Source organism: Ammospiza nelsoni, chromosome 3 (genome assembly GCF_027579445.1).
Source record: "Ammospiza nelsoni isolate bAmmNel1 chromosome 3, bAmmNel1.pri, whole genome shotgun sequence".
Taxonomy (NCBI): Eukaryota; Metazoa; Chordata; class Aves; order Passeriformes; family Passerellidae; genus Ammospiza; species Ammospiza nelsoni.
The window spans coordinates 50743084-50814955 of record NC_080635.1 but is presented as its reverse complement, the minus strand read 5'-3'; the positions used below and the strand labels follow the sequence as shown (position 1 = coordinate 50814955).

Below are 71872 nucleotides of genomic sequence, written 5' to 3'. Positions count from 1 at the left end.
TCCCATAAGGGAAAAATCTGGCAGTTTACTTTTGTACGTTTACCTAAGAGAATGTTTCTATGAAACCCACTGATTTTTTTTTCCAGCAGAGTTTCATTCTTTCCACTGTGCATCTAACTGAGAATGCTTTGAAAAGTGTACTTGGATGCCGGGAATGCACCAGGCTGAAGGATCACTGCATTGCTGTGACACCCGACAGATTTTGCAGAGCAGACACAGACCTCACATCATCACCACTCTCAGTTTACTCTCACATTCACATCTTTAGGCTGGGGTCATCTTTAGTAACAGAAATAGAGTAGATTTCCCCTCATTTGCAAACCCCATTCCCAAGCACTGAGTAGTCAGATTGTGGACACATAGCAAATGCTGACTTTGCCCTTCTCCTCCTTTTTCTCCCTAAGACTCTTTCCTCTTCAGCAGCAATTTGAAGTCTTACTGCAGCCTTCTGGCTACAGTAAAAATCACAGGAATGAAAGCATTCTGGACATTTGTCTAGGTTTAACCCAGGTCTTCACAACCTTTTCTCCCTGTTTAAAGCTGAAACTTAAGGCGGTGGTAAATGCCATACTTTTCAGCCAGACCCACATCAAATGATAGAAAGAAGCAAAAATCTTCATTCCATCGTGCACTGCATTCAGAAAAATAAATACTAGGGGAGAAATCCCACAAGGCTGAATATGCACACACACATGCGAATGCAACAAATACGCAAACCCAGATTTTTATGGGCTGTGCTGTCAGCAGGGAGATTGTTTATAGTTGCCAGTAATTTATTGCTTTTAAATGCAATGTTGGAATGCAAATAACTTTCCCCATGCCCTTCTCTCAGTTATCTGCTCATGAATAGGGCTGAAAGGAACCCAAATCAGAGACACCACTAGGGAGGGTAAGGAGACAGGGATTGACTCAGCCTGCCCTCACTTTCTCCCAGCCCCTGGAGATGTCATCCCCTCACCATGGGATCTGCTCCCAGCTCAGTGTGAAGACTTGCTGCATAACTGTGTGGGTCATGATACTTAAAAACTCGTATCCCAGGCAATGAAATGGGAAGAGTGCTCAACCTACCCTGTAGCAAAAGTATTTTAAATGGCATTAAGAAGAAAAAGCCCAAGCTTATGGAATTTTGATGGAAAGTAAAGGTTTTTCCTTTTCCTGCAGGATAATCATCCATCCTGGTGCTCATCTCTTCTCTTTCTGCTACCTTTTCAGATCACTAGGATGGAGGAGGTATTGAAAAATGCCTTTCCATGCCTTTGGTGCCATTCAACACCAGAGCTGCTGACATCAATTCTATCATTGTTTAGTGGTGGCACTACAGTTTGTTATCATGATCAGAACTGTGCTTTCTCTTTATGCAGTTACAGACTGATTAAAAACCTTCCCAAGGGTGCTTTCCCAGGCAGATGCCTTTGCCCAGCCTGCCCAAAAGACCAGATTGAAACCAACTGCTTTGCCAGCAGGTGTCTGCCAGGTTTGAATGCAAGGACTTACAGGAAGATATATAAAATAAGGAGGTCAGCGAGTTACTGTAGTACTGTACTCATGTAGTACTGTAGTCATGCTCACAGTGCTAACAAAAAAAGTTGTCTGCAGAGCTTTTAATCTCCATTCTCTGGTGATTTCACTGTTGGGTTTTTTTCCTCCTCCCTCCTCCCACAACATGAGATTTCTATTCATTTATATCTATGACAAGTTAGAGTTTAGATTCCATAAAACATTTTTGAGACTTACAGGTAAAAAGGCAGGAGCTAGCCCATCAGATACCTATGAATAAACACAGAACTAAAAAGATCTGCCTCATCTCTCAAACTGGTGAAAAGCACTGAAAGCAATGAAAGAGTTAATGGGATCAGGCAGATGTGAACAAAACTGTGGGACTGATCTCAAGCAAAAATAGCAATAGCTCATTAGCAAACATTTGAGTTGTCAGTTTCTTAGAGAAATAATGACGAAGAACCCTGGGCCACTAACTGTTCAAAAACAAAACCCCAGACCACAAAATAAACCAAAACAAATCATAATAAGTGTTTTTAAATGCCTAAAAAATGAACAACATTTTGAGCTTAACTTAACACCTATGAAAAATCTGAAAGTTCTTTTGGTGGGCAGAGCTTTGGAGCCAACTTTTCCACCTTCTCTGCACCACTTTGTGGATAAGAAAATCATGTCTTATTTTGAAGCTGAGGCTTTTCCGTGCTCACATGGTGGCAGAATGAGGGATGGGAAGGGAGGCAGTGACATCCCAGGGGCTGGGAAGGAAGGCTGTGGGACAAGGGAGTGGCAGCTGGCTGGGGAAGGCCAAGGGGAAAGGCTGCTGGAGACCAAAGAGGGACACAGACTTCATGGTCACCACGTCAGTTTGTGACTCTGTATGGCAGCCTGGTCTCTGCAATGCAGGTCAATATGCACATGGATAAGGTCAGAGCAACACTCTCATGCTAGAGCTAGCATGAGTGGGCCTTGGTGTGATGAGTTTTGGTTTTGTCACATGGCAAAAGAAATGACACTATCGACCCCTTAATTATTTTTATGTAAAGATAACAAGTCCAGAGTTTTAAGCACTTTAAAACAACTTGAGCTACCACAAGTAAGCTATCTATATTGTTGCTTCAATTGCTTCAGATAGATGAGTAGAACATTCATTTTGCTGGTTTTGTTTAAGTGAAAATCGCTGCAGGAGTCATCTTTTCACATAAGACTATCAAGATCATTATTATAATTTAAGAAAACCTGAAAAGCAAATAAAGAAGATGCTAAAAACTCCAACATCCAGCAAGTTAGTTTTCATCAGGAAATTGTAAATACTTTCCTACCACTTAAAAATTTCAATTTGTCTGTTATAAGTAATTTTAAATTTTTTTTCTCATTCTTCTCATTTTCCTTCTTTTTTTTTTTTTCCACAAGGGCCTCCAATCTATGAGGAAACATTTTTTAAAGTTAAGAACTTGAAAGCTAAATATATGCCTTTTGGGAGAAAGTGCAACATCAGGGAGATGGTGGGAAGTGTGACTGTTCTCACCACTTGCAGGTTATGGTGGTGACTTAGTCCCTGGAATATCAGCCTCCAAGTCTTCACTTGGTAAGCTCAGTCCAGTCTTACTGAGGTGAGTGGGATTTTTGTCCCTCGGTCCATTTAATGTAAGATCACACCCTTAAATTGAACCCTTACCTTACAGTAGTCTTGGGAAGATGTAGCTGTCTTTTTGACAGACAACCTGCTTTCTGAAGGGCTTTTGGCATAGTGCAAAACTGGACTCTTGGTCCAAAGCAAGTGATATAACATTGATGTTGAAAGCCTAAGGCACAAGGGCACATTCTCTAGCAAAATGGGGGATGCCCTGCACCTCAATGGGCTCAGGTGGCTTTCATTCCATCATCCTAAAGCCTGTTCTTTCTGAGCGGTTCAACACTGAGAAGCACCATGAGATTTCACATATAAATGAGTTTTATCCACAACATTTTACAAACTGGTTTTGAGGGCAGCCATGTGTTGTACCATGCCATATCTCCAGGAGCATCCCAGACCTGCCCTTTCCTAGGGATCCCTGAGCTGCATTTCAATCTCCTTCATTTTCATATGACCACGAGAAGCTAAAAACAGAGTCCTCAACCTTTGGGGACACTTCCTAATTCTTAATTAACTAATCCTCTTTCTGCTTCCAGGAAGGATTCACCTGAGGTAGTTTTCCCCTTGCAGAGAGGAGGGAGCAGCCCATTACTACAGAGCAGCTCAGGGATCACCCCAGAGGCGCCCCAGGGCAGTGTCCTAGGCAGGAGTTGCATATTTAGCTTTAAAAGCTCCAGAAAGTTTCTGGTCCAGACTTAAGACTGCAAATGGAAATTGGTTTCCCTTTATAAAGATTATTAACATCTCAAATGTCCCCTAAAATCCTGTGCATTTTTCAGGTCAAATTAATGTCAGCAGTTCAACCCAGAAAGTATCACAGATGCATGAGTTAAACATATTTAACTGGAATTTGAAGCAATTTCTCTGCCAATTACTAAACTCCAGGCTGTGCACTGAAAAATCCTTCATGGCTCAATAGGTATCAGCAGCATACAGTAAAATGCACCTGCCCTCCCTCTTCACCTTCCATGTCAGAAAGAATATACTATTTAATTAAGTTAAAGGGAAGTTTTTATGTACTTAATGTACCCAACAATTCATTAAGTTGTGTTTTATTGAACACTGAGTACTTTCTATCTAGCAAATAAAAAATTAGTGCAACAATTACCTTGAAAAATGCTGTGGTGCAGTTCATTTGGAAAATTTTAAGCTGTCACCACTTACTAAAAAGAGCCAAATGACCACGTTTATAGTATATACAATCCTACATTGCAGCTAATACAGTTTCTGAAACAGCACTTCTTAGAAAAGAGACTGCACATTTATGGAAGTTTTTTGAAGAGTTTATCTTCATTTTGAAAATGCTCACACTGAAAATGTCTGCATTTGCTTGGACTTGTATTTCTTGGGAATATTTCAGATTTGTCAATTCCTCTGCTTCCAGCTTCTTTATGGAAGTCTAAGTCACAGGTACTGTATAACCCCTACATATATGTAATATATAGAAAGAGGGTTTGCTGTAGAAATGGATTGCATGCAAACTGGAGCTGGATTGAGCATACAGAATGAAGATAAAGAAACCAAATTAAATATGTTATTTGCCACACTGGAAAATCTATAGTATGCATTTGTTCATTTTTAATTATACCAATAGTGGAAATTATGCCAATCAGCAGAGACAAATTAGGCTTCGGATGGAAAGCAAAATTCAGGTCAAGCACATAGTTGAAGGAAAAAAAATTATATAATTATATATTGCCATTTGCATCCTTAAGACTCAGATCTACTAGTTATATGGAAAACGAATTCAGATTCCTCCAGATACTGTGGAAGTCTCCATTTCGATGTCCTCCTGCACAACACTGCAGGCTGTTCTGTCCTTGGAACACTGCTGTTCTATTCTGTGGTAAGTAAGCAAATTTATAGAAGTATTCATGATGGAATACTCTGATTTCTTTGAGCATATTCTGCTGACAAGATCAATGTTATAACAATCATTTAAACTTTAGTGTTGAAAACTACTTCAAATAAATGAATCATTCCTAAACATTGTAATGTTCATCAAAATGAAGTAAATATATGTGAGGATATAATTATGTGATTATTATTGTTAAACAGCTTTTTGGTTTTTGGTGAGTGAAATGACTTTTTAACTACTATTATTTCATCACTCAGGCAGAAATAGAATATATTCTTTATTCAGAATAACAAGGGTTGATGTGTATTTTTTAAGTTAGATTCAAAATATGTCTTGTTTTTAATAGGCTAAAGTCAGTAGCTTCCTTCCTATTCAGCATTTTACACCACATTTACCCTTCTGAGGAATGCTGTTAAATACCAATTGCCACAGCCTCTCTGGGACTGCCCAGAGAATTGCAGCCTGTGCCCACAGTCTGCTCAGCATCAGTTCAGGATTCTGGTTGATCCTTTGCTAAACTAACTCAATATGTATTTGTCTGGTGGCTTGGGATATTTTTCAGAAGATACCTTTGAAATTATGAGGCTCGAGACAAAAACACACATAGCAGCAGAGCTACTGTAAATGTCTCATTCGATACTTTGGCATGGTCTAAATATCTGGATTGCAAATGGTCATGTGGAGAAGGGACAGAGGATAGCAGAGTATTTCATGAGAAACATGACTATGCTGCTCCTGCCCAGGGAAAATCATCCCATCTCTGAAATACACCTAGATTTCTTTATAAAACTGAAATGGATTCCTGTCCATTCAAGTAATTTTTAGTCACTGAAACAGTAATGTAATAATTTAATAGACTTTTAATACTGTTCCTTACAGCTATTATGCTTTCTTACCTCTCTGCCAACTAAACTATTGAAGATCATTTATTTTAATGTTCATTTGTTATATAGCATGTTTTCTTGTTAAAGGGAATGCTAAAAATGCAATGTATCAATTTAGAATGTTGTGCAGTGTTTTAACCTTTTCCGCATTTGTGAGATTTACTGTATAACAGTAGCAGAAAAAATGAAGGAAGGTTTAAATTAAAATTCTTAGGTAAAATACACTGCTCACTGTGTACAGCTCACAACCCGGAGACAATGCTCTTCTCAGTAGTTGTGCTCTGTCAATCTCTGTCCATTTTTGCAATCTTCATTTGAGAAGAGAGATGGGTTCTTCCCCAGTCACGTCTCCTTCTCTCCCAAAGCTTCCAGCTCCGCAGAAGCACGCGTCTGCAGAAACAGGATGGTATGATCAACCCCATCCCCTCCACGGCACTGTGCACCTCATATGAGCACATTCCTCAGTGCACAAGCAGTAATGAAATAACTGCTTTTTCTAACAAATTAATGCTTTTCTTTTACACTTCTTTGCAAAGCATAAAGATATCGCTCAATCATGCAGGAAAAGGCACTTGGCCAGTATCTGCTTCCATAACCATAAACTCAAGCACATCCCGTAAGGCTGTGTATGTGGCGGGGTGCGATGTTTGTGGGCAGCTCGGACCCGGGCGGTCGGCGCCGCTGCCCGGGGGGATGCAGGGATGGAGCCCGGCCGCTGTGTTACAGTGACTCCAAGCGGATTCGGGGAGATACTGCCGTGCCCGAGACAGGAAAGGATACTTGGGGCAGTTTGAGTCGAGCCAAACTCCACTTTGGTGCCTCCTTAAGCTCCTGCACGGCTTTATCCAGCACCGGCGTTTGGCCCCACTGATCTGAAGTTTATGTTTACGTGCAGGCCTGCCTCTGAGTCCTTACATTCAGGTTATATGTAGTCAGAGATACAGACACAAAGAGGTTCTGAAATCTAATTTTGTATACTCTTAAGCACATCTTTGTCTGTTGAGATTGTGCACCAGGACTGGCTGTGGGAGTTGGCAGGCGCAGGTATGCCCAGCTGTGGGCCGCCTGATACCCCCTAAATACTCCATGGCCTCTACAGCAACCCACTTGTCATGAATTTGCCCCTGTAACCTTCATTCATTACTTCTTGAAATTTTCTGAAAGGAATGGCCCACTCACCATCCTCATAGATGTCAAGGTGCTGTCCAGGCCACTTTTTCTTTCATATTTTTCACTCCAAGATCTTACAGGAATGATATCTTTATAGAAAATGCCCACATTTTAGAGCAGAAAGGAATACCTTTCACAGCCACCTCTGGAGGTAAACTCAGGCACTTCTCCATATAATTTATGAATAAGTCTGTTATGATAAACAAGCAGTGAGAAAACTACAGAACTTCTCAAGATTCACTGTGCTTTAAAAGGCTTCTTTGGGCACTGCCAACCAAGTAGAGAGAATGAATTTTTGGAAGCATTCATTAGCGTCCAGGTAGCGTGCTGGGATTTGCGTGTCCTCCTAGCCCCAGGTGAAAGGTAATACTCACCTAGCAAGCACTGCCCCATCAACATTTGTAATTGAAGCTGCAGGTGTTTGTGCTAGGCAGCTGTCTGCTACCCTACCCCAATCCAGATCTGCAGACCAGAGTCTTCCAAGGGGAACATACATCTGGTAGCAGGACATCACAGCCAGCTGTGAGCTACCCCTGCCCAGCTGGGAAACCTCTGGAGGCAGAGGCAATATGCCCCTGGGGGTCCTTACCCATCCACCACTGCCATCAGGATGGCAGTGCTGGCCACCAAAAGTCTCACTGAGGGGTGCTCAGGTCATGGATTACAAAAAAACACAAAAAAGTGGTGCATCTGTATTCTGTCTCTTACCCTTGTGTGAAATAGGTATGAATAATTTCAAAGGTCTGGAAAAATCTGATTTGGGAGAGCTTTAAGTGCCCTCTGCTCAGATCTAAAATACACTCCATAGAACTGCTCTGTCAGCTGCACTATGCAGTCCAAGTTTCTTCAGGTTTTTCTTATAAACAAGTTTCATGAAGAATTTTAGGAACAGTCAATATCCATCTCCCGATCTTCATAGGTAAGAGCAAGAGTGTGCCTCCAGTAAATTGCTGGCACCTAATGAAAAGGCTCAATCATTCCATGGAGCCCAGCTTGGCTCATTTAAAACAGAAAACAACTCACAGAGCTGCCACTGCTCCATAGTGAGCAGTCATTATTAAATGAATTCTCAGGGGCAAACTTGGTTGCGGTTGGTCAGTCATTTAAATATTCCTGTTCGGCTGCCTTCATGCTGTCCAGGACATGAAGCAAATGAAGCCTGGCTGTTACCCAGATGATCCACGATGTTGTGACCAGATGGAACTTCACTTACAACATGTGTAGGTGCCTGCTGGACAATAAACAGGCTTTCGCTGTCTTTTGCTCTGATGAACTCAAGGGGGTTACTGGCAGGTTGAAACAATCACAGCCCCCAAAAGATTTATTACTATTTTTCAAATTTATGCCAGATAAGCAGAACAGCAACAACAAAAACAAAAGGTTAAATGGATGTTTATTTTTTGTATTAGTGCTGATTTCTAGTTTTCCCACTTAACCTGGAATCAGCAAAAAAACCAAACTGGTGTATCTCTGCCCATATGTTTGTGTTTGGTTGGTTGTTGGTTTTTGAGTCTTAAAAATATTGCAATAGCTGCAAACACAGTTTATAGATAAAGCAAAAAATGTTTATAGCCTCATTTCCATGAGGAGGAGTGCTTGTGTATGTGCACACAGGAGGGACAGTCCCCCCGCCCCTGCCATGTGTACTTCTGCACAAGTGGTCATCCTCTCTTCCAAAAGCTTGCAAGTTAACTGGACAACTTTCGTTAAATACCATGTGAATTCTTATAAATATAATGAAATTAAAAAAAAACCAAAACAACACAGAGATAGAAGGAAGAAAGAGATTCTAGCTTGCGCTGGAAGGAAAGAAGCAATGCAAGCTCTCCCCTTGCTATGCAGCAGGAATTTGATAAAAGGGAGAGATGTGCACATATACACATATACACATTGGGACTCTTCCAGTTGCAGGAAAGACCTTATTAGACACCAGAGGAGATGCAGATCCATGGCTAAACAATGGCCCTATTGTGCTGTTCCTCAGACCATGGGCATGTCAGAGAATCACAGCACCATTTATGTTGGAAAAGACCTCTAAGATTAAGTCTAACCTTTAACAGATCACCACCTTGTCAACTAGATCATGACATCCAGCCATTTCTTGAACATTGACTCTACCACTTTCCTGGCAAGTCTGTTCCAATGTTTAACAACCCTTTCCAGAGTTGTTCCATCACAAATTCTCCCTGATGTCTAACCTAAACCTCCTCTAGTGCAACTTGAGGCTGTGTTCTCTTGTCCTGTTGCTGGTTGCTTGGGAAAAGAGGTCAAACCCCACTTGGCTACAGCCTCCTTTGCAGGACTTGAAGATAATGATCAGGTCTCCCTCAGCCTCCTTTTCTCCAGGTTATACACCTCCAACTCCCTCAGCTGCTCCTCATATCACTTGTACTCCAGACCCTTCACCGGCTCTGGACTTGCTCCAGGACCTCAATGTCTTTTATGACAGTGAGGGGCACAAGAGTGGACACGGGATTCAAGGTGGGGCCTCACCAGTGGCCAGTACAGGGGGACAATCACTGCCCTGATCTTGGTGACCACAATATTCCTGCTACAAGCCAGGATGCCATTGGCCTTCTTGGCCACCTGGGCACACTCTGGCTCATGTTCAGACACTTTCAATCAGCATCCCCAGGTCCTTTTCTGCTGGGCAGCTGCTCTGCCCCCAGCCTGTAGCACTGCAAGGGTTTGTTGTGACCCAAGGGCAGGGTCTTGTTGAATCTCACATGGTTGGCTTTGGCCCATTGATCCAGCCTCTCCAGATCCGTCTGCAGAACCTTCCTGCCCTCCCGCAGATCAACACTCCTACAGAACTTAGTGTCATCTGTGAACTTACTGGGAGTACACTTGATCCCCTCACCCAGATCATCAACAAAGACATTAAAAACAGGACTGGGTGTAGAATAGAAGGACTGGGAAGAGATCAAAGCTTATGCATAAACACCAGTTGTTCTCTGCATCCTCAGGGTTTTTTTGTTGGTTAATGAAGTCTCTAGCTGTTCTCAGCCACAGAAGGGCCAGAACCAAACAGCTTTTAAATTTAATCCCCCCACTCATGACAAAGGATGCAAAAGCTACAATCCCAACACCCACACTTTAAATGAACTTTAAAGGTCAGTTGCTTTATTGCCCCCCGCTCAGCTGTAACATCCAGTTCTAGAAGCTGAGCACTGATGGTACGAGCACCCCCAGTCTGCTCCTGGAAAAATTAGTCTTACTTAGCCAAAACCACTGTTGAAACTTGCACTAATATGTCCAGTTTTTAATGTAGGGAACACCCTTCAGATCTGTTCCAGCAGCTCAGCTGTGTGGGGAGCAATATTCAGATGAAAAGTTGTAATGAACAGCTGGCAATTTTTTCAAATGCTTCTGCTGGCTCTCAAACAATTATGTAACAATGTCTCTGCAAGGACAGAAATATCTGCTTCTTTCAAGAAAGAAGGTGTAAAACAGGCACAACAGTGCCTGTTCAATATGAATCATGTTATTATCCTGTAGGTTTTCACAAAGGATATGTTGATGTCTGGAAATGCCTCATTTGTACTGCAATGATTAAAAACAAATCACAGTTGCCAGAGCAGATGAACTTGGCAGCCTATGCCTTTTAGTGATGCCATTCTGATGCTAAATGTGTTGGGAGCCTGTATCAATTTAATTTCCATATTTTCCTACTGTTGAATTTTATTCTGCTAATATTAACTCTGCTGTTCTTCCTCAAAAAAAAAAATTCTAAAGGCCTATCACATGTTTGTGAGGTTGAGAATTTTCAAAGGTGACTGGGGCATTTGTATTTTCATTTCCTTAAGCCAGAAGGAGAAGCACAAGATGATGGGAAAAGTTTAAGCAATAGCTGTATCTAAAACACCAAGGCCTATACAGGCAGACTAAGTTTCTTGTTGCCATGGATAGCTGGCACCAGAATGGAAATCATGCCATAGAAAACAAGGTGTGCTGTTGTCAAGGGCTGTGCCAGGGTTTCCTAAGGAAGGCATCTGTGATGGATGCCTGATCAGTGAGAAGGGGGAAAAGATTTGTCTTTTATACTAGTAAATGCAAACACTTTTAATAAGAAATTAAGGCGTAGAAACTAGTTTCTAAAACCAGATAAATCTTGACTTAGAAGTGTTTCCACATGGAATGTTTAATTCAGAAGGATAAACTACTTCAAACAAGTGGATATCCTGGAATAATGCTCATTTGAAATGCTCTTGCCACTTGGAAGTAGAGAAGATCTTCAAGACAACATGATCAGCCTTGGAGAGAAAAGAAGACAGAGGTTAAATATACATGGGAAAGAGGTATGCAGAGATGAAATTACCTGTCTCGTGTGTGTGAGATGCTTCTCTCTCTCTGTTGGACAGAGCACTGCAGCACCAGACCCTAGAGTCCATTAGAGATGTGCAGGCAGGGCAGTGAGCAGTGAAACCCTTGTGCATGGCTGTGGTGAGCACATTATACACAACCTGTTCCTGCCAAACCTGCTTTCTGAAGCCACTTCTGACCAGACTCCAGCGCCAGCTCATGTCTGCCTAATCCTGAGCAAGCAAAACCCCCTTTTAGTTCTGTGGGATAGAAGCCAGTGGTAAGGAAAGTGATGGAGGAGGTCAGTCAGGCTTTGAGAAGCTGAGGGCCAACACAAGATATAGAGATTTTAGTGATCTGTGGTTAAAGATATCTCCCCTGTTTCTGCAAAGCTAGCGTGAAGACTAGGTGTCCCAAGCTACATTGCCACAGTCCTGCCAATGAGGCACAGCTCCCAGCAGAAAAAAGTACAAAAGCTATATTTACACTGCATGAAAGTAAGTTGCATTAGAGCAGTAACTGAAACCCTTTGGTACTGTATAAATACCATCATCAAGCACTTTGCCATCACCATAGCACCCCTCTTGTCTCAAGAGACAACTGCAATGGTTTTAAGAATTCAGAAAAATTGCCACAAGCACACACAAGACCCCAAGAACAAACAGGAATATTTTCTCCAGCCCTTTATTTATATACAAGTCTAGGAGGACTCTTTGGCCTGGAATGTGGTCAGGGACAATTCCCTGTTTGCAAGGATTGAGAGGGGGAATCATGTGCTGCTTTTGGTGTTGGATTATGCTAAAACCAGTCTGGGTCTCCGACCCCAAATCAACATACTGATAATGAGGCAACTGGAGACCTGCGACTGGAAGTCAATCACTTTATACTATGGAAGTCCAGTCTACTCTCATATGACTCAGTTCTAAATATTCCTCCTTGGAGTGGGTGGGGATTCCTCCCTTGGGTAGGGGACATCCCCCAAGGAGACCCCTCAAGGCTGACTGAGATTAAGCCCTTGGTTGTTAGTATGGGTGAGTTACATCAACCTCTCCACAATTATTGTTTCTTTTTGCTAGCTTTAATAGAACTACTTTGATATAGTGCAATATCCTATCCACTATGAGTAACTTCAACTTTTACTAGCAAATAATTCTGACTAAGATCTTTTTGCCTAATCATTTATTATAAGAAATAATTCATTTTCATAGAAATATATCTGATTTGCCATCATTAAGATGGTGGGACAAAGCTGTACAAAGATCGCGCCTCTCTAATTCCTTAAACCATTGACAAAGTCTAAGGCTAAGACTGGATGTAGCTGCACCTAGAATTTTCTCTGAGAAGGCATTTGGAAAGCAAGGGAATTTCTGCACCTCATGACTCAACCAGAGGGCTTCTCTAATAAACTTCATCTGAGGACTACCAATCTCCCCACACCAGCAAGTGAAAATCAAACCAAACCAAACCAAAATAAAGAAGTTATGAGACATTATTGCAAATTAACATGTTTTTGTCAGAAAAATAACATGCTCTGTCATCAGTTCTCCTTCCTATAAGAAGCCTGGAAATCTCTAAGGGTTCTCGTGTTTTCTGCATGCTCTGTGGTGTGTAATCTCAGTTTATTTAGGAACTGAGGCTCTCTTCTAATTTTTTTTACAGTTCTGCAGACAACACAGAAAAAGGATTTCAAAACTTCTTAAGGGAAGTGGTAGTTGAAATGTTCCTTATCATGTAACATTCTTGCACAACTCTTTACTAACCACAGATGGTAATTTTTGCAGATTCTCATGTACTCTTGTATAATTGAATTGAAGAGACAATAAGGATCACCTAGTCCACCTTTGTACAGTGTGACCTCTTCTTAATTACTGCATTACACTTCTTAGTTTCTGGACTAATCCTAGAACTTCTGTTAGGCTATGGCATATTTTCAATTAAGAAAGATCCTTGATCTTGATTTAATATTAAGTGCATAAGATCCTGTCTGTTTTCTGCATAATTTGTTCTGACAGGATGTACTGTTAATAAAAACATAAATACCTTTTATGAATTGCATCTGTTTACAACATTTTCCCTAGACTGAAGATCTATCTTCTATCAGAAAACTTTTCATGTCTAGGGAGACCACAATTTGCCCTTGGTCAGATAAACTGTACTAACCAACTTGTTTACTTTCTTTTCACAAGGAGCAATTTCCAGATCTCAAATTACTTTTTCCTGGACGCACTTAAATTTTTAAGCCATCCAGGCAGTATAAATAGTCACGACAGTGAAGCATGAAACTGCACAAAGGCCTCATGGTCTCTCCTCAGAACTCTGGGGCATGCAGTGCATTGCTAATATACCAAGGTTCAGATTGCAGCACAAGATGTGGTGAAATATCTCAGATGTGGTCGGCTGGCATGGGAAAAAAAAAATCAAAAATGACAGAAGCACTTTTGGCTTCCACCCAGAAACCAAAAAAGTTAATCGAAAGCACAGGGACTGTTCTGCAGCCCAAAATTGCTGGCAAACTTCAGACTTAGCCCAACATCACTGACACAGACAATCCTGTGAAAAGCAGTACTTTCATGTCATGGCTTAACAGCTGAGTAGAGTTTCATTGCATATCTTAACATTTATTAAATTTTGTTCAAAATGCATAGCATTAGGAGAAAAAGGATGAAAATTTTTAAAAACTCTTTTTTTTCCTTCATAGCATATTATTGCTATTTTGAGACTAATATGAAAATTAAGATTTTATCCTCAATCTGTAAAGTGAAAGTAAAGTTCATATTTACTTTATATTAACAAGATTCACAGTGTATGAAATGCTGTCTTGGATCTTCATTGTTTATCTCGTATCTGCTATTATTTAGTGAACACACTGTTACTTCTTTTGAGTCTAACCTACAGAAACTTTCAGGGATTTTGGTTTCCTTTATAAGCAAAAAGTTAAGATTGGGCATCATTTCCATCAGAACCTGAAAATGGTAAGAAGCAAACAACAAGAAGAAATGTGTTTTCTAATACAGTCAAGCTCCCTCTGAAGCACTGCTCTTCCTAAAATGTTCCTGTTCTTTGTTTAATTCCCTATTAATTATTTCCTCTGTACATAGATTTGGGGAGTTTTCTACTTTTCCTTCCTGTTCTTCACACCCTTCTGAGTATTGTTTTCTGCCACATGTCCCTTACCACTGTGTTCACAAAGTACATCTGATTTGCACAGAGGCCTCTGTTGGAGCATCAGCTCCGGCTGTTTCCACCCCAAAAGGTGTGTGTGCTCTTGGTGCACAACTGCAGTTGTGTCTGCCAGCTGCAGGGAAGCTTTGCAGCCTCAGCAATTCAAATCCCCTCTCCCTCAGTTCTGCCCATCTTCCCAGTGAAGTTCAGAGGCATGACATTCTGTATGGACCAAAGAAAGTGAAGGAAAAAGAGATAACCACAGATTGCAAGTAGCAAAGATATAACTATCATCGAGAAGCCAAAACTCTGAAGAGCATTCATGTACAAACACCCAGCCACACATAGCCTTCATTATACATTTTTGCTGAGCAAAACCTTTGCTGTTGCCCCAGGGGCTCCAATGAAGGCATCTATGCAGGATTCCAGAGGGTGGCACTCCCCACTGCCTGTTCCCCAAGCTGGAGATGCACCTGGCCAGGGAGAGAGGAAGCCTGGCTGTGAAGGCCAGTGATCAGAGGCCTTCAGTAGAAGGGGAGTTCTGGACTCTGGTCCTTACTGGTAGCAATATTACACTTTTTATGTACTTGTTAGCATACCAGGTGACAGTGTGGCAGCAACCCAGCTGGCCCCCCCTTTTGGCCAGCAAGCATCAATGCTGTGCCTTTTGTCCTTGAAAATATCTGGAAACAGCATCTTCCCATGGACACTCTTCAAATTTTCTTGATCTTCACTCTTTGCTACACAATCCTGAGCCTGTGCATACATTGTCAGCCTCCTTCAACAGACCAAAATGCACCTGACCAAAGGTAGCTGCATGCCCACATAATTTCATTTCTTCCCCATCCAATCTCAATGTCTTTATTTTTATCTGATATCTCAGGAAAGCAAAATTCTCTACAGATCAATCAGACTTCAATATATGCCTCTAATTTTTCTCTATCAGAATAATTTCTGGTTCCTATTAAAGTCTTATCCCAAACTGAAGGATAGTAAGGATAGAGAGAGGGATATCCCAGCTGAAGGAATTAGTAAGATACTTTCCTGCATTTAGATTCTCCTGAATCTCTCCAGCTAAGAGCTTGAAATTTTCTATTCATTTTCACTGATGTTTATTTGCACCATGTAGTCTAGTTGAGCTGAACAAACCTCACAGAGAAATCAAATTAATTTTACCTGTGCTAAAAATTTTTTATTACGTAAGTGTCGGAAAATTGGCTCACCTTTGTTTTGTTTGGGTTGGAGGGGATCTGTAGGAATCTATAAAAATCAGAAAGTTTTAAGAAGGTAGTAAAAAACACAGGTTTCAGACAGCAGATTTGTGAATAGTGTTAAGGCAGCAGAAAAGTTTTCTAAGCTGTAGTGAAGACATAAGAAATAGAACAATAAGAGCTATGTAGATGAGCTTTCTAAGTTGCAACAAGTTTATTTAGCATATATTTTAGAAAGTTAATTATGAATAGAGCTCTGTGCTTTGTCTTTTATAAACGAACCATTGTATGAGAAAATAAACTGCTATTGTTTTAACCACAGCTACATGTGCTTCATACAGTTAGACAAAACTACTATCAATATACTTTTGCCCTATGTGATTGGCTGAAACTTAAACTGAGACTGTCTTATAGAATGTTGTAACATTAAGTTTCCTTAGCATGCTGTGTAAGCCAGCGAGCTAATCACATCTTCTGTCTCCATTGTCATAACAATGTAATGAGACTGATGTTGAAATAAACCGCTCTCGACGCTGATTCCAGTTGTCCATCCTGTTTGTGTCTGTCTATAAGCTGCCAACAAATAGGATCTACTTCCAAGACCCTGGGTTTTGCAACAGCTGGGACTGTAGGCCAGGGGAGACCTGGACAAGGATAGCTATAGGAATGGGATAAGGTGTGCAAACCCCTGTGGAAACACAGGCAAACGGGTGCATGGAGGAACAAAGAGGGCGGTAGGCAGAAAAGGCTATGAAGAGTCCTGTTACATGTAAACAGGTCCAATGAGCGTGTTTGTCTGTCTGAGCCCTGTGCATGAGCAGTCTGTCCCTCCCAGGGTGAGTGAGCTGAGTGAGGGGCTCTGCACCAGGGGCTGCAGCAGGGCTGTGGGTCACAGCCTGTGCCAGCTGCTGGGGGCGAGTGTCTGTATCTTCCCCAAAGAGTCAGGGGAGGGTGTGTGCGTGCTTGCCAACAAACTTCAAGCTGGACCAGCCAGTGAGTAAGGGGGCCTCAGGCTGGGGCATCACGCTGTCAGGGAGTCAGTGCTGCCATGCCTGAATGCCTTGTGAACAAGGGGTGGCTGTGGAATGAGATGTGAGTGCATGGGTGTTTGCAGTGAGCCTCCATCCGAACTAACCAGCAACTGGGACACCTGTGGGGGAGGCAAGGGAGGGTTGGATGCAGGCAAGTGACCATCAGAGGGGTCATGCTGGTGCCTAGGGGATCCCTGAATGCATGTGTGCTTATGCATCGGGGAGTGTGATGTGTACGCCTGCACCAGTGACTTTCTGCCTCTGCCAGTCCAAGCAGAGGGGACTCAACTGTCTCTGTTCCATGTCAGCTGTTGAAGGCAGTACCTTACCTGGAGGAGGTGGCCACTCAACATCACTTGACACCTTGCTTCTGTTCTAGACAGCTGAAGGAATTAGTGATTTGTGCATCTGACTTGTGTTTTTTTCCATGCTCCTCTTCCCTTTTTACTCTGCAGATGATTATAAGAGACAGTAAATTACTCCAATTAGGATCATCAGGCCAAGAATAATTGCTTTTCTACAACCTATTCTGTATGCTTGTGAACCTTCATGTGTGTCTGCAAAAGCATGTACCTGCATACTGAACATTTCTACTGGAACAAGAAAGGTGCATTTCTTATCAAAGACACCAGAAAAGTATTTTTTTTCCTGGTAGACTTCCACAAAAAAATGCCTTTGATGAGAACAAAGACCTGCGTATGATTTTCTGATGTGGTTGTGGATAGTTTTTTCTTACTCATTCACTGTGTAGGTTCAAATTTGCCAAAATGTCAGTGTCCAGTTTTCCTTCGGGAAGAGGATGGTCAGGGAACCGAATTGTGAAATGGTCCATGTTTCTGAACAAACTGCTGCGGTCAGTAGCTCTCCAACATGGTTCAAGGCTGTTGTTCAATTTATAGAAAGCTTTTTCTCCCAAATAAAACACATTGGAATGCAAAAGTTGCAGTTTAACCTAACACATCCTTGTGGTATTATAGCTACAGTATGCACACACACCTCTGTGGTGTCTGGTTCCTATTCTCTCTCCTGTAAAACTGATTATTAACTCTGTGACTGAACATCAATAGTTTAGAGAAAAATCAATAAAAAAACTGCACCTGTGTAGTCTGTACAAAACATACCTGCATGGCCCTGCCAGCTTTACACATTTTAGAGGAGAGATTTTATCTTTGCACATCATTTCAGAGATGCTCTTGTTGTTTCAAAATGGGTTCTTTCACCTGGTTGCAAGAGGCTGATCCCCACACAGGCTGAGGTGTTTGATATATTTACAGCTCTGCACAGAGAGCGGTGCTGGGTGGCAAATCCACAAAATCAGCACACTGACTTTCAAAAATTTTCACTATTTATTGCATTTTAGCAAACAAAGACATTAATGTTCATTGGCTACAAGTTACCTAGTTCTCTTATTAATTAATATTCTATCTTAATTGGTTGAATGATTTCTTTGCTTCTTATGCTAATTAGTGGATATAGTCAGTCCTTCTCTTCTTCTGAGTCGGTGGGTTTCTTTGGTCAGCGGTTCATGAGTTGGTGGTCATGATGTCTCCCTGCCAGAACTGCTTTTTACCCAGCTGGAGAGGAGTCAGCACAGTTGCCAAGTTGGCTCTGTTAGTTTATTCCTTGTTTTGTGAGATTGTAACGACCCACCCTTAGGAGTTCTGCCAAATGTCTCTGTGGCCTGTAAATCTGTATTCCTTGTGTCCAGTATCAGTTGTATATCCTTCTTCCCAAGCTTTGTTACTCTCCGCCTAGGACTGAGATCACTGAAGCATGTCAAGCCCTAAACTTTAATGAAACAATTCTACCAACAAGCAATTTATCTTTCAAAAACCTAGACACCACTCCATTTCCTGACACGTGCGTGATGTTTAACTCCTCCTTATATGGCTCTCCTCCCAATAACAGAAAACCACTACAAATTTTGTGCTGTTCTTCAGCAAAGCCAAAAACAACTGTAGAAAAGTTTAGGAAAGTCTTTTTCTCAGGAAAAATCAGAAAAACAAAATCACAAATACTACTAACGGCTTGGTTAGCTGCCTGTTTGTTGAGTAGCAATTATATTCTACTTATGTTCTACAGTGCCCTGTGTAAGTTTGTTACAGATCAGTCTCAGGCACAATTCCACAATCCAAACCATTCTTGACAATTTTCCTTTTAACAAGTGACTTCTTATTTGATGTAATGAGACATGCCATCCCTTTATTGATCTTACTATGTCAGAATTGTGCCAGTCTGTGTGCAGCTCTGCAGGGCATTTTGTTTCAGTATGCTTACACATGTCCAGTAGAAATCAGAAAGATTTCTCATTAAATCAAGTGCTCTTCTTTTTTTTCTTTACCAGGTTTTATTTCTCTTTTGGCACTATTTCAAAGTATCGTCAGAAGAACTTTTTTCTTTTATGGCGATGTAGTTTGCTTTTTGTCTACAACTTTAAAAATGAAAGGCTTGGAGGATGTCAATAATACACTTTACAAGAAAAACAAGCTCTAAAATACAATACTCTTAGCAACTAATATTTACACACATTCTTCAGTTCACTAGTAATCTACAGAGATTACCAGAACCCTTTTCTGGCAAAATAGTCTTTAATAACTATTCTTTAATAATTATTTATAATATAAACAAACTTTATTACACCTAACTAGATTTTTATTCCCATTAATTTTAGTCTGAAGCTGTTCCAAGGTGTAATCTCATGAAAATCAGAAACTTTCTTGTAATTTTTAGCCTTAATTCAGTCAGGAACATTCTGTATTTCGTGATTATGTTTAAACTTTACTTTTTAGTTTAAAAACTATGAACATATTTGCAGAGAGGAGATGTTTCTGTTTTAGCTCTTTCTTTTACTGGACTAGACAAAATAAGCACTTTTAGCCTCTCGTCAGAATACCCATTTTCAACTGTTGATCAGAATAGCTCCTTTCAGTCCCTTTTCCTGACTGCAACATCCTTTTGGCACAGACATGGACAGTCCAGTGCACTGCTGCAGAAAATATCTACTTCCTCAAGTGCCGGAGTTGCTGTTTCCCTCTCTACTGGATTCAACACATTTATAATTTATTAGCCTGCTGCTAATAAATAAACAGTATCTGATAACATTTTTCATAGTCTATTAATTATCTCACAGTTCAACTGCAGCAAGTCTCCCAACACAATAAATCATTGGATAGAATAAAGACCAGGTGTCTGTTCTGGCTTCAGCTGAAGTGACAGTTTGCTGACCCACCACTAATTTATCAAATATCCTTTTGTTATTTTTAAACAACAGAAGCATAAGCCAAACAAATTACATCTAATAAATGGCCAAGGTAACAAAAAAAAAAATGTTGATAAATTTGGAAAGGTAGGCGTCTTTGTAAGTCTCTGCCATCTGAGTTTTCTCCAAGACGATCTCTTATGTTCCTGGAAAAGCCCAACCATGCCCTGATTAGGAATAATCCCTTTCCCTGCGGGATCCTGAACTGATCCCTACTCCATCTCAACTTCACCCAAGGGTAACAGCTTAACATTGTGCTCAAATGAGTAACTGAAGATCCTTATTTTCCTCTTCCTGTTCCTATTCAACTGCAGGACACCTATTGCAATGGTTGCCTAATTCTCTTTGGGTGCTTGTGGAAAAGAATGAAAGCTTGGCTGGTATCAGTACACACAATGGCACTTTAATTTATTGCTTCATCTATTTGACTTCACCTCCTACCTCTGTGACTCATTCCAGTTACTGCTTATTTGGCCTCCTCCCTTTCCAGATCACAGAGCTTGCTTCAACAAACACCTATTCACATAACAAAACTTTCCATGAACAGCAGAATGAATGAAGCCTGCTTTCCTAGGGATTGATGTTGCTGATTCCCAAGCTCCATGCTCACACTGTGTGCTCCAGGATACCTTCACTATGCAAAACCAGCACTTGAAGTGGCCAGTGTGAGTCAGATACCTCCTGTTTGGCTCAGCACTCTACAGCCGTTGCACAGTTAGTCAGATATCAAGGTCTTATGGTGGTTGCCAAGGAGAATGTATTGCATTCCTTTGTCTAACTGGAAAATCTTTTAAAAAATACTTTAAAATTAAAATAAAGGGAGCTCCAATGGAGTTTTCTGTTTCCTGGAACCGTGAATTTAGAAAGAATGGATAGCCAAGGAAAATAAAACTGGGCATGCATTTGAAATGACTGCTGAAGAGTTAGGGACAATGCTCCTGGCAGATCAAATGTGTATTTTTACTGTATTGTAAAAATACACACGTACACATGTACACAGTATTTTTACTGTAAGCATACATGAGAAGATTACTAAACTTCCCAACAGATTAATGGGATGATTAGAAGGGAAATGATCACAGATGAGCACTTTTAAATTTTATTTCTTTTGGGGCTGTGTATGTGTTTAATTGCTTTTACCTTTGGAGGGCGAGCACAGCTAGTGCTTTTAATTACTACGGGAAGTTCTCTGTGTCTGTGATTTCTCTTTAAGATAGCATTTAAAGAAAATGCGGTGCTATGACTTTGATATTGAATCAAAGCAGCAGGCATTTCAGTCTAAGTGAGGTGAAAATCCTGTACCTACTTCTTCAAGGACGGCAAAACTTCATGGAGGGCTACTACTGCACGTGCAAGTGAAGGCACAGTAACCCTGTGACACAACTAAGGGATAGCTAAGAAAACAAATAAGCAAACAAACAAGCATGCAAAAAGGCTGTGAAAATCTGTCCCATGATGTGTGAACTTGTTTATCTTGTCAGGACCTTTACTGGCAGAGAGGCACATGACAAACACTTGGGCTGAGAGTGTGAAGAGCAAAGGAGGAAGTTACAAGATAGTTTACATATTAGCCAATTTTCTTTTTTCCCCAATGTGTAACAGTTCAAGACAAGGATAAATTTGAGCAAGTTGGCAATGTTTTGGTGGTGATAGACTACATTGACTGCACAGTTAAGAACACCCACTGCCAGGAGCTGTGTACATGGTTCTGGGGGCACAGGCAGTGGGTACACCAGGAACAGCTCTCATAAGTGGAATCATATTTACTTTCTCCATACACAGCTGGCTTAATTTTTACTCATTGATTTCCCTTTTCATGTTTTATCCAGTCTCTGAAGTATTTTCATAAAACACCCACAACCTTATCAAGCTCTGTTTATGTGACAGCCGCCTTAGGTACACTGGCAGCCTTTGATACAAGTGTCAGAACACCTGAACTCTATCCAGGGCTGGTGATGCCTTGTTCTTACTTAGTTTTGTGTAAAATATAATTTCAATCACAAAATCATGTAGGTTGGGAAAAACTGTTACCATCACCAAATCCAGCTGTTATTGAAATATTGCTAAGTCCATCACTAAACCCTGTCTCTAAATGTGACATATGCGCTTCTTTTATCCAGGGATAGTGACTCAACCACTTCCCTGGGAAGCCGTGTTCTAATGTTTGGCAACTGCAATGATGTAGAATTCTTTCCTAATATCTAATCCAAACTTCCTGTGCCACAATGTGAGGCCGTTTTCTTCTCATCCTGTCATTTTGTGCCAGAAAATACCATGCAAGCATGACCTAATTCAGGCAGTTGAAATCCATGTGCCAGTGAGTGCTCAGTACTTGAGTAAAGGCAGTTCAGTGCTTGCTGGTTGTAAAAAGCTTGCTGTTGCATTAAGCACAAAAGTCAGTCAATGAGAATTGTTTGCTACACAGTCAGTGTAGTTTCATAATCAATTTTCTTTAACCTTAGCACAGCTGGGAGGAGATAGCTCTGTACCCCACACTGATCCTACACTCCACAGCACCACTTCATCATCTCTGGGAACACCTGATTTCTGAGGCTGTAACAGTGAGGCGCTTTCCTCAGCCTCCATTGCTAGCTTGTGACCTCCTCTCTCCTTGCTACTCATTCCCTCCCACAAAGCAAATTGTGCTGTCTTCTGAGTTTTTCCAGTGTGGATATTACATGGCAAGAAAATCAATTTCTCCACACCTTTCCCTAGGGAGTGAACTAATGCTTGGGACAGGAAATAAAGATGAGAGAGCAGCTGAACTGTTTCAAAGAGAGGTACAGGAAAGGGGAAGCATAATGGCTCTGACAAGTAGCTCTGTTTCCTTCTTCCTGTCTCCTTGAAAGCCTGAGAAAACGTGTGGATGCCAAGGATCCACCAAGGTGCCTCCGTTTTAGGTCTGAAAAAAGCACAATTTGCAAAATCACTGACAGGAGCTTATATAGCTGCTACATCCTCATCACAGCTGCAGAGGCATGTAACAGAGGAGGGTTCTTCGGTGTCCTTCTACTCATCTGGCCCAGGGTGGCCTTGACTTTGAAAGGTTAAGGCACACAATCACCTGGCATTGGGACACTGGATGGGATACACAGGAACAGCAAGATGGCAAAAATTGCAGCCTCCATCTCGCTCAGCAAACTTCAATTTTTTGCACATACATTTAGGTTATTTCCAAGAAAGAATAAAGCCTGCCAGTGTAAGTTAGGATTCCTCTACGTGTATGAGCTCAGTGTGCTTTTTCTGGAACACTCTGCAGAGTGAACACCTCGTGTTTTTTAAGAAATGGGGAGCGAGCACAAGTCGCAACATGTCGAGCTGGACGGTGCTTTCCAGGCGGCTGGGGCTGGCAGGTATAGCCCAGCAGCAGCACTTTAAACAGAGCATTGACAAACCCAGCAAAGGCATATCGGAGCACAACATCTTCCTCGTTGCCGGGCCCGGGACCGCCGCAGCCGCCAACGCACCTTCCGTGGCTCCCCCGGGTCCCCTCCTCCCCTTCCCCCGGCGCCCCCCAGGCGCTGCCCGGCTGTGACCTCCAGGCCGCCGCCCGCCCCCGCACTATCACTGCCGGGCATCCCGCCCCTTCCTGCCCGGCGCAGGCGCCGCAGCGGAGCGGGGCGGGAGCAGGCGTGGGAGCGCCGCGGGGCTCTGTGTGCGGGGCGGCGGCCTCCGCTCGGTCCCCGCCGGGCGCCATGCGGGTGCCGCTGTCCCTCCTGGCTGTGGCGGCGCTGCTGGCGCCCCGCCGGAGCGCGGCTTCCCAAGGGGAGCAGCCGCCCGCAGGTAACGGGCGGGGCGGGACGGGGGGATGGGGCGGCCCGGGCAGGCCGACCGGCTGATGGGCAGCACGTGTCACCTGCGGGGCGGCGGCACCGGCACCGGCTGTGCCCCGGCACCCTCCGTGACCGAGCGCCGCCGGTGGAGCCGCGGGCCCCGCGTCGCTGCCCCGGCCGCTGCGGGCGCAGGGAGCCGTCGGGGCGGTGCGAGCGAGCGGGCGGCGGCGGGAGGAGGCCCCGCTGCCCGGGGCTGTGCCGTGCTCCCGCCGAGGGGCCCGGCCGAGCTCGGTGGGTGCGCGGCTCAGGCTGGCCCCGGAGGCCGTCTGGCGGCGCGCTGGCGACATCAGCCTTGTCTCGGCTGTTCGTGCATTTTGGCTCGCACAGCTGGAGCGGCGTGTGCGTCGGACCGGCCTGCTCCGCTGTACTTTATGGCTTCACGTGTACAAAGGAGTAGAGAAACTGGGAAATTCGGGTCGGAAATGGGGAGCACAGGACTGGGGAGTATCGGGATCGCGGCCTGGGACACGCACAATCTGGCCAAGCACTCCTGGGGAGGGATGGCTTGCCAGAGGAGAGCAGCATGCTCTCTGTTTGCCCGGCAAGTAAATTACGAAAAAAATAGGCTTACTAGTTTCATTTTAAACGGTAAAAGTTCATTAAAAACAGAGATTGCTGTCTAATAGTCAAAAGGGAACATGCATTTAGTTTTTATTGAGACTGCTGAAATCTGGCTGTGTGCACAGGCTCCTTGGATTGTGCAAATGGAGATTTCTTGGAGTTCAGATCCATGCCCAGGTGAAGTGACTGAACTTGGTTGCCCCTGAGCATGGGCCACACCATGCTTTGGAAGTCTGCTTACCTTTGTCTGATATGGACTGGTGGTGCTAAAAATAATAATCTGCCTTCATTATTGTCCCTTAATAGTTTGCATTTTGAATATCCAGTTCATTTGACTTGGTGTCTGATTATGACTGGTGAACTTTGCAGGTATACTATCTTTTTCTCCCACTGGATCAGTAAGATAGCTCGATATGTTAAATACTGTCTTGTTTGCTCTGACTTAGTCTCTTTTTAAGGGCATGCTTTAATTGCTAATAAAATATGCCACTTCTACATTGTATTAAGAATTTTTAGGGTAAAAAGCAGTAAATCACTTGTCGAACAAACCTGCAATAATCCAGCCTAGTCCAGCACAACAGTTATCTCTGTAAACACACAGAGTAGTGCTATGATGTAGCATGGTTTTATTTGTAATGACTAATAACTTTGTTATAATATTGATGCAAGCAGATGTGCTGAACTACAGGGGAAGAATTAAGGTGGAAAGGGAAGTCTGAACCATGTTTATGATGCTGTCACATATAGGATAGCAGAATGGGTCAGGTTGGAAGTGAGCACAGTGGGTCATGTGGTCCAGCCTTTTCCTGCTCCATTATGGTCATCCTAGGGCACATGGCATAGGATAGCATCCAGGATAGCATCTCCCTCTTGAGTATTTCCAGTGAGGGAGACTCCACAGCCTTTCTGGGCAATCTATTCCAGTGCTTAGTCACTCACATAGTAAGGAAGTTCTTCTTCATATTCAGGTGGAGCTTTCTGTGCATTAGTTTCTGCCCGTTGCCTCTTGTTCTGTTGCTTGGCACCAGTGAGACAACACTCTCTCCTTTCACTCCTGCTTCAGATACTTGTGGATATTGATGAAGTCCCCTCTTGTTCATCTCTTAATGAAACAGGCCCAGCTCCCTCAGCCTTTCCTCATAATGGAGGTGCCCCAATTCCTTGATCAGTTTTGTAGCTCTCTGCTGGACCTACTCCACGAGCTCCATGTCTCTTGTACTGAGGAGCCCAGAATTTCCATGGCAACAGTTGTATGATTATTATTTCCCCTTAAATCTTACGGGGCTTTCAAAGTGCCAGTAGTGTAATACATATATTAAGGCTGAGTGTGTAATGAGGAAATGTTCAGTCATCTTCACTTTCCGTGGTAGGACACTGTTTTCCTCAGAAAAGGAACAAAGCCAGCTAACCCAGCAGCAGTTGGAACACCTGCATTTCCTGCAGCTGGGTGCCCAGTGTGCCTGCATTGATAGGCCTCTGACTCCATGCTGGAGCTGGGCACTTGTTGATGGGTACTCTCAGTCTGCATTTTAGTATCCTGGAAGACAAGGTCCGTGGTCAAGGTGAAGAAGATTTAGAGGCTATGGCAGCAGTTCAGGTGCTTCCTGCACATTGTAAGCCACATTTCCAAGAATGTGTGTCGTTCATTCAGGCAGCTGACTTCCTGTTGTGTGTGATAATCATGGTGGCCTTGTTGTTTTTTATGATTCAGATTACTGACATTCATAGCAATTTACTGTCAAACTGTAAACAAAAGCAAATTAGATGGTAGAAAGTGCTGTATTTAGATATCATCTATTATAACACTTTACAGCTATAGCAAAAGGGATGGACACTCATAAAATAGATAAAACAATATTTAGCTTGTATTATTACATCTGGTTTTTTAAGTGTCCATCTTGTGCAACTTGCTGTGGTTTTTCTCAAGATGATGATCTCAGTCTGCCTCTCCTCTTAGTACAGCTTACAACGTTGTGGATATTTTTATCATAAACAATTCTTTTAAAAACTCCATAGAACAGTGTCAAACCTCTGAGCCCTTAGAAAATAAAATTCTGTTGTAAATAGAAGCTGTCAAAATGCTCTGTCTACTATGTATAATGTTTATCCCCGATACTTAAGTTCATTCTAGTAAATATTTTAAAAATCATTAGCTTTGAATTTTACACATCATGGTACTCATTTAATTTGTAAACCAATTCCTTTGTGGCTTTGAGGTCTTTCGAGAACTTCTGGTAGAACCTTCTGCATAAATTGTTTTACAAACATTAATTTAAGCTTGTTTTCAGTAAATTTTTTAAGGAAGTACCTTCCAGTGTCATTACAAGAGAAATGCATGTCCTGGGTTTCTTTTGGAGGAATAAAGGAAAGTTGGCCAAGGCAAGCACATGCAAGCATTTTCACATACACCTCGTGGCTGCTGCCTCTTAAAAGAAAGCCAGAGTCAGCTAGCAGGTACAAAATTTCTTCATTACCTTGCTCCTGTGTGCTTGCCAGTCTGCCAGGCTCCCAACCAAGCACAGCCAACAGGCAGGTTCCCTCCAGCGGTCTGACAGGAGCAGGACCTGTTCAGTGCCTGGCCTGGCAGAGGGCACAGAGAGGGGCCATGCTAACCCAGGTGTGCTGCCTTGAAGGGGAGCGTGGCAGATGGCAGAGCCACTGCTCTGACAGACATTTCCCGTTCCTCCCCAAGGCACGTGCTTGGTGCTCCTGCAGCCTGTGGTGAGCACTGACCTCTTCCTGCTCAGTTTTGGTGCTGTAGTGCTGGGCAGTGCTCCTAACTCTCCTCTAGCCCCCACATGGAGATGGCTGGACTCTGCTTTTAGTGCACGCCATTTTTTTTTTTATTTAGAACAGATTGAAGTGAGGATATAAATAATTAAGACCGTTTTGTCAAGGTTTAACCAAATTCTAGGTAGCTGCTTGTTGGCTCTATTACCAGCAGGACTGGGGAGAGAATCAGAAGGGTAAAAGCTGGAGAACTCATGGATTGATATAAAGACAGTTTAATAGGGAAAGCAAAAGCTGTGCACATAAGCAAAGCAAGGAATTCATCCACAGCTTCCCATAGGCAGGTGCTCAGCTGTCTCCAGGAGAGCAGGGCCCCATCACGGGTAAGGGTTACTTGGGAAGACAAACACCATCTCTCCAAATGTCCCATGCTTCCTTCTTCTTCCCCCCACTTTATCTACTGGGTGTGATAAAACAAAGAAAGCAGCAATACCCCGGCCTCTTGCCAGCCCCTGTGTATCACCGTGGCTGTTACTGGAATGTTCCCAGACACACTACCAGGAGGTGATAAGTGGTGCTGCAAGCAGTGAGCAAGGAGCACTGGACTCAAATATAGAGTCAGGAAAGGAATATACAGTCAGGAAGGCGAGCCTTAGGGCAACCCACAGGAGCTAAACAGCACTTAACAGTTGCAAATTCAGTCTAGTACATCCCAGTCAAGTCTGTTATCTCAAACCCTTTGAATCCCAAGTTGAGCACAAAAAAAAAAAAAAAAGAAAAACAAGGAAATGCAGCTTTCAGGAACAGATTAAATTCTTTTTATGTATTATTTTCATCCTTAGCATTGACTTGCTGCCTTCTGAATCCATCTTTCAGAGTATTGGTTGCCTTTTTGCCACCTTTTTTTCTGTTTGGTTTTTTTAATAATGCATATGGCTGCAGAGTACTGCAGAAGCATTCAAAGGTAATGCAAGTGTATCTGATCTTTTTTCCATTTTCTTAATTTTCATGGGTGGCAAAAGCTATGAAGAGTGACTTTTTTGGATTTGTGAAAGTCATCAGAGCTCCTACCCTTTCTGGCTGCAGTTTAAGTGGATATGTGAGCTCAGGTCCCCCTATGGGCCACTTACATAAGACTTGGATTCAGTGGTCCTTGTGGGTCCCTTCCAACTCAGAATATTCTGTGAATCTGTGAGCTGACACTCCACTGTAGGTAGAGTACAGGGCTGGCACTGGGAAGGCACGCTTCTCCCAGTCAGGGGCCCAGAAGGGACTGACTGGGTACTATTGCAGTTGTAGGTCTTTAAATGATGAGTTAACCATGACTGTGGCAAAGTTCAAACTGTTGTCCTTCTTGGCCTGTTAAAGTGGCTTATAAGCCTATGATGTGTCACTTTAGGAATATAAAGATTTTTGTATTTCTGTTAGAAACAAACAAAAGGAGCAAACTTTGAAAATACACTTTTACTTGTTATTTTTTCCACAGTTTGTCTTTTCAAGCTTTCAGTTTGTGCTTTCAGTCTGTATTTCAGTGCATAAATGATGTTTAAAAGTCACATATGACTTGAATGAACTATTATGGCTGTTAGGACTGCTGTTGTCTCAGATAGCTGTACCATAAACTCTGTGTTGTGGTTTCATCAGGCCCTGTTTTGTTACGTGCATTATTGCACTTCAGCTGTGTAAGCAGTGAAGTGTGTTATTGCAGTGCTTGTGTAAGCATTATTGCACTGCTTGTGTAAGCAGTGGTGACAAATCCCTCTGTCTGTACAGTAATGCCAGAATGAGGGAAGGAATTTCAGTCTTGCACAAGATGCAAGCATCAGGCTTTGAAGGCTGTCTCATTTTTACATCTTGGAAAGGTCCAGTTCATTGAATTAAGTTTTGCTTTAGGCAGTGCATTGCTAGCTACTAGTCACCAGGGACCTCCCCAAGCCTTAGGCAGATCATGGAGGGGTCCTACTTGGTAACATCTGCTACATCCTTCAGTGCTCTGGGATCAACTCCTTATGTTAAGCAGTTTATTTTGTGTAATAGTGCACAAAAGTTAAAATTTTGTAAGGCTAGCTACACTGGCTTAAAAGTGCATATTTGAAGTAACGTTTATGTGCTTTCGCCTGTGTGCTTGACACCTCTTCTGTCAACTTGTCACCTTTTTTTTTCTTGTGGTTGTGAATTTGATGATTATGTTCCTCTTCTTCCAATAGCTGAAACACCACTCTTATTAAAACTAACCACAGTATTGCTTGCAGAATGACCTATATTAAATCAAACCTTTGTGGTTGTCAATGGCATATCTCAGCTTCTACGTATCGCTTTCAGTAATGTGTTATATTTGTGGTCTTGTTCTCAGGATGTGAAAATTGTTTACTTTCCCTAAATATATATCACAGAGTGAAGTTGTAGTACTTGCTTTGTGAACAAGAGCAGGTCTAATATGAGTTCCCTCAGCATTTTGTAAAAGCCACATTGAGAATACGAGGGGTGCCAAACCAGACACTGAGAAGCTGAGTTGAAACAGTTAAATTCAGTTGGGTGACCTTAATTTCTCTTCTCTTCCTGAGTGTCATGTGGCAGCCTTCAACATTTACAGGATCCTGTAATATTCCTTCCCCTGCAGCTGCTCCCTTGATGGCCCTCTTGAGGTTGCTGCTTGAAACAGATACTTGCTGCATATGGGAAACTGTCAGTGTTGCTTTTTATTTTTGGATTGCTTTACTACATTACCTCTGATGTTGTTTGCTAAGTACGCTTCAGATGCATTCCTTCAAATGGAACTACTTTATAGCTTCAGTGTTCAAATTCCTTACAAATGTTTGTCGTTTATTTTGGGCATCACAGCTTACTGGAAAGACTGCTGGAGTGATAGAGCTATCACTGTTAGAAAGTCATAGGGAATCCAGGCTTACCCTAGGAGGCCTGTTGTATTTTGGCCTTGATACTCCAGCTCTGGTACTATCTCCCAGCCCATCCATTCCAATTCAATTTCTGAACAGCAAGAGAAATCTGCAGGAACTGGGCTAATCTCTAACTTGAGTAAAGTCTTAGAACCCGTCTTGCTGTTATATCTGTAAAAGACCAACCCAGGGGTATAATCATCACTGCTTATGGACCTGATACAGGCTGTCTGAGGGACTTGCTTTCAGTGGGCATGTGTTATCTGATGTTGCAAGGAGGACAAAAGCTGTCTCTGCAGGAGAGGTGAGTAATAAATTAGCTCACAGGGCTCATAGGTGTTTTTACTGCTGACAGATGAGCTCATTTGGGGGAAGTATTTATGAGATTTATGTCTAGCATGTTGCTTTTTCCAAATAATTTATAAGTACATTCTTGTGTTTGAAAGGTCTGTTTATCAAAGTGCAATTGTTCTCTTCATTCTAGTGCCTTCACCAACGGGGGTTGTAGTAACATCTGAAAATTTCAAAACCGTTTTGCATTGGCAGTACCCACCTATTTCTGAAACTCCTCATTTTATTGTGGAAATCAAGCCTTACGAGTAAGTTCTTACTATTTCATTATTTCCTATACCTGATATTCTCTAGAAGCACATAAAAGTAGTCAGTCCATGGTAAATTCTCTTGTTTCTATGTGGCAAAGTCATGTAGGGTAAAGGTTGCTCAAGTGTAAATTAAGGCAAAATTTGTCAAGTTATAGAATGGTTGAGGTTGGCAGGCATCTCTGGAGGTCATCTGGTCCAAAGCCCTTGCTTGAGCAGGTCATCCATGATTATGTCCAGTTGGCTTTTGAATATCCCTAGGGGAGGAGACTCCACAACCTCCCTGCCCTCACAGGTCCTGGCCACCCTCACAGTTTTTTGTTACAGGCAGTGTATTTTACAGAATTGTTGAAATTGTATTAATTATTACTTGATCTGTTTTACAGTTTAGGTGAATATAAGGAGGTCTCAACCTGTGTGAACACTTCAACTCATTTTTGTGATGTCTCAGAGGAAATATGTGAACCTTATTCATCTCATTGGCTTAAAGTTAAAGCTGTTGTTGGGTCAGAACAGTCTGAATATGTTGAGACAAATGAGTTTATTTTGCAAAAGCATGGTAAGTTGTATCTAAACTAAACCTTGTAATTTTTTCCAAAAATTTAGAGAGTTAGTAATTATTTATTTTGCTCTGTTACTGCATTGCATTTGGGAATATCTTAAAGCCAGGAGTTCGGGATGAAAGGAAGCATGATGATTGCTTAGTAGGAACTTCATGGTGCTTACTAGCTCTTACTGAGTGTCTGAGTTGGTTTCAAAATGTCTGAAGGCAAGAAGATGATGCTGATGGTGCACTCTGAATCCTTCCCATGTTCCAGACACCATTTAGGGTGGGAAACTGTCACCAGACAACATGGATCTTTAGGAATCACTGAAGTAGCCATTTATTGCTTGACACTAGAATGCCATGAACTGATAGCTTTAGGTGTCTAGGAAATACTAAAAGCTGTAACTGGATAACTAAGTAACTAGTTTGTCATGTAAATCCTTCAGGCTGCTTTGGAAAAAATCAGACTTTAACATTAGTACTGTAAAAGTAAATTTTTTGTCTACAGTCCAATGTGGCAGGCCCTGGCATTGCATGTGCAGTGCAAAGGAAATGCAACAGAGTCAGGAAAGACCAAGAGACTTCTTACCATGCTTGTTCCCAACATACAGCTTCCAGGGAGAAGCTGGCCCATGAAGTTCTATCTGACTTGGGCTATGCTTTAACTGGAGCTGGATTTCTGCATTGCTGGAGCTGAAGGAGTGGAGTCCCTCTTTGCTTTCTGCTATGATTCCGCTTGCACTCGAGTCCTATTACTTGAAATAGTGTCTGGTTTCTATAGTTTGACAAAAGGACACAAGTCATGGTAGTAATGCTCAGTGTGACAGTTTCCAGAAAACTGGTAGCCATGTATGGAGAAAAGAGACAAAATCCTTTTCCCATTGAACAAGAAACTTGTGTTCAGTCAGACCATTAGACACAAAAAATTCACATAGGCCATTGCCATGGGAAGTCTAAAGTTTGGAGACTTTGGATGCTCATGGTGAGATTTGTTAAGCTTTACATATAGCCTTTGTTTCAGTGCAGTATTTTTTTTAACTGAGGTGATTGATGGTGGGATCTAGTCAGCAGGATCTTGTGTTTGGTTCTCATTCATGTATATGTTTAATTGCTGTAAGTTTTTTCTGTTGTAAGCTGAATTTTTATGATCTTATGTGTGTTGGAAAGTGAAATTGCTTAACAGTGAAATTCATCATGCACAATCTGTTTCCATTTTAGAAGCTGATTAGTTTATGTATCCAAATGCGTCCATTACTTCTAAGCAACAGAGAGGTCTTACCACAGCTATGCAATATTCACAGCATGGAAATAAAGTTGTAATTCTTTTCAAATCTCTGATGAATTTTGGAAAGCTAACAATAAATACTGTATTTTATGTTAAAAGTTTTGGCCTAATAGCAATGGTGCAATGTGTTGCAGGAAAAATAGGACCGCCAAAACTGAACATCTCAAGACATGGTGATGAAATCATGGTTGATATTCACCATCCTGTATTCCCTCTTTCTTGTATTGACATTTATTCGTCTCTTGGCTACTTGGTGACTGTTCGGAATAGTAAAAATGAGGTAGGTTCCAGAAATAACAGTTAAAATTCAAAACACTTGTTTACCTTAAATGCCTATACAAGGGATTTACACCTATGACACATGGAACTAATAGGTAGTTGAACACCTAAAATGCTGAGCCCATTACAGTGAGATATGTGAGCCAAAGGTCTGTATTTTAGTTGTCCAAATGAGTGCTTACTACAAAAATTAGATTATTGCATTAACTGTACACAGGATAGGTGTTACTGGATCACATGCTGCTGTGTCTGCATGCATGCAAATTTTAGTAACTTAACTTGTGTCCCTCTCATTTGTCTAAAGAGACATTTCATTTAAGAAAATTGCCTTTCAAGGTATTTATACCAGTTTATTTAGCAATCATGGAGGGTGAAGGCGAGGAAGATTACAACAGGTGTATTTACTTACAGTTAGCTTTTCATATGCATCCAGTGAAAGTTTTATGACTGTGAATCTCTACTATAAACAGCAGAAATTTTAGCTGGAAAATACTATGCTCTGATCAAATATAACATCTTAAGGTAGCCAGTACTGGTCACGCAGCTTTTGCAAGGTATATGATTGATGTGGGAAACATATCTAATAGTGTTGTAACATTTTTGGAAGTAGTGGAAGGTGCTGTAACATTGTTCTAGTGAGTCAAATGATATAACATGTCTTCCATTCTTTTTTTCAGACTGAAGAGTTCGAAGACGACAACTGTACAATGCATAAATGTAGCCTCAAAATTCCAATCCTTCCTGAAAGTTCCACTTACTGTATTTCAGCAAAAGCAAATTTTGATTTTCTGATATTTGGCACTCCATCAGAGGAAATTTGCACTCCTGTTCCTCTCAGGCAGACACTGAGTAAGAGGATTCAAATGCGATATTAAGAACATACTGAATCTGAAGACAGATCTGATCTAGCAAGTATTTGATGCTTGAGGTGCCTTTGGGAGAATAGAAAAAATAGGGAAAGCCTAGTCAATCTTTTCCAAATGCACTTTGGCAGTTCTGCCCTTTACAAATCATGTATTATTTTCAACTAACCCTGAATTTTTTGGGGGGTGTTTTTCCTGTGTTGATACTACAAAGCCTACTTCTATTGCACATGAACACTGGTGTAATTAAAAATTCACAAATGGATCATTCACTGAGCTATATGGTTTTCATAGGCATTGTCTGTTCTAGCAGCTGGCTTTTTGCTCAGCCTCATCACTGAGGGTAATGCATATATACTTTTAACTGGAAGCAACTATAAACTTATGGTCATGAAATTAAGATATTACTGTCTTTTTCTTAATTAAAGAGAACAAAAGGCAAATAGTGCCCCAAATTTTTATCTCTAAACATCTTACAAATATTTTGGTTGTACTTCATCGCGGCCTGTAATTTCAGCAGAGAGATAAAATAGATAGAAGCAGTTTTCTTAAACATACAGGAGCAGCTGGATGAGGGAGGGCATTAAGGAGATTCAGGCTAGTGAAGTCCTACTGTAGTCATTAACAATTCTGTGTTTTGGAGGATAAATATTTTCCTTTTATTGTACATAAACACTGTGTAGTTATGTCAGTTAATATGCTGTCACATAGGAGGTGTACAAATCTCATTATCTCCATCCGTCATCTCTAAGGAACAAAAAATTAATTGCAAAATTCATTTATTTCTATAAAAATGTGATTATGTTTATGTAACCTGAAAAGCTGTCATTCTAATTTTTATTTACTCCATAAAAGTCTTATGGATTAAGTTTTTCTGAGTGAAAAAAGATAGTAGATTTAAAAGTTCACACATTACAGCTAAGCACTCTGAGCTATTAAAATTTCTGAAATTATTCTAAATAATACAGCAGGGGCTTGTTTTTCCAAAATTCTTAGTAGATTTTGCTTTACCTTCTCAGGTACACATGATATCATCATTCTGTGTGTTGTTATTGGGATCTTGACGGTAATACCGACAGTGTATTGTGGCTGCAAGAAACTAAGGAAAAACAACATACAGCTGCCTAAGTCTTTGGTAAGTTCTGTAACTACTCTACATTTATGCCAATCTCTTGGGTTTCTTTGATTGGGGTTTTTTTGGCTTTTTTACCATGGTCTCATAGATATTTAGAATTTATGCCAGTCTAATATTCTGATAGCCTTTGCAACCAGATGCCTCTTAGTTTTTTAGGGCTAGACTTCAGTCTCTCTTTAACTGAAGTAGCAGTAGTTGGTCTAGTTTCAAAACTTGGTTCTTAAAAACTCCATGTGTGCATACCTAGGCAGGTTTGTGTTCACTCTAGTAGCAGAGACACAAAGCCACAGAATCACTGATTTGAGAAGACGCTTTTTGAGGTCATCTACCCAGAGCCTTTTGCTCAAGCGCAACAGCAAGTTAGCCATGAGCATATCCAGATGGCTTTTGAATACCTGCAAAGAAGGGGACTCCACAGCTCCTGTGGGAAATCTATTCCAATGTTAAACCACCCTCACAGTTTTTCTTACATTCAGAAAAAATTCTGTGTGCTTCAGTTTGTGCCCATTTCCCTTTGTCCTGTCGCAGGAGCTGTGAGATTCCTTCATTAAACGGTAGTATTGGCAATTCTGCTAATTGCTACAATATTCTTAGTAATGTGCAGAGTAAGGGGAGGGAGTAATAGCTCTGTAGGAAGAGGGAAGAAGGACATGGGGAAGTCTGTTCTCACGCTGAGCAGCCACAGGGAAGAGAAGTCTAACAGCTGCTCTATTTAAAAACCTTCCTGTAGCCATCCTTAGGAAACAGAGTGGATGTTATGTCCAGAGTGGACTATCTAAGAACTACTGTTGTAATGTTCTCCTGGTGTTGTGTTAGTCACAAATGGACTACCACAGCTTCAAAGAGCTGCCACCTGAGACAGTAGTAAACAGAAATCACAGTAAGTGTATCTTCTCAATGGATGGAGGAAGTCTCATTTATAGAGAGTAGACAATAATGTTCGATTCCATTGTCTGGCGTTCAGTTTCAAAACCCTTTAAAATGACCTCTCCACAGTGAATGCCCAAGATTCCTCTGGAATTTCTGTTCTTTGGAATAGAATATCAGGAGGCGAGATTGCTCTGACTAAGTGGAGATGCCAAGTCAGAGGTGGTTCCTTTGTAGTAAAGCGGTGATCTAGTCCACCAGCTTCTGCAGCACAAGATGATTCATCTTGTTCTGAAATTATACGCACTTCTGGTCAGACAAAATGCTTTCTAAAATTCCTGTTTGCACTGACTGTGATGAAGCCAGGGGACTCGTTTGGAGGTAGCCATTCACACTGTAGGCTTTAAAAATCCAGATGAGAGAAACCTCTCTGACATCTCCAGCTAGGCCCCAATATCAAAGCAGACACTGGAGACTTTTTTTGTCATGTTCACACCAGGGTGTTCTTCTCTGAATATGTAACTTTGTGTCCTATGTACATGGAACAGTAATTTCTGTGAAGACCATTCAAGAGCAAAAGGTGGCTCATGCAGGATTACAGTGCTGTGATCAATGGATCCAGTGCTGTACTCAATGGATCCATACTTATTTTGGGTTTCCAGTAGCACTGTGATATCTGATTTAAAGGATTAGGAAGCATAATATCACAAATAGAATGTGTGCTCCTTAACACCTGTGAGCCTCCTGATGCGTGGTCCAACTTCACACTTGAGCTCGCCTTGTAGAAACTTGTGTGTGCCCATATTCTCATTTTACTGGGCTAGATGTTACTTTGTGGTTCCTAGGTTCCAGTACCACAGTATGATTCATATGCTACATCATATTTTATTGCTAAGGAGCTGAATAAAGCCTCTAACTGTTTATAAATATTGTTAGCTAGGTGATCAGGCACTGACAGCTCCCCTGGGAAGTGGTCACTGCCCAAATCCTATTCAAGAAGCATTTGGCCCATGCTCTGAGATGTGCGGTTTAACTCTTAGGTTGCCCTGGCTGGAGTCAGGAAGTAGCCACCAATTCTTGTTCGTTCCTTCCAAAACAGGGTATTCTGTATTTCTGTCCATTTCCAATGAAGACTCTAATGACAAATATAAGTTGTAGAGCTCATAGACGTAGTTTCAATATAGGTGATGTGAATACTGTGGGAATGTAAAATGAGCAATTAATAACAAGCATAATTATTTTACGGTTAATCATTTGAAGTAATGAGCAAACAATTTAATTAATATCAATGATAAGTTTAATTATATGACATTATCTTTATAGACTTAATGGCACTTGGAGCCTGTCACTGACCTTTGAATATGTGCGAGGCATTTCTTTCTGTACAGGTTATCATAATTGTGCCATTTCTGAGCTTGTGTGAAAATAAAACATCTAGGGAGTTCTTCCATCTGTTAAAAGGCTGGGCAAGATTTCCTACTTTAGGACTGCTAATTTTCTGTGGTCTCCTTCCTGGCACGTTTAAGTAGATGCTAAAACATCATTTGAGTGACTTCCAGCAATTTGGAGTTTTCCAACTCCAAATTGGGAAAATGAAAAAGAGTAACCATCGAGCAGCTACCTTTGCGTGTCTTACATAGTCAGAGAATAGAAAAAAATTCCATTGCCAGTTAGAGCTCCAGAGCTTTTATACTGTATTTTCTATGCTGTTTGTGACTCCCAGGAATTGCTTATCAGTCGTGTCTTGGTCCTACTTCCACAGTGCAGCTGTCATTTGATACAGGCAATGAATGATTGTCTTCATCAGAAAACACGTTTGTTTAAATGCTTAAACATCATGATAAACAGTAGGATCCTACCAGGGCTATGCATATGTGAAGTGGGACAGATTCCTTTACAAGACATCATGTTAGTCTTCTGCCTGGATCAAAGGAATCTGATCTTTCAGCAGTTCAGCTGTAGTTAAAACTCCCTTTTATCTCATAAAAAGTATTGCAGGAAGCTGTCTCGTTCCACCCATTGCCTTCAGTCGTTGCAATTTGTCCTGTGACTGTTCCTGTACTAGCTTTTTGTTCTAAGATTTATGATAAGGGCATACCTACTTTTAAAGGAACCTGACCATAATTTTCTGATGTGCTGTGGGCATCTCTCTCTGCTTTAACTTCCCTGTCTTTTTCTTCAGTGTCTTTTGTATTTGAATGGTGGCAGATATTTTTGGGAGTAGAAAACATTTACTCTCAAGAGAAAAGTGAAAGTTGAGTCTTACTTAAGCCTGCTTTTCTGTTTTCTGCTGGTGGTTTTTCTGGTTCTGACAGGAATGACAGGGCTTTGCTCTTTGGTTATACAACATATATTTTTGATGTGGAGAAACTAATTGTTCCTGTAAATATTGACTGACTCTTGCCACAAATAATTGTCATGTTAGAAGACAGAAGCTGCTTCATTGCTTTTGTGAAAACTTTTTTTTCCCCTGTGAGCATTTATAGGGGGCAGTAACATAGTCTTCTCTTTATAAAGTTACATAGCATTCATGTTTTGTGGAACCATGCAAAGACCACAAAGATTTTTGCCATCATCCTAATAAGATTTGGAATGGAGTTCTCAAACTCTCCTTCATTAAATGTCCGCCTGAAAATTACTTGGAACTCATAGGTGTACACATCGTTAGACAAGGAATTAAAGAAAGAATTAGTAATTACCTTAGCTGTTATGGGTTCCTTGGGATGTGTTATTTATCTGTGTCCTTGAGCCTGCCTTTCAGCAGTGTGTCTCACTAGTCTGTTGAGATGGTGAAAGCCCTGAAAGCTCAGGTCCTGTTATTGGAGATGGGAAGTTATGTGAGTACCTGCACATGCCAGGAAATGCTGCTGATACCCATCACTGGCTGTCAGTTTGCTATGTAATGTGAATAAAAGAAAAATATTAACTCACCTATAGTAAATAATTTTCTTCAAATGGCAACTGTATCATAATTACCCTTGTTGCATAAGATCTTTTGAGTGTTACTGTAATAAGCATTCAGTTCCTGTAATAAACTGATTCTTATCTTTGAATCTAGAAACAACTGCATGATTTGCTAAATTGTCTTGTAGTTATGACTCAGTGGCTTTTAGAAAACCTTTGATACCAGGAAGCACATGGGACTTTTTTCTTCTGATCGCTTCCTTCTTTCATGAATGGGAATAGGAGTGTCTTTGCACCATCTTGCCTTGGTCAGAAACTTGTCAAGAGAAAAATGGGTTTCCTTTTTGAGAAGTCTTGGATGTTCTTGTTCAGAGAATATGTGTTTTATCCCCAGTCTCAAAGTTTTGCCAGTGCTCACTGTGAAATGCTGGACCTGTGTGGAATGCAAGGTGATCCCTTAACACATTTTAGGATTGTGATTTTTTTAGAGCTGTGTGAAAATCCTAAAAGGACAGAAACAAGAACTCACTGGATTTTGTTTTTAACTTCTGTTTAGCCTGCACTGGTATGGGGAGAGATGGAAAGCTGAAAATGCAGCTTTTGACTATGGTTTCTGTATTACTTTCTTGTAATTCACATTCCTCAAGTATTCCACCTTACACAGAGAATTACCTTCCCTTGTCACTTGCTGTGTGGTTATTAGAGTCAGATGTTTGCTGACTCCCACCCCAAAAAAACTATAGATGCTGGTTCCTTCAAGATCAGTGTTGTATAGCATGAGTACCCAATATTCTGGGTATATACCCAATATACTTGTATAAAGAGATTCTCAAAAAGTGTATTAATCCTTTATGGTGTTCTTAACATTTTCAGTATCTACTCAATATTGATTGTAATCTGTTACTTGCAACTAACTTTTAAGTATCTGCTTCTTATGAATGAGTGGTTTCCATGAATTCTCATGGAAATTTACTCTGAATATTCTTTATGTAGTATTCTATTTCCATAACAGAAAATGAAGATCCAGAGACACTGATGGTTGAGTGGCAGCTAGTTGTAGTGTGTCAGGAGCCACCTGAATGCACTTTCCAGTGGCAACCCTTTATTCCCTGGGGGATTGCCTCACCTTAGTGATGTTCACACAGCTGTTTGTAAGGCTAACTTAGATGACCAGTAACTGCTCTTCAGGGAGTGTTTGCTTGACTTGTGGTGATGTTTGGCTGGTTGGTTTTCCTAACTTGTGATGCTTTTATTGATCCAGCCTTAGCCACAGAGTAACATACAGGTATCAGGGCTGCTGAGGGGTAAGGTAATCAGACTGAAGTGAGAGATGAAAGCAGTTTCTGTTGAAGTCAGCGTGCTCTGAAGGTAGGAATGTAAAGCTACAGTCTCACAACCTTTTAATCAGAGAAGATTCTTGAAAAGCAGAGTCAGATTGGATCATCTGGTTTTGATGGCCCTCTCAGTTCTTACACTTGTACAGACTGGGAGGTTCTTTGTGTCTGTTTGTAATTTTTCTTAATGTTATTTTACTTCGTCTTTCCTTCTCCTGTACACATCTCTTTCTTCCAAATTTGACTCCATCGGAATTTTCAGGCAGATTATTTTTTACAAAGTATCTGAAAAAAACAATGATTGTGTATTGCATTAAGAAATCCATGGATCTGTACTACTTGATATTGTGTGATACACATACATAGTGAATTAAAAAATTTGTGAAAGGACACTATTAACTCTTTCTCCCTAGGTGTTCTGCTATCTTTAGGGAACACCATCAAATAGCTAAAAATTTACCCTACTTTGTTTTTCATTTGTATGCACTCTTGAAAAGACATTAAAAAAAAGTCTAAAGAATCTAAGCAGCCTGAAGGCCTACTGTAATTGTTTAAAACAAGCTGGGGCCTGGCCATTGAAAGAATTCATACAATCAACTCGTGGAGAGATTTCAAAGAGAAACATGAAAGTTTGTTGCAGCATTGAGGGACTGCTTAGTGGCTCTGTGAAGTAAGCTGAGAGACTTCAGCATAGAAGCGGCTACTGGGTGTGTTGTTCACTTCCCTCCTGGTTGGGGCAGGTGCCAGAAATTATCACAGGCACTGAGTTGCACTCATTAGCTATAGAGTATGAAAGGTTTCCCCAGCTGAAGAGTATTACATTGTGGTATTGTTTTGCTGCTTTCCTCTATGTTGGAAACTTCACAAGGTAGTGGGTGACATGAAATGGATTTGATCCTTGCAAATATGCTTGCCCAAAGTAAGCATTTTTGAGATCTTGCATACAAGTGTTACTGGAACAGTTGAACTCATGGACATAGGCCAGTGACTGTGCCAGATTTTAATTTTGCAGTTTTGTTTTAGAATTGGTAATAATGATGTTAAATTTGTTATTATCAACTTACATATTTTTCCAACTTTCAAACTCATAGTTGTTTGGTTTTTTTTTTTTCCCATTTAGGTCAGTGTGATGAGAAACCTGAACACGGGTGCCCTAATGGGACCAAGATCAGAGGGGAAGTATATGTCTGTGATATCAGCCCACTCGGAGTTGCCAGTGAATGGTGAAGTAACCTTGCTGGTGATAGAGCCAAAAGAACAAACTGTTAGTCCTGTCAGTTCCTGTGATGGAGAATCTTCTGTCCCTTCCCCAGAGGCACCAGCCAAAGCAGAAGAGGTGCCTGTGCAGGAAAGCACAGAGGAGGTGTCTTGTGATGCTGATGAACAGAATTGCGAAGGAAAAGAGAGTTACTTCATTTCTAACAGTAGCCAAATGGATATTTGCAGTAAGTCTTCAGGGTCAGAGATTGCTACCACAGAAACACAGCAAACAGTGGTTCCAAGCAGCCGCTTCAAGTTTTCTGGCTATGACAAGCCTCATGTTCCATTGGATATGCTGATGATAGATGTTGGTGAAGAGCAGCCTGTGAATGCTTACAGGCCAACTGAGTAGCCAGGATGAAGTGCTGAAGTGCTTAACCACAACTCAGAAAGAACAGCATTACTAAAGCTTGTGGAAAGTCTGGGTTAAATTGTGAGCATCTGCAAGTTGTACTTGTTCTGATCAGTGCACAATTGAAAATAGTACCTGAAAATGGCATAAGAAGTGTGGGGAAATTTCATAATAACCACTTTTTAAAATGCTTTTATATATCATATAACTCATTATTTCTTATTTGGAATAGGGCTGTGGTTTTTAACAATACTCTATAGAAAACATACCATCAACTATAAAACAGCAGCTCTACTATTATTCACTTCTGCTTCAAATCTTGTTCAAAATTAGTTCAATGAACATAATGCTTAAGAAATACTTCACTTGATTATGATAGACGTGCAAAAAGTATTTGAGAGTTTTTACTATTACTGGAGGTATCCTCTTGCTTATCTTCTTCTTTTGAAGAGTATTTTTATATTAAGTGCTCTTACTTCTTTTAAATAAGATTATACCTATAAGCTCTTCCTGTGTATCTTAAGAATTTGATTCCATGTCAAAGAAGTAAGAAGTAATGGTCATAAACTAAGAACACAAGAAGTTCACCTCAACATGAGGAAGAACTTCTTTGCATTGAGGGTGGGTGCCAAAGCACTGGAAGGGGCTACCCAAGGAGATCATGGAGTCTCCCTTTCTGAGGACATTCAACACCCACCTGAACTCATTCCTGTGTCAGCTGCTCTAGGTGACCCTGCCTTGCCAGGAGGGTGGACTGCATGATTTCCAGAGGTTCCTTCCAACTCTAACAATTCTGTGAATTTGTAGTCTTTGCTGTTGACTTCAGTACAGCAGCACCCATTTGGATCACGTAGTGGTGTGAATAACCATGTCACATTCTGGCAGAATGTATTAGCAAGCTGACTGATCATCACTGAGAAAAAAAGGTATAATGAGTGGTTGCACAAATTCTTTAGAAAATGTCCTCAAAATTCAAAAGCCTGGTTTCTTCTGGGACACTTCCATCCTAATTTTTAGAACAATATGTTCTCTAAATAGAAATGAATAGAACTTCTTCCAAGCATGTTTTCTAGCAGGATGAAAATCACTGCCATTTCCCCTGTTTCAATAACATAACTCAGGAACTACGTAAAATCACCCTCTAAAAATATGTCTCAATACGACAGAAAAGTAGTGTGATTAAGTTGTACTTCATAAGTTTTATTTTCATCTGACAGCCTTCTGAATTTTGTATCATAGAGTTGTAGTTTTGAAAACTGAGGAATAAGAACTTTATATATATTTTTTCATATTGAAATCCATGCAATCCATTTATTTCCCTTTAATCAAGATTCAATATGTATTTTCTATTTGTAGGAAATATTTATAGCAATTTTAATGAAGTTTAGTTCAGGAAAAAAGAACACTTCACGGGTACAAGTTGGTCCATTTAAACAAAATTGTGGGTTTGTTTTAAAAGACATTTCTATAGGATGATCAGAATTGTTAGCCTGTTACAGCAGGCTAAATTTAACAATTTTAAAGGGAAACCAGTGTCACAGTACTTCTGTCCTTATGTTTCTCAGTGACATGAGTATTCTTAAGGTGAAGTTAGTTTATACAGCTGTTTCAGGAGTGCCTCTGTTCTTGTCTATATCAGATATTGACCACAATGGTACAAAAGATTTAAAGACAATAGCTATTTTTCCCATCACTACTCACAGGAAGGATAACAGATAGGTTACCAGGGTTTTGATAATTTTAGGAAAAGCCAAATCAAGCAGGTGAATTTTGTAATTATGATGTAATGGAAAGCCCAGTTAGTAATTGTTAGCTGGCTGTAATTTGTTCCTGCATTATATTCAAACATAATGAGACCCTTTAGCAACTTTCTCAATGTCATGTTCTGGGTTGTGTTCCTAGAAGGCAGTGCTTAGTGACTTACTGCTCAGATGCACTAGTGTGTACCCCCATGGCAGAGGTACAGAAAATAACACTTTTGGTGTTACGAGAAGGCTTTTTGAAAATCAGCATTAATTGCACTTGAAACTTCAGTTAAACTGACTTTCCAGGTAGTGATGCTGTTCATCGCTGAAGCTCCTAGAAGGCTGTCTACAAAGTAGATGAGCAGCTGTGTCTTGTGCAGAGATGGGAGTTGATGTAATTTCTTTCTGAGTTTGGAGGTTTATTGATGAATATGAATTGCAGTAAATACCTCAGGAATTTATAAATGTCAGAGAAGTGCTTAAGTTAAACTTGGCTCTGAAGGGATAAAGAGAACATTAGAAACTGTAAAGTTAGTCTTGTTTTTGGGAACAAGTTTCTGACCAGACAGTTTGCTGAGTATTTTCTTTGCAACTGCTCAGAGTATTTAACCTTGCACTTGGTAGCTTGTTTTCCTTCTGTCAGTTTTGTCAAAAAAAAAGAGGTCAGGAATTAGCTCTGGCAGTTGTTGGATTTGATGTATCTGCCACAAAACCAAGATTCTCTCAGAAGCATGTTATTTTTTTTAAAACTATGTTTACATTCTTAGCAGTTCATCAGGAAACCCTGTTGCTGTTAGAACTAAGACTTAGCATCTCAGTTTTGTGTGAGCTAAGTGTTTCATTGTTCTGGAAGATTTTCCTTTGCTGACACAATGGAAGAGGAATGCAGATAGACACATCTTAAAACCAAGTCACTATCTCAGGTTCTTGTCTCTTGCCCCTGCAATGCAACTACATTGTACATTCTTCTGAATCTTTCAAATCACATGGAGTCATGTGTGAGTAAAAGGACCCAGCCAGGAGCTAGGCTATCATTAAGAACATCAATGTTAAGATGAATAAGAAATGACTCAAAAATATATCATAACATAGGGGGAAAAATTGTCATGGCAGATAGTCACATGTATTGGAAAGGTGGTGTTATTTTAGAAGCTGAGAATCAATAACAGCAGTGTGAGTGCTTTGTACTATATCACATATATATCCAACAGACCTGCTCTTGAAATAAAACAAGGTTAAATATACTTTTAAATCAAAATTTCTGAGCTGTAAATATAGAAGCCACTGAACTAGCACCATCTGTGCAATCTGTGTTCTGTGTGCTTCATACTTACCTAGTGGCGCAGGGATAGTTTAGATGTTTAAATTGCCCAGGCCAGCTTAGAGCTTTTCTGATTGTGAAATAAAGAATTTTGAGAGTGCACAAAGCACAGGATTCTTTTACTTGCTTTGACTAGCTGAAAATGTGAGGCCACAGTGAGACAAGATGTGTTTCTGGGTCAGTAAGCTCTGTTACCGCCAGTCCTGTTTTTAGCAGTTGCCAGTAGTGGTATTGAAAGCCTAAGAGTAGGGCAAGTCATGGTGCTAATCTGGATACAATCCAGCAGCTTGGAATGTGACGATTTCTTGGGAATGGAAATGCCTTTTCAGCTACAGCTGGTTAGCTTTGCTTTTGCAAGTTCTGTAATGCCAAATATTGCCATGTCATTTGTAACCTGTCAGGTAGTATTTATCTATACATTTTCACCTAATTGAGTTAGCTTAATTGATTAATAATCTTGTGATTAAGTGGTTTGCTTGAGCTTCTGAATATTCATTCATTGCACCTTGATCCAGAATATGAAAGTGCCTAACATTTATACATTGAAAATAATTTAATATTCATGCCTTTTATAGGGCTATCAGCTATCCAGTGTGACACACTTAGAAGGTTTTGCTACTTCAAACTTTTTCAGCTGATTTTTACTCTTGTCCTGGCTCCTTAGCACTCCTCCCTTTCTCTCACTTCAAGGTGATTTGGGTGATGAGGTAAGACTCCCCTGTGAAAGAGAACTTCCAAAACTTTGGCCTCATACCTGCCAACATGTTTAAGAACTTCTTTAGTTCTTGTTCTTGAGTGGACATTGTAATTTTTATTACTAGATGTGCAGTTAACAATGAGGTATTATGGCAGTATTGTGCACTGGCACAGAAACATCAAATCTGCTTTTGTGTGGTTTTCCACATAAGTCAATAATTAGTTTAAAAAAAAATTGTCAAATATACTGACATCTGTGCAAACAAGACAGTTGCCTGGAACAGATGCACATACTTTTATTTTTTTTTTATCCTTCATAGAAGATTGCAAAAAAAGAAACTTGTATGAGAAAACCTGTTTTTCTCAGGTTATTAAGAATAGCCAGTTGCTCTGAAGTGGTTCCATGTAAGCAGTTGAGTAAGTAAGAGATGTTGTACTTGGCTCACATTAATAGTTTCAGCACATATTAAAAACATACAACCAAAATGACAAACCAAATACAAAGCACCTTTTATCTTAGGAAAAGGTGACCTGTGTAGATTCCTTTAGTGTGTTTTTTTGTAGTTCAGTCCCTTAACTATGAAGTTCTTGTTTATTAATACTCTGTCTAGATTCTCTAAATGGATGCCATCATTGGGCTGAAATCTGTAATGAAAGTCCTGTAAATAGTGTACAGTTGAACCATTTTTATATGTAAATAAAAAAAAATCTAAGAAGAAAAATGTGTGTCCTTGCCTCTTTATGACTGTTAGCTTTTGTTTTGAAGCCTAAATGTGCTTTTGAAGCTCTCTCAGTTCGTGTTACTTACATGGTGTATGCTTGAGCTTTATTGAGAACCAAAATACTGTTTGGGGGAGATGTGTGTGGCCCATCTGTGTGTGTGGATGCGTGCAGCAGTTCCTGGATCCTACTGACCATCATCATCCTCAGCATTGAAGTTTCTCTTTTGCCCTTTGATGTTGTTGATGCAGCCTGCAGTAACTTAAGTCCAGCCCTCCTGGGGCTGTTTCCTTCTGTTCTATTTAAAAATTATGGAAAAGGATTAAATGGTCAAACCATTTGAATGGATTAATTGCTACAGAGAGGAAAGCTGATCTTCCTTGGAACTTACTGCTGTTCATTAGAAGTTTAAAGATCATAGAAGTCTTATTTGTGTGATGTTTTAATTTCTGCTGTCTAGCCACAGCTTGAAGGAGGAAAAGCATTACAAGCAGAGCAAACAATGAGCAGGCAAACCAAGAGGTTCTGCCTGCCAGCTTGCTATGTGTCCTGCAAAATTAATCCTGCAGTTGTCACATCCTTGCAATGTTCACAGTACAGCAGTATGAGTATTGACTCTGATACAGCTTTTTTTTCTATGCCAACATCACTTGAAAAACAAACTCAGACTCAACATCCCTTCAAAAATGCCTTTTCAAAAAAGAGTGAATACAATCCTTTCAGACTGAAAATACAGAGCGAAAAGAACAAAAATAAATACACTTTGTTTTCTTTCTGGACACAACTGTGTTGTGTTATGTTTTGTGGCACATCTAAGTTTATAGCAGCTCAGTTAATAGCAGGAGGGCATGTGCAGTTCCATTCCAGAAGACAGGAACTGTATGTACTGTTGTGTGCTTTCTGCTACCAGGTTTGGGAGAGTTGAGGCCTCTGCTAACCTCCTCCTGCAAATGTGATCAAGTGTGAGATAAATTATAGCAAGGAAGGAAGGGTTGCAAAAGCTTGTCTGAATGGCTAGAGGGCAGTGGTAGCAAGGAGGTAGAGAGCATCTATGCCATGTGGCTTCATCTCAAGTATCAGTCTGGCCTTGTATCAGCTTTTAATACAGTACTAATTCATACTCACCCCCCCAAATCTGACTAGAAATTGGAATAAAGGACTGTGAATTTGGATGGCAAATTACAAAGAATTAATTTTTCAATTGCTTCAGGGTGTGCAGCGAAACTACCAAACAGAGAGATACACCAAACTTCATTTAAGACTAATATGGAACAAACCTTTTTTGTCTTCAAGAATCACAGAGTGATCTTATTGGTTAAACAGTCATGTTGCAGTAGACTCGAAACTAACACCTCTGAAAAGTGTGAAAACCAGTTAGGTGTGAAGGGTCCTGTCCTGAAAAGCTCAGAACACTGATTCCTGAATGCTTAGGGACTATCCACACAAGATCTGCAACACTATTTATTCAGGAAAACAAAAAAGGCTTGTAAAACAGTGTACATACAAATACAGTAGGTATTTGGAGACCGTGGTGGTGAAGATCATTGTAAGAATGGACTTCTTGGTCTAGAGTTTGCATTTCTTGGATGATGGAGAATGATACTGAGAATTCAAAAAACAATCTCAGAACTAAGCCACAGGCTAGAAAGTGTGATACTTGCAAATTTCTCCTTGCAGAAGAGATGAGTGAAAGGCAGATTCTCTTTTTTCTTCCTTGTATTTTTTTTTCCATTGGCCAGGGAAACCTTTGGAACTTGCATCTTTCCAGATTTTATTGTCCAAAGTAGTTACCAGAAGCGTTTGCTCCTTCTGCAGCGCAGTTTTTGATGACGAATATGAGGGCAGACATCCCAGTTCTGCGTGTCTTTTCCCAAGTGCAGGCCTGCCAACCCCTTGCCCTTCTTGTGCCATGTGCTGAGTCAGCCCAGTGTGGTCTGGACTTGGTGATTAGATGCAGAGGCTTCAAACCACTCCCTGCAAAAAAAAAAAAAAAAAAAAAAAAAAAAATCAGCGTGTGGGTCATATTCTACCAATATAGTAGTTGCCTCTGGTGGCAGTGTGTCAGAGAGCATTGGCACTACCAGAACTAAGCCTTTCTTTACTTTAGTAGGTGGACCAAGAAAGCATGAGCAATGCTTGTGCTGTACCTCTCCAGTTTTATCTGTGGGTTCTGTTGGCTGAGTGAGCACTTGGCACCTTTACTGTGCTATGAAGATTACCTAAGAAAAACCAAAAAATTCTGGAATATTAATTTCACGTGTCTCCAAGTTGGTAGATTTTGTCTGCAGATGATTTGGTGAGGGATCCACCACCTAAAATGTGTGTCTTAATGGGCTTAAACAAGCTACAGCACTCCTTAGTGGTGGAAAAAATATAATTCTATGGCTTTTCAAGGGAGAAAACCAGAGAATTTTAAGGGAACTTGTCATTTAAATGAAAGACTTGGAGCTATCTTGAGGTCTGTATTAATTTCAGTTCTTAATGAATGTTAGTGCTGGTTACTAACTTCCCGGTCAGTTCAGTGTGTTGCCCATGGTTAAATAAATACTTCATGTGCAAATGATGACTCACTACTTTTGAGCCTTCAGAAGATCTTCATCTTTATTATGGTCAAAAGTCTCCCTAGGTAGATGCAGCTACAGCATTGGAATTTTTAATGCAGTTAAAAATCTTTAAAATGTTGGCCCAAGCTGTTTAACAGTGAGGATGAGGTTTGTGTGCAGGAAGCAGGGAAGGCACACACTGTGCAGTGAAAGTCTGCGTTGCTTCCTCAGAAACTTCTCTGTAAGAACTCGTGTGATGCAATGTCTCTTCCCTACAGAGCAGGGAAGAAAGATCCAAAAAGTCCCTCCTGCCTGCCTGTGGGGGTTTTCTTTGCTTTCATTTTTATTTTTGTATGCAGTGTAGTGATTCACTTTCCAGTCCCCACTGAGCTGGCAAAGGGCTGTCCTGTTGCATGTGACATACCAGAAGAAGCTGAGGGAGCTGGATCCCTTCAGCCAGGAGGGGTGGCACTCGGGAGAAATCTCATTGCCAACTACAGCAAACTGTAGCATCTGCAGAAATGGCAGACTTTTATCTGAAGTAAAAGCACAGTAAAAGCACAAAAAGCATGTCATAAATTGCAGCAGAGGAATCCCACTAGGATTTGCAGGAGGAAATTCATGTTAAAGGTGGCTAACTGTGGAATGAAATTGTCACTATCCCTGCGCTGAGGCTGGACAAGATGACCTCCAGAGTCCCCTCCCAAGACAGGTTTTCCTCTGAGTCCACACTGGCTCTTTAGAAAAGACTGAAAACTGTGGCTCCAATTGCAAATAGTCTTTAGAGTAACACGAACCACTCACATTTTTTTATTTTTGTGTGAAATGCCACACATGAGAGAGAATTGCCTTGCCTCTGGCAGTTGCTAGAAGTATTCCCTGCATGCTTTGGGTATGCTTTCTTCATCCTCCCACATCCTCAGGCATGTAAGCAAAACCCACCCTGACATCCACTGCAAATGTCAGACTCACATCTGAAAACCCAAAGGTTGTGCTGCAGTAGCATTTTCAGGGTTGCATGTCCCCCTCTTATGTATGGGAAACAACTCTTTCAAGGGCACAAGAATAAAAAAGAGTAACAAGGAGGTGGTCCTTTCAAATGAAATGGGTCAAGCAGCTTTCAGCAAAAATACTTGACTTTTACCTCTGTGTAGCAATAATGTATCCTCAAAAGAAAGCAAGCTGTTTACACAGCATTCAGATAGGTTTCTATTCCAGCAATGGAAAAAAATCTCATACCCATGTTTTTTTTATGTTGGGTCACAAAAATATCAATTCTGCTGTTTCACAATGGTTTGGATCAGAAACATGCTGTAGTGTAAGCTAGGATGAGCTAGTAGCATAACTACTTATGTGGATTCTCCTGGGCTAAGTAATACACTTCAACTTTCCATTTCTTCATAAAGCACTGTTCAGAGTAGCTTTAATATTGTTTATAGCAGTTCTCATTTTTAAACAGCATTGCAGCCTGCATCATCCTGTGCTCCTTGATAGTGTACTTTTTGAAATGTGCTATATACACTGCAAATACATTGTATATACACTATATAGGTATTCTGTGAGACTCCAGACATACGTGTACATGTCTGCGCACGTGTGTGCGTGCAGCTGCTCCTTGTGGCTGTGCTGATTTGTACCCCACAAAGCCCTGAAGCAGTGGGACCGAGGCCGATGAGTAGCACAGGTGCCAATAGGCGGCTATTGCCATAGCGGCTGTTTCAATGACAGCAGAAAGTGTGTGAGGAGTCAGCGCAGAGCACAGCCCAGCTGCAGATAAAGCGCTATCGCAGTGCCGTGCGCAGGAAACGCTGGGTGTTTTCCAGCACCCATGTGACAGGCATTTCTCTCACCACAGCACACAGCAGCCCTTTCCGAGCAAAACCCGCTGGTGCTGGCAGTCTGGCCCTCAGCTCTGCTTTCCTAGGAGGAACCACCATCAAAAGGAACTTTGACAAAGGTCCACACTTCAGCTCCTGGCAATGGGCTGCTTCTTGGGATATGGGAAGGTGTGTACAATTCGAGTAAATAAATACATGACCTGTGACTAAACGCTGATGACTTTTCAGTCTAGTGATTGGTTTGTAAAAGTTCCCTATTCCCGTACTTGAGCTCATATAGCATGATGAAATACTTATTGAATTTGGCGTGGGGAACTATTTAAAGTAAATAAACTATTAATTTTTAAAAAAAATCTGCAGCTGGAGATAGAATTTCTGACTCCTGCCTGCAATTTGGTGGGGTTTTTCTTCTTCATTTTTTCTCAGTTCTTTAATTCCCTTAATTGGTTTGACTAATTCATTATTCAAAGCTACACAGTTAGCATTCTACTATATATGGGGCAGGTTTGGTGCTAGTATAATGAGATATAGGTGATCAGCTGCACTGAGACCCTGTGCCCATCTATCTGACCAAAATCAGCTTCTTGACTAGATGTTGCTCAGTTTGTTCAATATAACTGGTGGCCTTCAAATAAGTTCATTCGAACCAGAACTTGCACTTTTTTTGACCTGACAAGTCTTCTGTTTCCACATTTTCCCAAGTAAAGATGATTTCATGACAATTATTTGTTAGTAGACAGGTAGTCTTCACATCCATTACTCCTTTTGTGAAAGCTGTTACACAGGGCTGCGCTAAGTCTTACAAAATTAGCATTTTTCTCCTCCTGCTTATCATCATGAGTTTGCAGAAAGAGAAAGCGTCCTGACTTGTGCTTAGTTGCACTAGTGCATGAGCAGTGAAGTACCAGTGGGTGTCAGCATCGGGGAGCTTTTGGGGACGGAAGAGAGAGGGGCAAGCCTAGGCAGCAGCACGGCGTTCCCCACCAGCAACAGAATTGTCTGAGCTTTCCACACATCCCAGGAGCACAAAACTCCTCTCCCACCTGGCAGACTGCATTAAAGCATTTGCAAGAACAAAGTGAGATTTTTTTCAACGGAGAGCCCCAGCATCCCCAGCCCTGGGGTCAAGCTTGTAGGGTTGGACACGTTGGGCAGGCAGGATGCAGAGGATAACACCGACAAATGCCAATATTTGTGCAGGCGGTGTGCAGCACACCTGCACCAGTTGGGGCATACGATTCCCAGCAGTCTGAAAGTCCAACCCAGAGTGGCACTTTGCCCTGTGGGCTGGGCTTATCTTCCTAATTCCAGTCTGGAGGCTGTCTGTCCTGCAATTTCCCCAGCATCCCAGCATCTCCCCGGCAGCCAGCATGGGATGAACATGCTGTTCAACAGCCAGAAGTGATTTCACAGCCCCTCATTCCTCCAGTGACAGCCCCCTAGATGATGTCCTGCCACCAGCACATCTGCAAACTCCAGCTCTTGCTTTTGGCCCAGAGGCAGTCCATCAAACCCAAAGCGCATCCCATGGGTAGGTCTTTTATATCTTCAGAGCAAAATTTCTTGTGTTCTTCAGCTCTGAGCAACTAGTGAGCTGAAAGTAAATAAATAAATAAAAATAAATAAATAAATAAAATATTAAAAATCTTAACATGGCAAGCAAGAAAACTTCTGTGATAAATTTATGGGGTAAAGCAATTTTGGCAGACATCATCTGGGAATTAGTGTGTTAAAAAAAGGACCTTTTTCATAATGGCTTGGTTCATAATTAGTTCCAAACTCTGCATGACCACAGCTGCCAAGAAAGAACAATTGCTCATGTTTAATTTAGAGCTACTCATATGTTTTGCAGTTAAATTAAACCAAAGCCAAACCGGGGAATTTGGAAACCACTGAAAATAAGGGGAACTCTGGAGTGCTTAACAATTACTTCCTCATAGGACATGCCCAAGAGGAAGAGAGGTGCTTTTCAGTCATGGAGCTGCACTCCTAAGCATGAGGAGGATCATGCTTTCCTTCCTCTGCTTACTGATGCACCTGCTTCAGGATGAGACAACTTGTAAGTAAGGGCTTTTTGCTATTTTCCTATGTGGGAAGGCAAGGGGGAGTGGAAGGACAGGGCTTGTTATTGAATTTTTTGGATGAGTTAAGAAATCTCTGTATCTTTTGGTGGGTTTCAAAAGCTAGTCACTTTCAAATTAGTTTGTTATTTTATCATTCCAGGTTCTGAAATGGAGATAAAATGATCGTGTTAGCTGTTAGATTTTTTCATGGCTGTATTACCAGTTTTAGTTCAGCCAGTACAAGTCTTATCTGATTCTGTGCTCTGCCAGGTTAAAAGCTGCTGTCATCTGGGTTGCAAAACCCACAAAAATATTAGGGTTTGAATGATTCAGAGAGGTTGTTAACTGAACCTGTTATAAGTAATATAGCAGCTTGAAAATAGATGATCTTGAAAATTGTCAGACAGCTTTTCCAGTGCTACAGACAAGAAAAGAAGTGAATTTCAGGTGGTTGTTTATTAGGCAGGAGCTGGTAAACACGACTGTGGTAACAGTTAAAAGAGCTATAATCTCTTCAGTTTAAAGCTGAGCTGTGGAGTAAAGCAAGAAAGAGCACTTGACTTTTAAGTATTGATGGGGATGCTCACTGCAGATTCTGTGAAGAGATTTGAAGGGTTTGTTTCCTGGGATGATCATCGGGCATCTTTCACAGCAGCAAACTCACTAAGGAAAAATATACCAATAAACCAACATAAAAGGAAAAAAGGAAAACAAAATAACAATGAATGAACAAACAAACCCAAAACAAACAGCAAAAACTCCCACCTCAAACACTCAGACCACATAAAAGTATTCCTTTCATAGTTCTAACTGTGTTTCTTTTGCAACTGCTCGACTTCGTGACTTGGAAAGTTTAGAATGTGAGATCCAGGAGATTTAATTTCCCTGTGGTCTGCTAGTCATGAAGCAACATGGTCTGTAGCAATACCCTCTGATTCCAGCATGGAGGAGCGTGTCTGTGACAAACCCCTTATGTTATTATTCCTTCTTATCTGCAGCGCTTTTAGTTTTGGGAAACCAAGACCTGCAAGATTCGATTAAGCCACAGAAGGTAGAGTTCCATTCGTTAAATTTCAACACCACTTTGCATTGGCAGCCTGGGTGGGCCAGAGAGGCCAGAGATGCGCTCTACTTTGTGCAGTACAAAGTGTAAGTACCAGCGCCTCCCACTGGGCTGGGGCTCAGCCCTGCTGGGCATAAAATGATTTCTCAGGTGGCAGGAGGTTCTCATTCCAGGGCAGCAGTCATGTCCTGCTTGGCTGCCAGCTCTCAGTTGTTTCTGCACTTACCAATCCCATAAGGAGCAGTCAAGCAGCACAAGGCAGGCAAGGAGTAAGCACCATGCTCTGCACCCTCATTGCACCAAGGATTTGAAGGAAAATGTAGTTTGCAGGGGACCTCTGAAAGCCACTGGGTCCAGCCACCTGCCTCAAGCAGGTCTGGGTAGGTCAAGTTATTCTATAATAGAACATTAAATGCATATCAGTGGCCTACCTTGCCCACAGCACTGTCTCAGGGTGCCTTGCTTGGAAAGATTGAGGCAACATTAGGGGCTGGTCTCCAGGGTCTGCTCCCATCCTTGGCACACTGGTGATTGCCTGAAATGATTATTGCCCTTGAGGAACAGTTTAGTGAAAGCCAGCATTCTGCCCACCAGTGAGCACACTGGCTGAGCCACAGCTTGCCCACCTCTCCCATGGGGCAGCTAAGAGACAGCTTCTGACAGGGCTGGTGACCCTGTCTCTGCTTTAGATTTCTTTCAGAAAAGACAGAAACCAGTAGCTCCCAAGCACCCATGAAATCAACCTTCCTTGTTATCAAACTGAAGGCAGTTAATTTCCATGGCAGGATACTTGTCAGTGCCACAAGAGTAAAACAGATGGCTGAGAATCTGCATGGACACAGGCAGTGATCCCTAAAGTTTACATCCTTCCTCCTCCTTCTCCACAGGTATGGGCAGAGCACGTGGCAAAACAAAGATGAGTGCTGGGGGATTTCAAGCCATGTCTGTGACCTAACACATGAGACCTCTGACATCCAGGAGCCTTACTACAGCAGAGTGAGGGCAGCCCTGGCTGGTGTCTACTCCAGCTGGAGCCTCAGCTGCAGATTCACTCCTTGGAGAGAAAGTAAGTGCAAACACTTTCCTGGAAGGAGTTTGGTCTTCCATGGCACGAAACACATCATTTCTGCTCACAACTTGCAAACATGAGTTATCCTTTTCTAGCCACAAAGCTGTGTGTAAAGAAGTGAGTAATAGCTCTCCGGTGAACTGTTGTGCCAGAGTAGTTCTCCACACACTTGAAAGCCAAGCGATTATGGCTAAACAGCCATTTACCAGTAATTAGAAGATCAAAAAATCCCTTTAATTCGAGCTCTTCCTCTGGGCATGGAAGTACACAAATAATTTTTAGGCATTTTTGGAGCTGCTGGAAAGACAGGACTCAAGACAATAAAAAAGGAAGCATTTTTTCCTTGTGGGGAGAAGAGAGAACAGAGCTGTGTGGTGTGTGGCCACTATTCTTGTCACATTTATGTGTTATTCCGACTGCAGGAAAGGACACAGAAAGGACATGTGCAAAGCTTTTGGCTAGCACTGTCATTATAGTGCCACAGTATGTTAGAAATGGAGGACTGCCCACAATGAACAATAGCAGTCTACCTACCAGCAAGTTCACCATGAATTAACCTGTTTTCCCTCACTGGCCAATGCCAAATCAAATTGCCAGCGTGGGTCACTCCACAGCCCCGAAGTGCAAATTACCTTGAGCCTCCTGCACAGATGAAACCACAAGCTTTGACATAAAGTGCCTTGTAGCAAAACCAGAACATCTTGCCCTGTGCCACCTCCTCCTCCTCTTGGAGGGATTTGTGTGGCAGCTGCTGTCCCGTGTCCCCACACTGCTGGTGCTGCACACACATATACGCAGGCATAGGCTTCAAGCCTTAGCTGTGTTTAACCAAGCTGATTCCAAAATATTTGAAAGTGATGACATAAACTGCATCCTTGGCACAGCTGAAATGGTTTAGCTGGATGTTTTGTGCAGAAAGCACAAAGACAAATACGAGGGAAAAAGAAAATCAGGGCAATTTTGGAATTTTTCTTGACCAGTCAGCACATAGCAACATCGGCTCTAAGGAATTTCAAAAAGCTTGGCTCAAAGATAGATTTACAAACACAGGAAATGTCACCTCCAAAATAACAATAACCAAACCAAATAAACACCAAGAAGCAAGAATTTACAAAGTGTCACTTGAGGAGTAAGTACACCATAATATACTGTTGGTACCATGAGCATTTGTTGAAAGGATTCAAATTGCATTCTTGCAAATATTATTCATAACCTATAATTGTGTTTATAGCTTTGGGTTTTTTTTCCATAGCTATGATAGGACCTCCAATGGTCACTGTGGTTCATAGCAACAAATCCATAACAGTAAAGCTCCAGGCTCCGCGTTCTCCTTATAGAAGGAAGAGAGGCAGCAAAATACCAATGACAAACTATTATGATCTGCTGTATCAAGTCTTCATAATTAACAACTTGCTAGATGAGGTAAGAGCATATTCAGATATGAACCCTTTACCATTGAATAGCCAGAAAAGTGTGGGCACACCCTATTTGTTTTGCTGTTGAAAGAGTCTTCTGGGATTGTGAGAGCAGCAATGACTGTGCAAGTGTTTGAAAACAAGTAGGCTTATCTTTCAGGAATTGAATTTGATTGAACTGATTTGTAATTCCTCCCTGTATTATTTTCCATCAACTTAATACTTCATAATCCATTACCTAGTTTAAAAAATTGGTACTGGAGAGGAATCGGGGGGGGGGGGAGGGGGAAGGGAATTTTCTTTTAAAAGCATAAATAAGTTATTAATGCTGTTGAGTTTGTGTAAGTTCATGTGCTGTTCTGCATCCTCTGTTCTCATTGAACTTTACTCTCAGACACACTTGCTAGGGAAACATGCTTGATTGGCTCTTCTTTCTCCACTCTGTATGAAGCAACACAGGGTCCTGGTGTATGAAGGGAAAGACAAGGTAATTAAAATAGAAGATTTGAGGCCTGGAGTCAGCTACTGCATTGTGGCTAAAATGTACATGCCAATGCTGGACCACAACAGCGCCTACAGCAGCAGGCAATGTACCGTGCTGCAGTGACAGGGCTGCACCTCTGAGACAGGTAAGTCACTGTCTGAAACTGGAGATGACTCTGGAAGTCAAGATCTTTCCCCTCACCAAAGACAGATACTCTCCAAAAGTAGAGAAAAAGTGTGGCATAGAAACTGCCATCCCACATGACAGTATTACCTGGAATACTTACACAATCTCAGATGCACACCAGGTAAGAATGATAAGGCCAAGATGATTATAGGAATGGGATAGATAATTATTTGCATGCTGGCACTGGCCTCAGAAATATCTGCTTCTTCCCTTTCTTTAAACAGCTGTACATAGTATAGTTAAATAGTTATACGTAGCATGGCTTTCATAAATGCATTTCTGTCAAGTAATAATTAACTAGAAAAATGAGTGACCTCCAACTTTATTAACATGCAATTCTCCTGCAAGCTCTGCCAGCCTTTTCTGCTCAGGAATTGATCTGATGGAATAACTAAAATGAGCCTGTCCCCTTTTCATGGACACTCTTCAGTGTAGTGTTTTTAAAAAGAAATCAGTTATCAAATGTCATGAGTTCCCACGGGCCAAAATGCAAGAATTATCTCTACTAGCTGATATGAAAAATCTGGTTTTTTTACTTACATCAATCACGAGGCTATTGTCACATGTCATATCCCTAGCCAAAAGATTTGCTATCAATCCTGCCTTGCAGGTACAAAGGCACAGAGAGTACAAAGACCTAACCCAAACTTGACTTCATTGGAATTGGCCTTACCAAGCTCAGATTTGGGGAAACAGAGGAAAACTGGAAAAGTGTCAGTTTTAACTTGGGCTTCTGTTCTCAGTTCTGTACCCTAAAACCATAGAAGTTCTCTTTTCTTCTGCATAATATGATGCATATCATTGGTGTCTCTCGAGTTTTGGTCAGTGGGTTTAGGCTAAGGAGGGAGTCACTTCCTAGGGGACTTTCCTGCATTTTTTCCTTGCCTGCCCTGTACTGTAAAGAGCTGGTTAGAGCTGGACTTCCAAACAACTTGCAGAGGGACAGGACAGATGCAGGTGAAGGGCATGTGTTGAATGTCAGTTCAGTTTAATACCACCAAGCTTAAATGCACATGCCGGCAGCAATTCTCTTTCTCTTCCTCATTACAGGGATAATGGCAGAAGATGCCTTCCATCACAGGTCCAGCTGTAAATCAACATCTGCTGTCTATGTCTGGAATACATACTTGGATACTTTTTAAACTAACCTTTGCTGCATTAAATTATTTGATTATTTGATCACAATCCTTTTATGCTACATGAAGGAGTCTTTGTATGTCCCATATTACAATTCATGATGGTATATATTTGCATTTTCCAAGGTAACAAACTTGCAATATAAAAATGAAACCATTAAAAAAGTCTTTGTGGAAATATCCTTAAGATTGCTTCTAGGGGTTTTGTATTTTACATCTTGAAATTAAAATACTATCTATAAAATAGAAGTTTCAGATATTTTATGTTTTCTACATGATCACAACTGAAAATTAAAAAGGTGTCCTTCCTTTAAAATAAGAAATGTACAATGCAGGAGTAATTCCATGCTCAGAGTGTCTTTGTAGGGCCCTCAACACAATATTTCTGACAGTGAAACCAGTATGTGATTAGTTAGGGATTAACGTGAACTAAAACAGGAAAGATCCTCTCTTCCATTCAGTGAAAGGCAGTTAAAGGAAAGAGACCCTCAGCAAGTTTGAAACAGAACTGTGGGGAGTGGCTGATAAACCAGAAGGCTGTGCTGTCATTCAGTGGGACCTTGATAGGCTGGAAAATTGGGTGGAGAGAAACTGAATGAAGTTCAGCAAGGCCAAGTGTAGGGCCCTGCAGATGGGGAGGAATAACCCCAAGTGCCAGCACAGGCTGGGGACTGACCTCCTGGAGAGCAGCTTGGCCGAGAAGAACCTGGGAGTGTTGGTGGATGCCCATGAGCTGGCACTGCCCTTGTGGATCCCGGCAGGGCCAGTGGATCCCGGGGTGCATTGGGAATAGTGTGGCCAGCAGGTCAAGGGAGAAGGTCCTGACCTAGGGAAGGCACATCTGGAGTGCTGTGTCCACTTCTGGGCTCCTCAGTACCAGAAAGACAAGATGTGACCGGAGAGGGCCCAGTGGGGAACCACAAAGATGATGGGGGCTCTGGAGCATCTCTTTTGTAAGAAGTATCTGTGGGGGTTGAGTCTGATAGTTTAGAGGAGAGAAGACAGAAGGGATCTCATTAATGCATGTAAATATCTCAAAGGTGGGTGCCCAGAGGATGGTGCCAGACTGTTGTCAGTGGTGCCCAGTGACAGGATGAAGAGCAAAGGCCATAGGCTAAAACACAAGAACTTTCACCTCAGCAGGAGGGAAAGCTTCCTTACATTGAGGGTGGCAGAGCACTGGAACAGGCTGCCCAAGGAGGTAATGGAGTTTTCCTCTCTGGAGACATTCTAACCCACTTGGACACGTTCCTGTGTCACCTCTAGGTAGCCCTGGTGGGACAAGGGGGATGGACTTCGTGATTTCCAGAGGTCTCCTTCAGACCTAATTCTGTATTCTGTGACCTCTATTTAAGCCATTTCATAATAAATGGTGACTGAATGCTGACCATTACATGGGATTTCTGATTATTTTAGCCCTTAATCATACAAGGGAAAAAATTGCTTGGGCAAGGTCTGGGTAGCGACTCACTAAGCCACGCCAGGAGGGAGAGGTGAAATAGCTTTTGCAGATCTGCAAGGTCTGTAAGTAACGAGAATCTTGGTACTTAACTATGTTCTGTAATTGCAGACTAAATTAGAGGAGGTGAGAGTGGCACAGACACAAAAGGGCAAAGAAAGCCATGGGGAAAATGGAGGTCCCAGCTACATTATTATTATCCACTTTTCCCTTAATTCAAGTACACAAAGGTGGATCAATTCAGTTTAAGTAACAGACATTGAGTTCTCTGAAGCCAAATTCAAAGCATTTTTCATGGTCTGTCACTAGCACCTCCCCTGGTGGCATCAGAGCTGAGAGCTGCTTCAGGATGCTGGCAGTAGGCATTTGGGAAGAGGCTGTGTTTAAGGAAGTTAATGCTGGTCACTCTTGCATTTAACAGAATGAAAGAGCTTGTTACATAATAAATACTTCCACACCTGATTATAATACATGATATCTTTGAACAACTAGATTTGCAGACATCCAGCCATATCCCCACATCTATTCCATAAAACCACGGGTTTCTTTGACCACATTTCCCTTTTTGCTCCTCTCTCAGTTCTTCCAGTTGCTTTGCCCACTCATATCCCACAGTTTCTTTATTAGGTAAGACTTTTTGGAGAGGCAAGCCTTTAAATCTCTGTGCAACACCTGGTGCCAAGACAAGTGTGAGATCCTGCTGCCTTGCATTGGCCAGAAAAACTGTTCAGGCAAACAATTAAGAAATAGTCTATCTGGCATTTCAGCAGTGGGTAATCACAGCCTGAAAATAGTATCTGTAGTAATTGAAGTTCTTTCTGAAATTCATTTACTTCCTTAGGGCAGGCAGCTCATGTTGCCATCATTAAACAAAGATAAAGCTTTATCAGAGAACTGATTCTGGCAATTCCAGATACTGTACCTATGTCAGATGCAGAGGATAAAGCTTTTATAGAGAAGTTGTTTGTTTTATAGAGAACATTATAAAAAAAAAAAAGAGAGAGAGAGAGAGAGAAAAGAAGAGGCAGAGCCATAGGTGTACCTGAAGAATTCAGACCTAACTAGAAATAGAGCAGCTGCCATGTTAAGGGTCTGTGAAGACATTTGAAACCTGAAATTTTCTCAATTTGATAAAATTATGAAAAATGTGAAGCATGAATGCTGGGAAAAGCAATAAAAGATCTGAAGAAGTCTTGCACACAGTTGTGTGCTAAGTTGTGGGCTAACCAGATTTCACTTCCTCAGCAACAACAGAGGTTACAGAAAGCAGTGCAAGAGTTGCAGGAACCCACTTCCATTCTGACAGTACCATGATTTATTACTGCCAACCCCATGATGTTCTGCAAAGACATATTTTCCCTTTCCATTTGAAATGCAAATTTTCTTTCAGCGCTGCTCTGATATGTAATTTCACTGGAGAAGGGTTTGATAGAATGACTGGTGCTGTATTTTTTTCTCCCCTAAGGCTGAGTGATCTGCACTCACAGCTTCTAGATAGACTTGATAATCCTGTAACTTCAAAAACCAATTTATTGTGCCTTAGACTGCATGCTCCACTGCTGTTTACAACTCCACAAGGGTGGAATGGAGAAAGAGTTCTCTTAACTGTAACTGGGACTTCGCTGCTGAAAGATCAGTTTGGGAACACCTGGAAGAATGAGTTCTAGCCCTCCTTTCTCTTTCTCCTCCTGGCACAAGCAAATCATCTGCTGTGGGTCCATGCCTCTGGAACTGCCCAGGCTGGCACACAGCAGCACAGGGGGCTGTGCATGTGCACACCATTCAGTTCAGGATGCTTTCACAATGTTGGTTTGGCTCCTCCTTGCAAAAAGTTTTCAAGACCCAGCTGAGAACACTTGTCTCTTGTTTTTTTAGTCACTTGCACAATAGGTATTTTCTAACCAAGTGCCAAGTGCCAACTTCTGTTTCAGAAAAGAGAGAAATGCTGACTTCTAGGGCCATGGCACTGGGAGGGAAAGATCAAGCAGTAACAAAAGCAGGACTTGAGACCAATTCTGTGAACTCTCACCGGCCACATTGCTGAGGGATGTCTGCAGAGATGACCACAGCCTGTCACAGGCCTCATCTGAAGGTCCTCCAATGAGAAATAGATATTATTCTTTTAGAGTTTGCAGTTGAGGATTTTGTTGTGAAGTGGAACCCATCCCACAAGGGCCTACCCTTCTGTCTTTCATGACTTTGTTTGAACATATCTGATTTGCCAGAGAGAATAAGAGCTGATCTCCTGCTATAAATGGATTTAACTTCCCATTCCACTGGCACTCAGAAGAGCAATATTCAGCCACCAGAAATTCAAGAATAGGCCTCCAGAAAAGGTGACAGAGCAACAGCAATGAACCAGATGCTCTAGCCTTATAAATTAGGAGAAGATTATGCACAGCCAGCTGTACCATATAAATGGCCAGTTTTATAGGGTGCCATGGCCCTTGGTGTTTATCATATGGTGCAGCATCTGGCCAGTCCCATTCACACCTCCCATGTATCTGCTTTAATCAGATGTGGACCTGGGGCTTACACATTGATCTAGCTGAGAACCACTTTGTGGCCCAGGGTGGGGCTCTGTTGTGAAATGACATATGGCTTTTGCCACAGATCTGTTAGACATTAGGAACTATTCCAGACTGCAGGGAATCAATCACAAATAGGTGGGGATTTCTCTGTTCTCTGGATTCCAATGTTTGCTACAAGGATACTCATCTGTAAAACCTGTCTGTAAAAATAAAAAAAAAAAAAAAAGAAATCTCAAACTCCTGAAAAGTAGTTTGTGACAAAGGACACAGGACACAAAACAAGGGTACTTTCTGGAGAGAAGGGAAGGGAAACAAATGACACTGATGTTCACGATCAGGAAAGTTACAGTCTCCTTTGCAACTTGTTTTCAGAATCTTTTGTAAAAGGTTTCCAAAGGAAAAAAAATCCCTTTTAAATGTAATTCCCCAAATTATGAAGTCACTGGTTGTTTTATTGTGTTATGTGTTTATTCCACTGAAAACCCAGTTAAAGGAGTCATTGCTACCAGAATTTTGGCTTAGGAGGTGGAAAAATAGGAAGCTTGAGCCCTGATGCTTACAAGGAAAGAAATATCTGGAAAAGTTCCATGATCTGAGGTAAATACTGAAGACAATTTTAAATATTTAAACAGTTTGATCTTTTCGAAGGATCAGGGCCCTGATCCTTAATAATGAAAAAATGCAACCCAGAAGTATCACACTGAGGACCAGACTCTTCAGAAATGTCCTTACTTTTAAACACAGGAACAGGATGACAATGAAGAGCCATTGTGCTAATTGTTATATCTACAAAAGAGCACCAGGAAAATTGTTGTTGATTTAATTTATTTATTTCAGGCAATGTCTTTCTAATACTTTTTTTTTTCTTTTTTGGGTGTATGAAATCACAAATCATACCATTTTCCAAGAAAGATCTTGTTTTTCATTTTTTACAACAGGGGAGTATTTTTAACATTGCTTGTTAGGTGACACTGGATTTGTTGAATAGCTGACAAGAACATGATTTTTACAGGGCTAAGGTCTTATTTCTAGGCTAACTTCTTAATATAAATTCTTATATTTGGAAGAATAAAGCTCCTAAAAGATATCAGCAAAAAGAAAAACAATAGCATTGTCTGTGTTAAATAAAACCTAAACACTTCCAGAGGGTCTGTGAAATCATGTCCTGGGTGGAATGAGACTCAGAGACACAAACCTGGAGAAGAAACTGCTGGAAAAGACAGAAAAGTAAAGAAGACAAAGTGCACCTAGGCAGGGGCTGGAAAGCAGCATTAGAGCAGAAATGTGTATTTCAATAAGCATATAAAATAGGAGCAAAGTAATTTGATGAATTACACAGACATTAAGCAGTTTTTGCCTTTGAAAAGGAGACCTGTACTTCTATGGAGCAAAACTCTTTCATGTGTGTCCATAGTCAAGGAGAAGATATACCTGTAAGGACACAACATAGATGTGTTCTGATCAGAGAGACCACTTCAGCTGTTTCAGCAGCAACCTTGGAGGGAGAAAAGCCACTAGAGAGAAGATTTCTAAAGCCAGAGAGAGGAATTCCTGTGTGGTTGGCAGATACAGTGAGGGATCTGCATGAGATCCCCATGTCCTGGGGGTGGGGCAGCTGAAGTCACGCACACAACATCTGTGCCTGGGTGACTGAAGCTCTACTCCAGTCACTGAAATACTGCTGTAATGGGATATTTACCAGGTATAAGCTGGACCCTGAAGTCATGTGTATTTGATTTGTAGGGTTACATTAAGAAATCTGAGGAGAAAACCTGGTTATGGGGATGAAATACAGATGAGATGATGCTGATATGTACACTGGAGTTGCAGGGTACCTTGGGCACAGTAGCCTTTCTAGTGCCAAGGACCTTCTCTTTGCCTTTAAATAATTACATTTATATTTGAATGATCACTTTTAAATTTGAACTGGATTATCTTGTGGAAAATGGACTAAGATGAGTGAAACTCTGGAAAATGAACACGAGGAGACTCCAGAAACTGACTGAGTTCCCAGTTTGGTACTTCTTTTTATTACATTCATTCTGAATACTTTCTTGAAGCTCAATGAAATATTTCTCCATTCATGAAAATTTATGCCTAAAGTGCAGAAACTTACTAAATAAGTAGTAAAATCCTCTCAGCTGCACAAGACGTATCACTGTGCCATCCCTGAGCACACAAGGACATTATTTCTTGCCAATTTGTTCCTCACTGGTGTTTGCCACAGAAAAACAGATTCCCTGAACAACAGGAGACACAGTAATATAAAGTGCAATGTACTTTGAGTGCCTAAGACTTTAAACCACAAGAGGCTGGGGTCAAGCCCAAGCAGTGGGAAGAGCTGAGCAGTTCATGCCCAGAACTAGGAAATCCATCTGGGAGATGTAGTGAGATGAGTTACTCTGAATGTTCCAGTCATAGGCCTCCTTACTCTACCAGCGGTGCCATGACCTCAAAAAAGAACCAGAGGCACAAAAAAGCAAGGGCTACTGCAGCTGTGTGATCCTTTCAGTGCAAACACAGTGTTTGTCATGCCTTGGAGGAAAGCCTGCTAGGACTTTCCCTAATTATTATACCTGCTGTATATTAAAGACAGCTGAAAGAACCAACTCAAGTTACCATCAGTCATCCAAAAGAACATTATGTTGTTCGTGTTTTTTACCATGACTGATCATTACAACAAAAAAAGATTCTACTACTTCCAGATAAAGTAGGAAAAAGAACATTTCAGAGTGAAGCCATCAATCTGTCCAAACAGAAGAGCCACGTATTGGTATTACCAACACCTGATGACCTGTGGCAAGAAACACAACCTCTCAAGGTCCAAGGATAGCCAGTTATGTTATGGTGTAAGGTGGGGAAATAAGCCAATCAGGGGAGGGCAAACTGAATAGCATAGAAGCTTCAGCTGATTTTCTATAAGCCTCTGCCCTGCATGTGGAGAGTATCAACAGAAACCCTTCCAGCAAAATATTTCTAATGAAAAACTGGAATTTTGCTGAGAGGAAAAAATACCACTTATTAAAATATCATTGACAGTATTTTGGTTTTTGAGTGAAAAAAATAAAATAATACTCTCTTCTCTGTGGGAAAAAAACCCTTGTGTCCTTAATTTTCCAGACTGTGAGATTTCCAATGACATGTTTAAATTTCCTGGAGTAGGACAGGAATGAAAATTGTCCTTGACAGCTCTGATCAATCTTTATCTAACACATCCAGTCAGAGCTCATACTGCAATCAGTGACCTTTGGGAGTGCTTTTAGTGAGGTGCTATTTCTCTGAAGGCAGTATAATTCAATACGCAATATTCAACAGTCCTGCCTGGAGTGCAGCATACCCACGTAATCCGAGGCAGGAGGCAAAAAGAGGACATTGCTCTGCACACTCACCAGCCTTACTTCAGGAGCTGAGGTTGTTCCAGTCACTCTCAGCTTCTTATAAATGACAAGAGGCCCTGTGATTTCACCAACAGAGACTGACAGACCAGCATTACAGTGACAAGAGAACAAGGAGTCTCCCTCCTCTGCCTTGGATTAGGCTTCTTCCCTGCTCTAGGGGCTCTGCTCCTGCTCACAATGTGCAAGTTTCACAAGCTACACTTCACAACATCATGTTTCCTTGCTGTGCTGGCTAGAAAAGAAAAGAAACACCCAACAAATTTCTGCTGTGTAAGCATGAGGGTCCAAAGAGCTCACTGAGGTTTAGGGGCAGCAAACTGAGTATTAACTCCCACCCTGCACTTCATTTCAGCTGGTGAGCAGTGCAGAACACAGTGTACTCCCACAAACAGTCAAGATTAAAAACATCTGTTTCATGTTTACTATCCAAACACCAGTGCTAGTATTTCTAATGAATTTCAAGACTTGAGCAAGCTGAAGACTGAAGTGACACAAACAGCAGGCCAAAAGAGGACACTGGAAGACATTACACCCACGTTATGAACATAGCAACTACAAGCAGGCACAACAGAACAGTGAAACTGGCTGCTTACATTATTAAACATAATGTAATATTCCTAATGTAAGTAGAAGCAAGTTTTGAGGCACCTACATACACCTTTGCAGATTATGTCCTTCCAGCCTTCAAACATTTATCTGGAGAGCAGCATGGACAAACTCAACAAGAGAAGGAGGCTGGTCCAGTGGGTTCAAGTCCCAGGGCATCCTTGGGATTTGGAGAAGACAGAATTCCCCCAAACTACTTTCACTTTCCTAGTGGCAAAGTTGGAGAAAAAAGTGAGAGGTTTACTATTCTCTCTTGGCTATTTTGCATTTACTGTCATGGATCAGGAGGCTGTGTATTTAACCCTCACAAAGCAAATCACTCATGGTTTTAGGCAAGCTCTGGGCAGATACCGGTGAGTAGTACCGGACATAATGGGTCTGGGGTGGTATCACAGCTATTTGGAGAGGCTGTGAAGCAGAAGCAGGGACAGACTCCCTGCTTGCTACAGGCTGTGCCAAAATCAGAGCCAGCTTTCACAGTCCAAAGGCTAACTTCACACAATGATACAGGTCATCTGTTCACTTGATTAGGGACAGCATTTTAGCCATGGTCTGAAGACCAGACTCCTCAGAAATACTTACTTGTAAACACACAAACAGGATGACAATGAAGAGCCATTGTGCTAATTGTTATACCCACAAAAGGACATCAGGAAAATTGTTATTAATTTTTTTATTTCAGGCAATGTGAACACCAGATGCGAACATTTCACTACTACAGAAAAATCAGAATTACTTTGTAAAGAAAATCCCAATTTAAAAACTCCAAGTTAAAAAAAAAAAAAACCACATTCATAGGGTGCAATTTCATTTTTCATTGATAAATGTACCTAGCTTGGCCGGAGCCAAGCCAATGGAAAAGTACATTTCAGAACTGAGCCTTTGATGAATACTTGAACTCTCCTTTTTAAAAGAAAAGTATAAAAAGGGAGGGATTTATTCCTGAAACAAGTCTGTATTACTTTTCTCAGAAGATATACATTTCTAGTCAGTGCATGCAGCTGTTACTTCACAGGTTGGAAAACAAATTTAAGCTGAAAAGAAAACAGCTAAATCCCAAATCCCAAGGCAATGTTTTCTAAACAAACCAAGGAACTATAAAAAGAAGCATTGCTGAACCATATATGGGATTACACTGACATGTTGTGGCAAGACAGGAGTAATGCAATACCTTAATCACAGCTGTGACCACCAGCTGCTATGCTGTGCTCTTTCCTCTGCTTGAGGAGCAGAGAGAAGTCTGGGGTCCTCAGCCCCAGACCAGGGACAAGGAAACTGAGAAAATATACAAGCAAGATATCATCACTGGATCCTTCCAATATTTCCAACCACAGTATGTGGAGCTGTGAAGTCATTTACACATCTTAGCATGGAGAGATGCTTCCCTGTCTGAAAGCAGAGCTGGAAACCCTCATCCCACACAGCTGCAGATATGCATTTGGAGGCCATCAACCTCTGAGCTTTCAGCCAGTTGGAAAGCTCTCTGCTAAAAAAAAAAAAAAAAAAACAGCCAAAACCAAGAATCCATGAATGATTCAGTTGAATAATGTTTCCTATATCACTGATACTTTGGGAAAAAAAAGGTTCAGGCTGTGTCCTGAAGCATGACATTTTCAGAGAAAAAGGGGCATGCAGAGAAAAGAATTAACAGAACTGTAGAACTGTGGCAGTGAATAAGCTCCTCAAGCATGGAATTATAAAGCCTTTCCATCTATGGAGTCCCAAGAATTAGTCTTAGTGCCAGAGAGCTCCAACTCATCCTAACCAGTGAGTAGTTGGTTAGGATAACCAACTACTTAAAATAACTTGGCACTTAAAGCCTCAGCTGATCTTTAACCACTGAACTTGTTGACTGTGATATAAACTGTGCCATTATCTTTCTTGCAAAGGAAGACTTATGTTCAAATTTGGCACCAATGTATTACTTTGACAATTATTTTTGTGTGATAGGCAGTATCACAGCAGTCTAGTATTTGAGGTCCTGAAATCACAGAAAACAAAATCCAGTTCCCTGAATTGCCCACAAGCTTTCTGTGTAATCCTAGCAATCATTTAGTTCAAAGAGGATTGCTTGTACATCTCTGAATACCTTTACAGACTGGATTAGTGCCCTTCCCTGTTTCACATGGATACTACAAGCATAAGTACATGAAAGTATTTAAGACACTCTGAAAGTAGGGATATTTAGAAGATTAACTCCCACTGAAGTCAACAGTTTTTGAATTACATGTTCCCCGCAGGAATGTGTTTGTTCTTGCCTTGGAAGGATGAACTCTTCTAACTGCCTTGATGTTTCAATGACTGTGGTCTGCATGGTCCAGCAAAGTTGTTCCATGTTTCAGACATTTATCATGGCCTAGAAAGAAGGTGCACCAAGTCACTCCGCAGAAGTCCTCTCCAGGTGGTGATCTGATGGCACGGTGGAACCACAAGTGGTCAGCCTTTTTGGAGTTACATTTTATTGAAATGATACGCTCTGTCTCACCCCTTGAGAAGGTACGGTTTATTCCAAGCCTGTGATCCTCCCCTGCAGTACCATGGATCTGTAATCCCATTGGCCCAAGGTTTATTCCGCACCCACTTTGAACCTCCCTGTTAGGCTGTGTGAGGGAGACCACAGCCTCTCTTGGCCCTTTTCTCCCTAGGCTCTCCCTCTCTCCCTGTCCAGGTTTAGAGCAAATTTGGGGAAGAATCCCCCACAGGAGCTCTGGTGGGAAAAGCAGATCCAATCGGCCCCTCCCCCCATCTGGTCTGGGAGGAAAAAATACCTCCTTGGAGAAAGGTGGAAAAAAACTGTTTATTAAACAATAAAACCAAAACAATATCAAACAATGAGACCCCTTGCCACTATAAAAGAGATGACAAACTGAGAAAACCCTGGGTTGAAGCTCAGCTCACTCAGTCTCTGATCAATCCCTCTGGTGCTGGAAATGCCGCGGCCCAGGCCCGGCCTGGTGGGCCCAAGTGTGAGCTGCCGGTGCTCCCCTGGTGTTCAGTCCAGAGCAGTTTCAAGAGGTCCAAAGAAAAAGGAAAAAAAAAAACAGTCCAGGGAACTTCTTTGCCTCAGCTAGCTAAAACTAACTAAAAAGCAAAAGAAGAGCTCTGTCCTGCTGTCTGTCCATCCGCAGCCAACACAGTCCAGGAGCAGGAATGTGGAGGAGTGAGTGCAGTGTCTGAAAACAAACTGCTGCTTCTTCTCCCCCCCCTTCACTCTCTGGAACACTCTTAAAGGTACAAAACTTAATATTCAACATAAACAGAATGAGACGAATTGGGGATAAAAGCATCATATAGTCAACCCAGGACACTCCCCTTTCCCCCTTTTCCCTCAGGAACCATGCTGCTCCTGGGGGTGGGACCCCAATAAACCCTCGTCTAATGAGCACCCTCAGAAGCCGTGTGGAGTCTCCTTGCCTGCTGCTGCCACAGTGAACACACAGCTTAGGGGCCCCCAGGGACTCCCCAGGAGCCCTCAAACGAACTGCAACACCATACAGCTAGCTCTACACTCTGATTTTTTTTTTCACTTGTGTTTACAGGACGAGCTTAGCTCCCCACTCCTCACCTGATCTGCTGAAATGAGCAGAGCACAAAACAAATCTAGAAGCTGAAAATCTGATTTCCCAAGGGTGAAGCCTATTACAAGTGTATGTGAGTACATATGCCAGTGGCAGAAGATAACTGGTAGAAACACAGATGTTTGTGATGCTTGCTTAAACAATTTGCTTTTACTCTGTTAAAACTAATAAAAACTTTTGCACAGCAAGAAAACCAGACCAGTACAGACATGACTTGAGAAGAGTACAGAAATAGAAGGTTTCCTGAGGTGAGATTAGTCAGGCAGTGGGCAAGTGGCAGCATACCCTCTCGGGAATGACAGCAAAGCCCAGGGGACCATATAAAGGCAATAACAGTAAAACACCTGGTGGTCAGGGTTAAACATGAATACCAATTCTTAAAAGAGAAATCTCTACCTAATATATGCTCAGAGGTTTTGTACAGAGTTTCATGAACGTACACACAATGCAGGCAGCCAAGCAAGTGGCTACATACTCGATCATCTCAGTCAGCAGGCAGCCTCAGCAGTCAGAGTCCAGCTTTGGTCCACCTGTAAATTCCCCACTTTCCCATGTGATTTGCTGGAAGGAGGTGTTACTGTGACTGGAATCAGTCATGGTAACGGTCATAGTAAAGTTTATGGCTTTTCTCTGTTCTTTAAAGTCAGATTGTTGCCCTGACCTCTTGTGCTACTGCCATTTGTCAATAACACACTGTAAGAGATGAGCAAGTACAAAATATCACAATTAGATTTCCATGGCATTGTTAATGTGAGGCGTAAGTCAGCTCAGACTGGCACACTTGCTACCTTTGACATTATTTTAGAAAATATCACAGCATCAACCAAGCTGAAAACTTCTCAGATATTTACCTATTTAGCACGGTACCAGCAGTATAATGTAATAGGACTGTGACTTCTCTCTGTAGGCAGATGGCAAGACAACACACAAAGCATTATAATGACCAGTGTGGAGTCTTGTTAAGGCATGAATTAAAGATCCTGGAGCATAAAATCTTTTTTTAAAATAGATTTTATAATTTTGATTGTGCATTATGGATACACATTTTCAGTGTGGGCTCATCAAAATTACCAGAAATTAAGAACATGCTTAGCTGGTACTTTTGAGGTTAATCTGATTATGTGTCACCCATCTAGCTTTCTCTACATCTAGCTCTTTTCTCTCATGGAAAGCCCTGTCAAGATGAGTCCTCTGACATACATTTTCAAGTCATGCAGCACATGCTGAAGTAACTTCGAATCAAATGGAATTGAAACTGTAAATTTGAGCAGGATCTTTCAGACCAAATATCCAACATGAGATGAGAAACTTTATTTATTATCAACATTGAATTCCAACTTTAATAGGACTCCATTGTAATCATACATCCAGGACAGGATGTAGTTGCTTAAATCAGGGAAGCAGGTACATTTTAGGTAGTGAGGGTATCATGCCTGGTCTTCATGTGCCACTGCAAAAGAGATTTCAGGTCTCCCTGTAACACATAGGTTTTCCTATACCTGTTCTTGCAGGTGTCCTGGATACTCAAGGAAATGGTACTGGAGTATCTGATATTATCAGCTATCAGAGTGCTGTGTATGGGTATCTCTGTCCTTTTAGGTGGTGATGTATTTTTCTCCTGAAAGTCCTTGGCTGAGGAGCAGCAAATCGCACACGCTCTTTCACATAAACTAAAAACTGCCATCAAATGAGTGCAGCTCCTGCATCAGTGGTTAGGTGTCCACTTCTTGGCTGACTTGAAACGAGCTAATTTGGATGCTCTTAGCAAGGTAGCAATGAAAATGCCCCAAAAAGCAAACCACCTGACTACTTGCAGCCCACACAGAGTTTCTATTCCCTATAGCAGACACATTGCTATATGCATCTCAGCTACCTCAGATACAGGCCTAGATGACACCACAGGACAGTATAACCCTGTCACAGTGGGTGCCTAGCTCTGGCTGTGCTGTGTGGAGACAGCCATACATGTGACTGTCCCTGTGTATGTTCCTGAGGTCTGTGTAACACTCAGCACTGTCCCACTGCGGCTGCAGTGCCACCCGGCCTCACAGCAACCCATTCTCATGACTCTGGTTGCAGAAATCTTCCCCCTTGCCTGCACAAACCACCCCTACTATTGTATGGACATTTTTGCTTCCTTGAAGCAGCCATGGTAGGCCAGTTTGGAAGCCAGGATACCAGACTTAAAAGGTTAATGATCTATCCATTATGCTAAATCCTATGCAGCAGCACTAATTCTTCCCATTCAATCATCCTTTTCCTGAGAGCTTGGGAAAATACAAGAGACATGGAAGGCTACTGATTTATTGCTGTTATGCAAAAGGTCAGACTAAGGAAGACAGACACCCAGTTGCCCTATAAACTTAGTATATGACAAGCTGTCTGTTAGTTTGTCTTCAGAACATCCTTTGACAAACAGCCACCATAAAAATAACTTGGAGACTTTCAGTAACTTGTAATTCACTTTTCTGGGTTTTTTTCCCAAAGAAAAAGAGAAAATAGATTATATCAGCTTCCAGCATCACATGTTCACTCTGAAATGGAAGCTAAGATACTCTGATTTTCCGT

General features: G+C 41.4%; 2 protein-coding genes across 3 annotated transcripts; both read left to right on the top strand.

Annotated features, from left to right (window-relative positions):
- Nucleotides 1-23637: 23637 nt before the first annotated feature.
- IFNGR1 (interferon gamma receptor 1) lies at nt 23638-45937 on the top strand. Its single transcript, XM_059469297.1, has 7 exons — nt 23638-23790; nt 30513-30627; nt 31014-31186; nt 32594-32739; nt 33416-33587; nt 34621-34736; nt 40962-45937. The coding sequence occupies exons 1-7, from the start codon at nt 23703-23705 to the stop codon at nt 41451-41453; spliced, it is 1302 nt and encodes a 433-aa protein (XP_059325280.1). The 5' UTR covers nt 23638-23702; the 3' UTR covers nt 41454-45937.
- A 4395-nt stretch (nt 45938-50332) lies between these two features.
- On the top strand, nt 50333-57981 carry IL22RA2 (interleukin 22 receptor subunit alpha 2). Of its 2 annotated transcripts, none has more exons than XM_059468595.1 (7): nt 50333-50484; nt 52169-52375; nt 53378-53528; nt 54330-54508; nt 55764-55933; nt 56378-56555; nt 57647-57981. In XM_059468595.1, exons 2-6 carry the CDS (start codon nt 52312-52314, stop codon nt 56531-56533), a joined length of 720 nt encoding a protein of 239 aa, XP_059324578.1. In that variant the 5' UTR covers nt 50333-50484; nt 52169-52311; the 3' UTR covers nt 56534-56555; nt 57647-57981. The 2 variants fall into 2 exon arrangements, with proteins under 2 accessions (XP_059324578.1, XP_059324577.1); XM_059468594.1 differs by having other exon boundaries at nt 50420-50484; nt 52257-52375.
- Nucleotides 57982-71872: the final 13891 nt, after the last annotated feature.

What these genes read in the sequence shown, in the direction of transcription:
- IFNGR1 (XM_059469297.1), top strand. Translation starts at nt 23,703, where the DNA reads ATGCGGGTGCCGCTGTCCCTCCTGGCTGTGGCGGCGCTGCTGGCGCCC. An exon ending in GTTTATTTTGCAAAAGCATG is followed by an intron (nt 31,187 to 32,593) that starts GTAAGTTGTATC and finishes AATGTGTTGCAG; the next exon opens with GAAAAATAGGACCGCCAAAA. An exon ending in TTCGGAATAGTAAAAATGAG is followed by an intron (nt 32,740 to 33,415) that starts GTAGGTTCCAGA and finishes TCTTTTTTTCAG; the next exon opens with ACTGAAGAGTTCGAAGACGA.
- IL22RA2 (XM_059468594.1), top strand. An exon ending in TACTTTGTGCAGTACAAAGT is followed by an intron (nt 53,529 to 54,329) that starts GTAAGTACCAGC and finishes CCTTCTCCACAG; the next exon opens with GTATGGGCAGAGCACGTGGC. An exon ending in TTAACAACTTGCTAGATGAG is followed by an intron (nt 55,934 to 56,377) that starts GTAAGAGCATAT and finishes CTCTGTATGAAG; the next exon opens with CAACACAGGGTCCTGGTGTA.